Here is a 58,325-nt window from a genome sequence, read left to right as displayed (position 1 = left end):
GCAATAGAACCTTTGGCAGTAAGAATCAGAGAAGATCAGGGGATCGAAGGGCTAGTAATTGGAAGAATTATGGAGAAATGATCTTTGTATGCGGATGACATGCTCCTTTATCTTGCTAATCCACATAGAGCGCTCGAGACAGCCCTGCATGTCATAGAAGAATTTGGAGAATTTTCTGGACTCCGCATTAACCGGTCTAAATCGGTTATATTCCCGATTGATCTGTTACCTGTAGGTTCTCCAGCACAGATTTGCCACCTACAAGTAACACAGTCCTTTAAATATTTAGGGATAAATGTACACATAGATTGCAAAAAGTTTGAGGAGCTTAACCTGTCCCCAATAGTGGAAGCTTTAAAGGCTAAGACAGATGTCTGGCAACAACTGCCACTTTCTCCCCCGGGTAGAATTAACTTGTTCAAAATGGTGTTTTTACCCAAATTCTTGTATGTGTTCCATAATTCACCTATATCACCAAGGAATCAATTGTTTAAGCAAATAGAGTCCATACTGCGCAGGTTCATTTGGGCGGGAGAGCACCCGCGCATGAGTTTCAATACGCTACAAGCCCCGGTGACGAGTGGAGGGCTAACACTCCCTAACCTGAAGCTCTATTTCCTAGCCAGCCAATTAACCTATGCGCACCGGTGGTTGGTGCCCCAGGCTGACAATCCCTCCACTGCCTTGGAAGCGTCGTCCATGGGGTCTTTTGAAGCCTTGGCCAAATTGCCATATAGAGGGCCCACTGAACACTACAACATCACCACCCCTATGGCCACAGTGGCGGAGGCATTTAAAAAAGGACTTAAACATGTCCACAGGGCAAGGCCAGTGTGGTCCCGCTGGACACCTTTGTGGGGTAATGACTCCTTTCCGCACCTGAGTGCGCTCCCTGACATAAACACTTGGGCCACTAGAGGAGTGAAAATTCTAGGGGATATTGTGGAGAATGGGGACATCAAAGGGTTTCAAAACCTAAAAGAGAGTTATAATTTGCCTAATTCTATGTTCTTTAGATACCTTCAATTAAGGCATGCATTTAGATCGCAATTCCCCATTCGGCCCATTGATATGGTGGACTCCACTCTGGAGAAATATATGCGCAGGGAAGCCCTTGTGAAACCAACATCTTGGTTTTATACCATACTATGCCAAGCCTCCCCAGACCCCCTAGCCATGGTGAAAGCAAAATGGGTTAGCGACATTCCAGAACTGGATGATGATATGTGGGAGGATGCACTTAAACAAATCCCGGACATCACAATGTCAATCAGGGACAGATACATCCAAGCGAAGTTCTTTAATAGAGTATATCTCACCCCACATAGGCTTGCGAAGATATACCCAACTACTTCAGACCACTGTGGTAAATGTAATCTGGAAGTTGGCACATATTTGCATGTGTTTTGGACCTGCCCGCTTATTCAGGTGTACTGGGGGGAAGTTCTACATCATATCTCTATCACCTTAAATGTCCCATGCATTAGAAACCCGTTAGTATGTCTTTTGGGAGTAGTGGATGATCTAGGGCTGCAAGCTGGGATCAAGTTGTGCTATCTCCAACTGTTATACTATGCGAAGAAGGCCATACTACTACAGTGGAAATCCACCGCCCCACCATCATTAGGCTTTTGGCGAACTTTGGTTAACGACACCCTTCCTAATCAGAAAAATCACCTGCATTGCTCGGGGATGCCCGAAAAAATTTGAGAAAGTCTGGGCACTGTGGCTGGAAATGGAGGACACTAGGCCAGGCCCCATTGTCTAATGACACTGTCACTGACTACCGTTTGCGAATGTAAGGCAAAGTCTTTCTGATGAATAGACAAAGACATGGTTCCGAGGTACAGGTCAAAATATGTATTTTATTTGGCTCCACTGGCATAAAATGCTGTCTTGTATGATTTTTTCTCTCTTCTTCTTTCTTTTCTTCTTTCCTCTGTTAAAAAAAAAATTTTTTTTTTTAAAAAAAAGATGAACTTCTATTGTATAACAATAGCTTATGTCTACCAAATGCCAGAGTTTACAGAACTAGGGATGGAGCCCACAACCTCAGTAACTAATTATGTGTCTGGTGCTCAGACTGTAAGCTTTACTGTTCTCTCTCTCTGTTAATGCTGTACTGAAATTTGACCATTCCTGATGTTCTCTTCTTTCCCTAAATTTAGCAGAGATTTCATTATGAAATTACAAGTTACGTTCTTGTAGAAAATTCTAGGCAAGTTGCATCTTCAAGGTCATAGGTCTATTTCCAAAGTATCCCATTTCTGAATTTTCTTTTTTCCAGTCACTGCCTCATTTGACTAGTGCTTTCAAGTGTCAACCTTCCTGGTTTTAGTTTCTGCAGATATGTTATCAATTACTATTTTGCTAAGTCCAAGGGACTATATTTCACATCACTTACAAATTCCTTTGTCTGCTCAGGAATTTGATACATTAATTTGTGGTATAGCTATTTAAGTAGTTGTTTCTAGGAAACTATGGGGGAAAAGCCCACCTGAATACACTGCAAAATTGTTCTATGCATAGTATTGTAAGGAGCAAAATCTGCTGTTGGGGATTATTTGATCCAGGACATCAATAACACAGGTTAGTGGTGTCTGGAACTGGGAGAAGTCAAAGTCTTCAGCTAAGAGTGATACAATATCAGACTATCACAGGACAGGCTTACAGTGTATTAAAGCCATTGGGGATTTACAACAAGGACACTCACTATATGGTTTCCTTCATGTGGCATCTAACCTTATTGGAGTTGTATATAGTTGATGCATATTTTTATATTGAACAAGTCTGTCCTTAGTAGAAATCATGGAGGTTTCAATTACTTCCTCCCAGTCATATTTTGGTTTAGCCTAGTTATAGCCTTGGTCTTGGTATAGCCATGAGACCAATTTAGATGTAGTTTAAGTATGTACTTTTTTTTTCAAAGCTAGAGCATTGACATTCTGGACTCAGTATGGAGTGCCAATGTAAATAATATAGTTGTGACACCAATTATTAGTGGAGGTTTGGAAGTGTCAATCCAAAATGCCATTACTTTACCCCAGGTCATTCTAGGCATTATGCTATTCCCAGTGGCGTAACTACCGGGGGAGCAGGGGGTGCAATTGGGCCAGGGCCCGCACCCCCGCATGGCCCCCCAGCAGTCAGGCACCCCACGTGCCCACTGCAGCGCCGCACGGAAGAGGGTGGGGCCCAGCTGCACGGCCCGCACCAGGGCCCGTCCCCACCTAGTTCCGTCTCTGGCTTTTCCATAAATAGTAAAACTCCATTATCGAGTTAAAGTCTCCTCTTATGAAGACTGGGGCAGAGGGGAGGTCTGCTATATTTTTCATTATATGATTAAGAATTGCAGTAGAACTTGGTGGTGAAATGTATACCATTCATTTTCCACTATATGCAGTACAGTATATAGTGGGTAAAGCAGGACAGAAAAAATAATTATATGCAAATCATTATTTGCAAGCTTTGCTAAGCTATGTGACTATATTCTATGTTCTCAGAAAAATGGTTGTAGGTCCAAATAAACTGGCCAATACGCTTGCGTCATTTATGTTTCTTTATCTTGCCAGCTGATAAGGATAAAGTTCCATAGTGACCTCTTGTGCACCATGAAATGCCGGGCAGCTTAGCTTATTATGTAATCCCATCTGATATATTTTTATTTATGTAATCATGATACCCCTGATCTACCTGTTAAAATAATAATGGCTATTAAAATTATAATATAAATATAGAGTAGTTTTAAACTACTGTACATGGCTAAATTTAAACAACATGCAGTTTGCCAAGTAGGAGTTCACCATGGTAAGAAGTAGTTTTGGCTCTTTTGTGCCTACAATAACAATACAATACATTCCAAGTAGGGATGCACCGAATCCTCTATTTGGGATTCGGCCAAATCCCCGAATCCTTCGTGAAAGATTCGGCCGAATACCGAACCGAATCCGAACCCTAATTTGCATATATAAATCAGGGGTAGGAAAGGAAAAAGTGGAAAAAATCCTTCTTTTGTGGCAAAAAGTCATGTGACTTTCCTACCTGCCCCTAATTTACATATGCAAATTTGGATTCGGTTTGGCCAGGCACAAGGATTCGACCGAATCCAAATCCTGCTGAAAAAGGCCGAATCCTGGCTGAATCCCGAACCGAATCCTGGATTTGGTGTATCCCTAATTCCAAGTATAAGCCATATTCAGGTATAACATTTCTTCTATGTGTTTTCTCTGGTATTTGGTCTAACTCTTCAAAATATATTAATCAAATAATAAATAAAAAAAAATGCCATTATATTAATTATGAATCTGTTGTATTGTGTTTTATCAATAAAGACACTAGCCTGTGACACTTATGTCGTCGCATATTACTGATTAAACTAGGCAAGACTCAGACCTAGGAATAGTCAAGAATAGGCCAGGAGCAAGAAAGCAAAATATAAAAACAAAGTATACCCTGGAACTTAGCAAAGTAAGGCCTACAACTGGGCATTCAACCCAGGTCCTGAAGGACTAATTGTACTAGCAATTAAACTGTATTTTGCATAAAAGTGCAAATCCATGGACACCTGCTAGAGATTCATAGCAAGGTTGTCCCAAGAAAGGATCTTAACTCAAATGTTCAGATTCTGGGAAATAAAACAGAAGATAAATTAGCTCCAATGGCCATTGGTACTCTTAGTGGGTAGTAGGCAAGGCAGATGAGAAAATCAACTTGATTCCTAACACTTTTTAAAAGTTGCTCCACTGAAAGAGAAAATTAAACTTTGATTATTTAGGCAAGCTTCTTAACACAAATACATTGGGCCATCTTAGAGAATCTTCAAACCAATTACAAACTCTTTCTGTATGTGCATTTTTGGTGCATAATTGCAAATTCACAACATACAAAGGGATGCCTGAAAATACAGGCTCATCAAAGCAGTTGTTATTTCCAGTTCTGTCTAGTTTTCCATTATTTATACTTTACCACTTTCTTCCTATGCAAAAAGTGAGAGCAACCACTATTTTTGATGCATATATGAAGGAGTGTGTTTGGATGCAAGCACCTTATGTACTTGAGTTTGTACCTGAGCTCTTAAAAAGATTAATTATCAGACTGATTGAGATAAGAAAGCTTAGCAAGATAGAGAAAGCAATTCCATGATAATATGAAAATTATTAAAATGCACCGCATATATTCAATAACAGGAAACTGTTCTGTGCAAAGTAGACATACATATGATATTAAGGGGGTTATTTATAAAAACACAATTTTTCTGATTTGTTAAATAAAAAAAGTCCAACCAAACTATTGACCTTATTTATTATTTTAAAAGCTCGATTGTTTCTGGCCTTTTCCCGAAAAGCCCAAAGTTTTCAGTTTTTGCCTGTAAAGGTCGGATTTTCTGACTAATTTTAGCGCAGATCACAGAAGCTGCAAAATAGGATTGGGACCTCTGCCGTTGACTTATAAACAACCTCGGAAAGGTCTGAGATGGTGGATTTTCGGATTCAGGCTTTTTGCTGCATCTGGCTTTAACTAAACTCGAAAAATTTGAGCTTTAATAAAAAAAACAAAAAATTTATTGTGTAGCTAATGCACAACGGAAACAGCTCCATGCAAATAGAAAAACATTCATCATTCTGCTACAAATCACCTACACAGCAGTGCATCTTCTTGAAAGCTATAGTTCAAGATGAGAATCAAACAAGAACAGTATAGAACAACCTGGTGTACAGCTTCACTTAAGTAGTACAGTGACTAGAACAAGCAGAGTAATAATTGTAGTAGCAATCAGAGGCCAAAATGCTTTGGAGAGTATGTGATTCCATGCCATTCCCAAACCCAAATCAATACTGTCTGTCAGGCAAAGGCCATGTTTACTCATTGTTGAAGTGGGTTCTTTCACTGTCTGTGTTTGCTGAACAAACAGCTTTTCCTCTCAATGAGACCTTGGAACACTTGGACTGAATTTCATACAATGGATGGGTTTTAGCCTAAGGGGTTAGTTACTAAAACTCAACTTTTTTCTCATTTTATTAAAAAAATTTGACCAAACTCACTCCCAAACCCGAATCCCCTTAATTTACCAGCATAAGTTCTTGAAAAAAATTGGTGTGACAAAGACTTTTTTGAATTGTCGCTCCGAAAACTTGACATTATTGAATTGTTGCCCTGAAAACTTGAATCGGATTATTGACTAAAAGAAACAAGAACAAACAGCCTGAAACTATTGAGAATCTTGAAGGTAAAAAAAAGTGCCAATTGTTAAAGGAACCATCTGCCATAGAATTCTACATGGAGTAGTTTTGGATTTGAATTCCTAGCAGCTTCAGAGCATAATAAATGCTCTGAAGTTTTTTTTTTCCTCTGCACCGCTTCTTTCTCTAAATATTGCTCCAGATGGTAAGAGAATGTGAAGGATGATGTTAGGTCTGCAGCCCAAGGTGCAGAGCTGCTGTAAAGCCTGTATGAGGCCTCTGATTGGAATTTCCTTACTTATATTTTTGGATCACTGTTTGCTTTTATTCAGTAACCTATGTTCCTAGTTTTCTAGTAAACGTCTAAAATTAGTTCAAATAATTCCGACCTGAAAACTCAAATCTAATTTGAATCTTCATTTCCTACTTTTTTTCTTTTGAAGCGCTACAATTTTTTTTGACACACAACACTTTTTTTCTCCCATTTTAGTCTATGGGTCGTCAATTTCGCAGCAAAAAAAAAAAAAAATTTGGCTCATCACTACTATTACCATCTTCAAATAGTTCAAGGAGCCTATGCCATTGACTTCTACTTGAACTCGGTAGATTTAAGGTGGCAAATATTCGAATTAGAACTGTTACCAGGGTCGAGGTGTGATTAATCACACATTCTAATTCAAATTCGAGTTGGTGCTTTTAAATTCAAAATTGTGAGTTTTGACCAATTAAAAGCTGCCCCTTAATGCTAGTTATACATAAAATGTAAATGAAGTGGTGGCATCCTGAATTGGAAAGAGTTTGGGGATTTTTGTGGACTCTAGACAGTGTCACTTAGTGGCTACTAAAATATAGACAGCACATCTTGCATAAAAAAAGCTACAGGGATGAAAAAAACATGTTGTTCCCACCTTAAGTATGCAGTGCAGTTTTTGGCCCCAGTCCTTAAAAAGTCTATTAATGAGAGAGCGTTCAGAGACATGTAACTAAATTGGTAAAAGGAATAGTACAATTAAACTATGAGGAAAGACTGTCAAGCTTGGGGTTGTTTTCTCTGGAGAGATGGTACTTGCGATGGGACATGATTACTCTTTACAAGTACATTAGAGGACATTGTAGACAGATAAGGGGTTTTACTTGATGGTAATTGGTAATTGTGATGCATACATCTATGCTAAAACCATCTTTTTTATATTTTAGAATGTGTTATAATGGCTTTTAGCCATAGTACTCCAAGGAAAACCCCTGTATCCAGAAAAGCTCAGATTGTAAGCTTTATGGATAGTAGATCCCATACCTATACAATCCCACAATTTAACCTAACTCAAATTATTGTTCACTGAAACTATTATTTAAAATACTTTGTTACATTCATTCATTTGTTACATTAATTCATTAAATAGGCTGCAAACATTTTTAAAATTATATATACACTAACTAATAATTTCAGGTCTCAGTCTCATTTCCAGCGTCAATGTTGTTGACTCTTATAGCTATGCTTTACCAAGCTATTTATTCTCTTTGTGTGTACTTGGGACAGGCTCCCATATTCATCTTGTTTATTTAAATTACATTTCCACACTACCGTTACTGTACATATGAAACGGACTTTTATTTAATCTATTGACGCAGGGTCCATGCAGCCATTGCCCTTGAGGGTATCTATAAATTGAAATCACTTGTGTACACAACAGAAAATGGACCCATGGTGGACTTTCAAATAAATAATCATTTATTTTCCTTACAAATGTTTTATTCTACAGTTTCAGGTTGTGTCCCTGCAGAATTGCTGGAATATGATTGCGGTCATGCATTATTGTTTATTACCAAGTGCTTATAAAGCCTTCATTATTTTTTTTATTTAATTTTATTGACTAAAGGTAAGTGAACAGTAACAATGAATATAAACATACATCCATATACCGGATAGAGTTTTTAGACTAAACCCTTCACTAAATGTATTTCCTGAATACAGAAAATATAACATCTTTTTTCAGATTTCAAACAATTGCATTTGACTGCTTATGCGTGTGCAGATATAGTGCAATGGCAATCCCTTCCTAACCCTATAGAACAGAAGGAAGGAGGAAACTATTGTATCTGCAGGATGGCTGTTTCCTTGGGGTAATATTCGGGGAAGTGTTTAGAATAACCTAGCAGTTCTGTAGAACAGCAACCTCCAATATACAGCTCACCACACCCTTTAGGGCAATGGAGCACCTTATATGTTTTCCCATTGTGGATCTGCAGTATTGCTGGTGGAAAAGTATTTGGAGGAGATTAATTGACTGCAAAATAGGAAAAGGTTCTGTTATTGAACATTAATATTACTTTCAGTTGGCTAAAGTTTGTCATATCATATTTATGAACTATATATAGTTTAACATATGACTTTGACCTTATTTTGCTAAGATATGAACTATTTTTTTTAAAAATTTTAGCCGAAAAAAAAGGCTGGAGTGAACTGACGTCATAATATCCAGAACACAACTTCCTACTTTGCATCTTTTTAACCTCTAACCACAGTGACCAATCAGTGACTTAAAGGGGGCAAAATGGGACATAATTGATCAGTTAGTTTGTAGGCTAAGGATCAAAGCAAACGAACTTAACAGTTACGACCCATGTTGCCCTCCTTCAAATCACTGATTGGTTACTACCTGGTATCAGGTTAGAGAGCTGCAAAGCAGGAAGTATTGTCCTGCTATTCACGCCAGCCTTTATAGATTACATTTTTGGCTAACTAACCAAGAAACGTTTTTATTTTGCAACCTATCTATTTATCCAGTTTTATTTTTTCACTGAGCTGAAGTGTTCATTTAAGGAGATTTGATGGTTGGTTGTCAGCTTATGTTTTTGAGGACTGCTTATAAATATAATTTAGATATGACCTAGCTATATAAGGCAAGGATTTCTGAAGAGGCCACAGAGGCCTGGGCCTAGAGCAGGAAATTTTATTCTGAGGAGCACTAAGGACGCGCAGCCCCCCAGTGCGCCGGCGGGCTTCAGGCACTAGGACCACGTGGCCTAGGGGCGCACATGCAAGAAATTCGCCCCATTGCCCTTATTTCATTTATAATGTAGCTCTGGATTCCACCATGAGGGCAGTAGAGTTCTGTAAATGTGTCCTTATCAGTATAGGTGGGAATAGATGTGACTACTTTTGTGTATTGAGAAAAGGTGCTATGTGCGGGTGAGTTAGCCCAAGGATGAAAGGTCCAAAATTGCCTGCTCTCCAATCTCTAAAAATAAATACTCTTATACCAAATGCAAAATGTATGCCAAGCCTATGAAGTCTTCAAGTATTCACACAGTTTTCATGAAAAGGAAAAAAACATATAACAGGGCTGATGTATTCTTTTAAAGACTATTTAATAAAAGAAGCAAAGTTTACTATAGATCAACTACCTACTGAACGAATGAGCAGGTAGTGGGTAACTGCCCCATGGTGTTGTGCTACAACTCGCAACGACACAAAATAACACCAATATAAATTACAGAAATTACACAAAACCATATAAGCTGTAATCACGATTCATCCCTCTAATGTCCCCAGAGTGTGAATCCAAAATGCGTCATGTTTTTTTAAATATAACTCTTGATTACCAACACTTTTAAGTACCGGAATTGATTCTATGACAGCATATGCCAATTGGAAGGCACTGTGTCCTGCTTGATTAAAATTATATTGAACCGGCAATTCAACTACATTATTCCGGATTGCTTTTAATATACAAATGGATTTTTGCATAATCAAGGAGTGCTGTTGACTTTTGTTTTGTATGTGGTTCACCATTGGCGAAGGTTCGACACCATGCACCCAGAGAAGAAGGTGCTGCAAACTCCAAAAAAAAAAACATATACAGATATTTTTTCAAGTAAAAAAACAAAAATGATATTATAAAATATAAAATATAGACCTTTTAGGATACCAGCTAGTGGTCCATATCCCCTCCAGTAGAAATGCTCAGGACTATTACTGGCATAACTCCCTTTTCTTACTGTGGTCCCTAAGTTATGCATACATGCAAGATACCTTCAGCTATACCTCCTTATTTGGAGCACAAGGCTGCTCTTGCTAACTTTTCTGCTGTCTCTTAACCTGACTTCTTAAAGGTTGGTTCCTTTAGGAACAGAACTCTTTATGGGGCCTTGTTAAACCCGGGCTCCCCGGCAGACAAACTCCTTTGTTAAAAGATAGAGGAGAAAGAGTAAGGACCAGTGCAAAGCTAAAGGCAAATTGTCATACATTAGAAATTCGGATGCAGGACAAATCCACAGCAGTATTCTTAACTGCAAAATCTTTTATTGGGAATGTACAAAACACAACATGTTTCGGGCTAGGCCCTTTATCAAGTGTGCAGGAACATACAAGGTGTGGGTATTTAAGCATTTTGTGACCTTTCACCTAATGTGATGCATTGTGGGTAAGTCAGAATTGGTATTAATTAAAACGATTTAAAACAATTAAATCAATTAATATGCATAACATAAACAGTTTTTCAGTGTCCATGAAAAATTTATATATAATAAATTGTCATACATACCTGTAGCTCTGTGCCAATGGGAAATACTAACCCACCCAGGTACCAGTACTTGAAAATAGAGGAGATATTATGCAGGGGTTTCCAAGCCACAGGGGAAGTTAACCCAATGGGCGCCTACATTCTCATTGCTTGATTAATATTAACTGTACCTCTGTTTGAGTTTACATCTTGTAAATCACTCCATACCCATTAGACATTATGTCCTAGGTAAAGATGATTCATTTAGAATTGATAATTTTTAGGGTAAATTCTAGGATGGAGTGCAAGATTGTAAGCTCTTATAAACAGGGTGCTAAAGTATTATAAGACCCTATTTGATATCAATTTTATTTAAAGTGATGTACAACTTGCTGGTACTATATATATATAAATGATGATGAAGAGGCAGAAGAGCTTGTTGTTAGGATGTATAGAATGGCTGGCCTGCAGTTGCTTAGTCACTCTAGTTTATCTGTATTAGCTTCCATTTGTGTACCTATAATTATTTAACAAATATTACTTTTATTAGTTTATATTACAGAAATTAGATGGCAGTGTATAAATGCTGTTTAAAATCCAGTCTCCAGAAGTTCTAAATCAGTTTAACCTAGGATAAAATATGAACATGAGTAAATGTTTACAATTTTTAAAAGGATGCAACACAGTAAAAAGCAAGTAAAAATCCTAAAGTATGCTTTAGTTAAATCTAGGTCAAGTCTTTTCAGCTGCCCTTTGCTTCCCTCCAGTGGAGCATTGTAAGCATGCAGAGGGAATCCGTTGTACTTAATCTTCAGTAGCTGTGTGTCAAAACAATGTCTAAAAATGGCTTTAACCACAAGGCTCAGCTGCCTTGGGAAAGGACACGGCCTAGCTTTCTGTAACAGTAAATTAATACTGATAAGTTATTTAATTTAAGGATTTTAACTTCCTTTTGTTTGTCTCCCACAGTAGAGTTACTCTATAAAGACATAAGGCTGCAGGTTCTAAATTATCCCTTATCTATATCCAGTCACTCCTGTCTCAGTGATGGCCACACTACTGCTTTTGCTGTGTTCTAGTAAATAGGGCAATACTGATAATAGTCAATCATGGAGGAATGTAATGAAAAATTTTGAGTAGTATTTTGAAGAGTTGTTCACCTTTGAGTTTACTCTTACTATGATATCGACAAATAGTGATATTCTAAGACAATTTGCATTTAATTTTCATTATTTGTGTTTTCTGAGTTATCTAGCTTTTTATTCCGCAGCTCTCAAGCAATTTTAGCAATCTGGTTGCTAGGGTTAAAATTACCCTAACAACCATGCACTGATTTGAATAAGGACTGGAATATGGAATATGAATAGGAGAGAACTGAGTAACAATAGGATACATTTGTAGCCTTGCAGAGCATTTGTTTTTAAAGTGGGGTCAGTGACCCCCATTTGAAAGCTGGAAAGCGTTAGTTACTTGAAGGGAAAAAAAATGAATGTAACGAGGATACTGTATGTCTAACATGGCACCCCTGTAATAACTGGCGTATGGCTGCATATCCCTAAAGTATATTATAAAAATATCTAATAACAGTTAAACAATATAGTGTGTCAATTGTTTTATTTTAACATGTTTACACAAAGGGACCCCTGGGTAAATGCACACCGATCTAATACTCTGTTTCTATCCTGCTCAGGCAAACAAACTTTTTATTTCTAAACTGTTCACTTTCACCAAACCCATGATTTCTCTTCTACAACCAGTGGCAGGGGGTGCGACATCTATTGTCTGCCACATACAATGCTGTTTTTGCACCTCTCCCTGGAAGGTTTAACAACACATCAAAGTTACAATCTTGCTAATACAATCAACACCTAATTTCATGCTGATTATAATGTAACACCTATTTGGGCTGCATAGCACACAAATAGTTAAACTGTCCAGCTAGCAGTAGAAGCATGGGTTACACGCGACTTCACACAACAGGGTCAGGGCCTTCGCCATGTGGAAGTGTTCCCTCTATGGTGTAGTGCAACTACATCCCCCAGGCTACTGTGCATACAACAAAAGATGGGTGCCAGGAGGTTCTTGCAGTAAAACAGAAAACGGTTTATTTAACTATGCACGAGGCAAGTGACCACAGGTTTAGTACTCACACAGGAGCTGAGGCAATAGCACATTTCTCACACAGAGCTGCAGGCATTAGGCATTTCTCACAGAGGAAAGGTCTCCATTAGGCATTTGCAGTATTCACACACATTCCCTCCTGGAAGTTGTCAGGAAGCAGCTTCTACCCTACAGTCCCTCTTCACTGAGGTCCCTGACTGGAGGCAACACATAAAGCCTCTGGGAAGCTACTCCCTTACTGCAAATCCTTGTTGGAGCTTCAGCTGCTCTTTCTCTCTATCCTCTCTGCCTTTCTCTCCTAGAGAGACTATGACAAGTCTGCCCTAGTGTAACTATTCCTCATTCACGGGGTTACCTGGTCCCCGACTTCTTCCAAAGCACATGGGCCTTTCTGGGCCTAGCTGTACCCAGGCTTCCCTGAGCACATCCAGCTGGATCACCATCCACAGGCCAAAGAGGAAGAGACACTCCCTGCACTCACTATATAGGAGTGAGTCAGAGCAGTGTCATCAAATCTCTCAGCCTATCACTGTAAAGGTTATTCTGTAACAGGGATTCTACCCAATAACCCAAGGAATTGGTGAAAAGATTAACTCTATAGGGCCTGTATACCTATAGGGCCCTACAATAATAAACAGATTATGCTGTTTGGAGCAACATTCCAGGTTATTTATTCCAGAAAAAACTTATTTACAAGTCATTCTGAATTGAGAAAGCCAGTTGGATGGCTGGTGAAACATCTTTAAGAAAATAAGCAAGTCCAGTTGATTTGACTTATTTCTACAGATATACCATGACCTGGATGAATGACAATCTTCACAAACATATTAACCTGTCCTCCTACTCAAATGCTGAGGCTGCAGAAAAACACGCAATGTCTGTGACAGTGAGTCCCATTGGGAAGTAAATTTTCACTCAAGTGTCCTTGACCTCATGTTTAGGGACCTCCACAACATCATTTTTGGCAAGAAATGTCATTTCTTACAAGTCTGAGCCTCACTGCTCCCTCTATACAACTGTTGCTATCTCCTGTCCACACCATGAACACCCAGAAATGCTCTATAATATTAATTAAAGTGTATGATCTGCCAGTCCTCCTCTTTGGACAAAAAAGGCAAATTTAAATGCCAGTATGCCAGCTTTTCAACCTGAGCTCAAGGAATAGGGCTTGTGCTTTTTGTCTATTGTACTTTTTGTCTATTGTACTTTTGGTATATTGTGTTAATTAATAAATATCTTTTTTTTTTGTAATTTCTGGCAGTTAGAAAATTAAACCAGTTTCACATCAGCACTTCCTGGTTTTGCCATGCAGAGGAAAAACTAATAAAACTAATTACCAGTCCACTAAAAAGTTTGCAATTTAGAGAAAAGAGGGTTTTGTTTGTTCAAATGAAGGTAAGAAACACATTAACCTGTTTATAATGAGCAGTGTCTGTCTGGGACACCAGGGGCCCACCCAAAAACCTTTGACCAGGGGCCCACCAATTAATCTTAGACCAGGGGCTCATTCTTAGTACTATTATTCATCCTTTCCTCACTCATCTATTTTCCTTTTCTTTACATACTATAATCTATTATTCCATCTATTTAGCCTCTTTGTCATAGAATTAGGGAATGGCCATAAAATAGGCCAAATGTCTAGCAGCATGAGGGCCCACTGACACCTTGGCCCACCGGGACTTTTCGTGGTATCCCTGTGGGCCAGTCCGATACTGATAATGAGAGAGCGGAGCACATTTCTAGCAAATGTATTTTAGGAATATACTGTCCCTTTAAAAAAAAAAAGTAACTTGAACCCTGCTAAAAAGGTACCATGTTATGAATTGGCTTAGACCATCTGAATCAGAAAAAATGTCTGTGGTTTGAATGAGCCCTAGTAGTATGTGGGTCAATATACAGTAACTATTCTTCTTATGTATCACTAATTATTATTATTATTATTTATAATAATAATGTTGTTTCTTATAACTATTTTTGTTGCAAATTTGTGCTTATCTTTTTAATTTGCTCTCAAGGAACATCCTATGAACGAATATAAAAATCAGATCAAACTTACACTATTATGGAGTTTACTCCCTGTTCCATTTAACTGGTCATAGTAAGGGGAAATGGAAGTTACACAATAATACTACTAACTCCTAGCTACACACACTATATAGTATACATGTATAGGGCAGAAATGAATAAATAGCAAAATTAAAATTGACCTTAATCCATTTGACACTTCTAGGTGCATGATATGAGCTGTCTGTAGGTGGCACCCCTCTTGCTTAGCTGCATAAGAATGCAATACAAGCAACACAGTTTGGAATTGTGTTTTATACATGGCACTGCATTAGAGCTATAAACAATTAAATAAAAGCTGGAGAAAATATTGTCCTTTAACTATTGTTGAACTACAACTCCCAGGAGACCATGACAACCACTGACGGTCAGAAGCCCAGGGAGATGCACAAATGAAGGTACTGTCAGAATCTTGCAATCTGTTGTAATCTGCTATCCCTGCTGGTTTGCATTTTCTACATCAAACATGGCTGCATTGCAATGAAAAAGTTGCGTGCACTTAGTAAACAAGTGGATTTTCTACGTTTTAAGCCTCACAAAAGTTATTTTTTTCATCCAAGGTCTGACAATTAAAACTCCAATGTTATAGTATTGAGACCAATGGGGTGCTCCAAGGTTACAAGCCAAATTCCAAAGGGATAATGTCCCATGTGGGGTAGTGTCCCAGTATCGGCAGCCTGTCACCAACCAAAAGGTGTTTAATATCCAACAAAACACATTGAGCACTGACGCTGCATTGTTTCATGAGCAAATTGAACGCTCTTGTCTCGTAAGCGCAATTTTATCTAATGCATATTTACTACACCATGGAGCACGCCTGCATTGTTACAGGTTATTTGGGTAACGTCTCATAGGTGATTACAATTGGCCTATGTTATCTGTATTAAATGTGCTATTTGAGATGCAGCTACAATGGAAAGACAAGAAATGGCAGAGATTATAGAAGAGTAATATCATTAAAACTGATGACCTGGTGGTGGTCAACAAATTTATACTTTAACCCTCCCATTATTAGTGCCATTACATAACATCACTTAAAGGAGAAGGAAAGCTCCAAGACAGTTTATTGCCAACAGATTAGCCACATTAGTGCAAGCTAGAACGCTATATTTATTCTGCAGAATGCTTTACCATACCTGAGTAAACAGCTCTAGACACTGTCTCTATTTGTTTAGGATAGAAGCTGCCATATTAGCTTGGTGTGACATCACTTCCTGCCTGATCCTCTTCCTGCTCACTTACAGCTCTGAGCTCAGATTACAGCAGGGATGGGAGGAGGGAGGGGGAGAGGAGCAAACTGAGCATGCTCAAGCCCTGCCCTGGAGGTTTATGCTGAAAACAGGAAGTCTGATACAGAAGCCCATGTGTACACAATAGAATGAAAGAAATGCAGTGTTTATTTTGACAGAGGACTCAGAGCAGCATTACTTTGAGGGTTTACTGGTGTATTTATATAGTCCTTTCTGATAACGCTTACTTAATTTTAGCATTTCCTTCTCCTTTAAGGTTGCATTGCAGAATATAATCTCCAAGATGCCTGCCTGTTCATCAGTAATGTACTTATCTGCTCTGGGGCCTTGGTGCACTTTCTGCCTGTCACCCCTGCACTCAGTTTAAAGATGAGGCCTACACAGGCCCGGACTGGCAATCTGTGGGTTCTGGCAAATGCCAGATGGGCTGCTATAAGGTCCCATAGAAAGTCAAATGAAACCCAGCATCCATACACACGCCCCTCCATACTTTCACATAAATTATATATACACATACCTATTAATTTTATACAGCTTCTTACACCCATTGTTAGAGAATTTGATTTTACACAGCATAATAAATATGCTCCTCAACAAACCCCAAAAAAGAGTACTTTTGCAAATTACATACATGTACTACATGTACATAAGTTTTTCAATGGTTTTGGAGTTATTAACAATTTTAGACTGCTAATATCAGACTTTTGGATCAACCGTTGACTTTTAAGGCCAGACCATCATCCTACCATATCAAGATTCTGCAGATTCTATATACTGTATCTTTAGTCTTGTAACAGTTGGGAAGAACAGCATGTTCATTTTGCTATTTCAGAGCTCAGTTCACCTTTGTAAGATATAGGAAATGATGTACTGTAGGTAGTGCAGTGAGGCATTTCAGCAGTAGGTTTCATTCATAGTGTATGAACTAGAACCCAGCAACAGACATCCTGTTCTGTTACTTTAGCAACAGTATTTCAAAATATAATATTCATGGTTACTTTAGCCTACAGGAGAGAAATAATGAGGGGGAAAGGACAGAAATTGGTTTAGAAGTCAGAAATGTGCAGACCTGCTACTCGAAAATGATACTTAAAAAGAAAAAGCTCTGCTATGCTTTTACTTGTCTGCTCAGCTTTGCAGCTTAGAGTTTAGAAATATTTGTACAGTATATCTAAAGATGACAAAAACACCTCATAAATATTGGTAACCTTATTTTAGCATGACCCAGAAATTCTAAAGTTGAAATATAATCTGCTGTGGACCATACATCTTTTGATTACTCAGCCTGTGCATTCAACCAGATAAAAAACAGATAAACTTTTAGTGGCCAATTTATCAAAACGCGAGTATGAATATACTTGAGAATATTCTTTGGAACCTTAAATAGTCGCCATTTATTAAAGAATAAAACCAGTAAAAGCTGGTAAGGTTCAGTAGGAGTCAATGGGTATTGTCTCTAACGACTTAAATTACTTCAAAAGCTTTATTTTCTTGGTTAATTTAAATATTTGAGTTTTTTAGCCTCTGAAAATTAATTGAACAACGTGATTCTCGCTCGTGAGAAAAGATGCGAGCAGGAATATTTTGTCGTATTTTTTCTTAAATAAGATAGTATTTGAGAACAAAAGTAGCACAATTTTTGTTGCAGTTTTTTCTTCATGCGTGCATGCGAAAATTAGTAAGTAGGTCTCCACGTGGCCATAAAATGGCCGAATTAAGAGATACCCAATGAGAGTCATACATACCTAGAAGTATAGATACCCATAGGCGGAGGGTGACTTTTTTGTTTGGGTAGGCTAAGGCTAATGTCACATGAACAGTTTCTTTTCCAGTGATTTTGCACTGGCAGAGTAACCGCTGATTGAGTCCCATATTATGTGGCATGGACAAACATTGTAATTTACTGAACAGGGGTGTATTTTTATCTTTGGCCATGGCATATGACTCCAAGTCAAGAAACAGCCCCTCCACTCGGCTCTTGGGTGTGTCAGCACCTAGAGACACTGGGGTAAATTTATCAAAGAGTTAAGTTCCGCCACTAGAGTAAAATTCCGCCGCTCTCAATTCATTTCTATGGGATTTTGAAAGGCGTATTTATCAATGGGTGAAAGTGAAAGTTCACCCTTTGATAAATACGCCTATAAAAATCCCATAGAAATGAATGAAGAGTGGCGGAATTTCACTCTAGTGGCGGAACTTCACTATTAACTTCACTCTTTCATAAATATACCCCACTGTGCTGGGTGCAGACACACAGAGAGAATGTTGGCTTTAAAATTAATGCTTATGTGTTTCTTTGCAAAAATCAACTCTGTGTGTCTGCACTGATGCAATGTCTCTGGTGCAAAAACACCAGAAAGTGAAGCAAAATTATGGTTTCTCAAGACTAGCTTTTATGCAGACCTATAAACAGCCCTGTGCTGCACTCTAGAATTACCAGGCTGAAATCTGTCCCATGGGCTAATTTAAGAGGTACCAACTGATTGGTCCACACACTAAATGGTTAAGTAGTGAGTCATTTGTCACTCCATATGGATGAAGTCCGGCCTATTTTTAAAACAATATGGATGGCACGCTCTTATTTTATAAACATTATAGAAAATAGTTATCTTCAGCCACATGGAAATCAGGACTAATATTTGGGTTCAAAGCATGTTTATTGGTCACATACTTACTTTCACAAAAAACACAATGAACAAGACCTCTTACAGTTTGTTTCTAACAGACAAACTGTTACCATACTATGTATGAATGTCACTTGAATACTTATATAACTGAGGATTTAGTATGAGGTGCTAAAATTAAATAAATACTATAAAATAAATAAATGGTAACCCCTTAAGTAATTTCAAACAAACAGAGGAATACATTTGAAAAGATGCCCCAAAATGCAACAGAGGTGAACTTCCTGAGAAGTTTGAAAATGTTCTTTTAAGCATAAATATGCCCACAAAGGGAAACATATGCGGTAGTGTTTAACCAACTTGCATTATTAAAAGCAATCTAATATTGTTCAGTAGTGATGGGCGAATTTGCGCCGTTTCGCTTTGCCGAAAAATTAGCGAATTTCGCGCGAAATTCGCAAACGGCGAAAAATTAGCGAAACGGCGCCGGCGCCCATTTTTGACGCCGACGCCCGTTTTTTACGCCGGCGCCCGTTTTTGACGCTGGCGTCCGTTTTTGACGCCGGCGTCCGTTTTTTCCGGGAAATTTTTTTTGCCGCCGGCGAATTTTTTCCGCGAATTTTCGCGGGCGTTTCACGAATTTATTCGCCTGCCGCGAATCGCGCAAATTCGCCGCGAATTCGTGCCTGGCGAATAAATTCGCCCATCACTATTGTTCAGAAGTGGTATGATAAGCACATGGCTTTGACAGGTTTCACCCAATAAGATTAACACACAAATTGTGTTTTAACCATTTGTGTCCATGAGTTTAACCGATTGAAACAAACTTGTCTTCAATGGCCCATAACAGAAAACAATTCTCAAAGCAGTGAATAGTTTGTGTGTCTTCTAATAAATTGTCGTTGAATGCTACTGGTCTGCATTATTGTAAAGATTAATTGTATAACAAAATGCCATTTTCTAACTTGTTTTTTTGTCATATTTCTGCATCTTCAATAAAGTTCCAGTTTAATGAAGTACAATTCGCCGTTTGGACTTTGAATCATAGGTGTCTATGATCTGCTGGATGTTGAGTTGGCTTGTTAAGTCGCTTTCAATGTGTAGTAAACACAAAGAATAAAGTCTCTCCTGACACATTGTTGTTCTCATCCAGTTTCTTACACGTCTCATTGCAGAAAAAGATCTTTCACATGTAGCTGTTCCAGTAGGTAATGTTAGTGCTAGCTTGAAAAGTTTGGTAAAATTAGGGTAAAACTTTGTTGAAGCAGCCCCTTTTAGATTTTCAAGTGTAATTTCTGGTATATCAATCTTAATTAAGGCCATCTCTGTAAGGGACAATTTTGTATTGATATTAAGAACATGAGAATACTTGTTCAGTAGTCCATCTAAGCCACTGGTATCACATTTTAGCACAGCATCTACACTTTTCGCTATTTCCATTGTTTCTGCTGCGAACCTGCGATGACATTCACCAAGCATTGTGTCTAAAACATGGAAATACAGCTGACTGCGCCATTTTTCTTTGGGACTTTCATGTGTACCTGGCTCGTGTTCTCGTTGCCCAAGTGTGCTTGTGACAAATGAACAGGCAAGGGCAGCTGTTTTTTTCAATGGCCGTTTGTGAACACGTTCCTCTCCTGAGTTCACACGAAGAATATGCATTTCGCAGAATTTCTGGATCTGCACCCACAGCTCATCCCACTTGGCACTGGTCCGCATGCTTTCTAAAGTTTTTGTAGTTTTCTCTAGCACACTGGAGGCTTGAGCGAGAGTTGTGTCTGGGGACTTAGTGCAATATGAACTACACTAAGGATCTCATGGAAAATAATCAGACACACACAAAAATCCCTGATAGTCTTCAGAAGGCCTGATGCTTCAATAAATCTTCGGTATGGCGGTTTTGCTAAGTCTTTCAAAGTGTCAAGAAGGGCTTTCATTGAACTTTTTACAGCAGAAACATTTTTCCATCTGCAGGCCCAGCGGGTGTCACTTAGACTAGTTAATTCTAATTTCATACCAAGCATTTTTTGTGCCTCTAAATAAAAATGGTGTGTGCCAGGCTGAGAAAAAAATTTGTATAGATCCTCTAAAGTAAAAAAGAATCCAGCAGCAGTGCTGTTTACTTTGCAGGCCTCCACAAGGACTAGATTTAATTTATGTGCCATACAGTGCACATATATTGCTGTGGGGTGGTCATCAAGCATTTTTTTCTGTACTCCATTGACATGACCTGCCATGACAGCAGCTCCATCATAGCTCTGTGCAACAATAGGCAATGATGAAATTCCCAAATTCTGTATGAAATTTTTAATTTCTTGATAGATGCCCTCAGCATTGCCACGTTTAGAACAGTCCACAAACCCTAGAAATCTCTCTTTTATTTCTAAATTTTCAGTGTAGCGTACACAGTTAATTCTTCTTGTTTATAACTGCGTGCTTCGTCAACAAGTAGGGTATAGAAGCCATTTTCTTGAACTCTTTGTACAGTGGCACATTTCAAGCTGTCAGCGGCAATGTGCAAAATCTCATTTTCAACTGAGTGGTTGGTCAGATTGAATGAACTCCTCAATTTTGTTGCAAAGGCCTCATCATATCTTGCAAAAAGAGTGCAGAGTTCCAGAAAATTTCCTCTGTTTGTGGACACTTCCCTTTCATCATGTCCCCGCAAAGCAATCCCTTGCTTAGCCAAATAAATAAGCAAATCAATAATCTTACCAACATATTCTCTTTTTTCCTTCACACTTGCTTTATGTGACTCTGATAATGCTGCCATTATAGAACCTCTTTCTTGTGACTGTTTATATAAAAGCCACCTTTCAGCACTTTGTTTATGGATGCCAGACTCTGCATGTTTTTGCACCTTATGTTTTACATTTTTCCAATCCTTTATGCCCTTTTCAGTAAATGCAGAATCTTTGATGCTGCTTGCAAAATGTCGGCAAGTGAAACAAAACATAGCATCTAACTGCTTGCTGTACTCCAAGAATGAAAAATTCTTAAAATATTCTGAAGTAAATGACCTATTCTGTTTACCAAAAACAGTTTTGGGGTAAACAGTTAAATAAGGTTGTGATGGCCCTGTTATAGTTGTTCCAAGGTCTGGCATATATGTTATTCTGGCTTCTCTGGTGCTGCCAGAAACACTATAAGAACATTCTCCCTGCTCTTCTTCCTGGACCTCACAGCTTTGAGCATAGTCACCCTTAGTAATGTCTGACATCTCTGGACCTGAAGAACTGCTGTCCTCTTGAACTAGTAGTTTCTGTGCCTCACAACTTGGTGATGTATGCTCTGAGCTCATTATTAAAGCCTCTGAGTCTGATGAACTGTTGTCTTCACATAATACTGGGCTATCAGCAATGTCGGCTGCTGATCTACTTGCAACAATTGTCTCACTTCTTTTATTTTTATTTTCTATGCTGCTCCTAGCTGATGAAGTGCCAAAAAACTTTCTTATATCCATGTTCTTTGATATATCTAATGCTGAATAAACTATCTGGTATTGTTTCCTAATGCAAATACAGAGATTTAAAATAACACACTATTAGTAGTGATGGGCGAATTTATTCGCCAGGCGCGAATTCGCAGTGAATTTGCGTGTTTCGCCGTCAGCGAATAAATTCACAAAACACCAGCGAAAATTCGCGGCAAAAACGGGCGCCAGCGTCGGAAAAATGGGCGCTGGCGTCAAAAACGAGATGCTGGCGCCGTTTCGCGAATTTCGCGCGAAATTCGTGAATTTTTCGGCAAAGCGAAAATTCGCCCATCAATAACTATTAGACAATGTTCCTCAGCAATATTCTGTATTTTAAACTATACATTACATATACTGACCGCCATTGCTTCTAACTCAGTATACAAAGTACACAAGTGCTGTAACCTGCAGAAACCATACATATTCTTTCATTAATGTAAAGAAGCTTGCAACTAAACATTAGTTCCTAAAACTCCATTAGCAGAATAATTGATAATGTGGCTAAACCTATCTATGAACTATAAATGTTGGTAAAGGGGGAATCATGCTCAAAAACCTGTTTCATGGGTTGTGTGAGGACCCCTGGTTCCAGTGAGAGTGAACCTTAAAGCTTTCTATTCAGCAGCTCACAACTACGCATTAATTGGAATAAGAGACTGGAATATGAATAGGAGAGGCCTGAATAGAAACATAAGTAATATAAAGTAGCAATAACAATATATTTGTGGCCTTACAGAGAATTTGTTTTTAGATGGGGTCAGTGACCCCCATTTGAAAGCCAGAACAAGTTAGGACAAAAAGCCAAATAATTAAAAAAATGAAAGCCAGTTAAAAAGTTGCTTAGAATTGGCCATCCTATGACATACTGTACTAAAAAAAGGTGAACACACCCTTTAATGCTAGATCCTATAATGGCAATCCTGACAAGTTTGTGCTTCCTACATTGCAGAACAATTTGGGGAAGGCTCTTTCAGTTTCAGCACAATAATGCCCCTATGCACAAAGACAGTTTTGTACAAAATGGGTTTGCGTAGATGGGAAGATAAGATTGAACAAAGACATGCTTCCAATCATTCCAAATTTTACCTAAATGAAATTAGTCAAATGGCTCTGCTAGTTGAACCAGCGTAATGAGAAAAGACTCTACAGGGGGAAAATCCTTTCCTGACTCAAAGGGGCATATTTATTAAAGAGTGAAGTTAGAGATCAGCATAGGCATATTTATCAAAGAGTGAACTATCACTTTCAGTGGCAGAATTTCACACAAGTGGACTGTGGTGATCTCTAACTTCACTCTTTGATAAATATGCCCCATACGGTGCAATCAGATTAGTCCCTGAATCAAAGTACAATACAAGCATGTATCGTGTATGCTGCAATATACAGTAAGTAGTTGTTTCAGATGTTTTGAAGGTGCTGTGAAGAGTGGGGAATACACAAAATATGGAAGTTGCTTTACATGTGTAGCGCCCTTGTCCAGTGCAGTTATAATTTGAAAATACTGTGCTACACAGACCTGAGGGCACATTGAATTGACAGGGTGATGTAATATATAACAATAAAAAACAGTAGCACTTTAGCTTTGGCACTTAAATTTTCACAAAAAAACAAATTACCAATATTTTTCATTGTTCTGTTTGTCCGACACTGTAGGACATTTTAAGAGAACTATTCATTGTAAAAATAAAACTGGGTAAATAGATAAACTGTGTTTATCTAGCCAAAAATATAATGTATATAGGCTGAAGTTAATTGATGTCTAATGTAATAGCCAGAAATCAAATTCCTCCTTCTCTCTAACCTGTTATTAGTCAGCGGCTTAAAGAAGGGACCACATGTACCCCCCATTCTAGTCGCTAGTTAGGTTCTGGCTATTATGTTAGACATCAGGTCACTCAAGTCTTTATAGATGACAATTTTGGCTAACTAACTATATTGAAAATATTTTTTATTTTACACAGCCTATTTATAAACCCAAATTCATTATATGCTGGCCTGTTCCTTTAAAACAGTGCTGTCTATGCTTCTATGGTACAGAGGGTCAGAATTTTTCTGGCCTACATGGTGGAGGGCCAATAATGGAAGCCAGTGTTGACCACTCCCTGTTTTTTAAACCACACCTACTTTAAACCACACTCATGTTACCACAAGGTCATGTCCACATTAATGGTGGTAGCACACCAAAAAAACAAATGGTTAACACAGCACTCCAAGCACCATAGGGGTCCCTAACAACAAAGGACCATGGGGCAGGCAGAATATGGCACACCCAAGGAGAATAGGGCCGCAGAGTATGGCACACACAGGGAGCATAGGGCAGGCAGAGTATGGCACACACAGGGAGCATAGGGCAGGCAGAGTATGGCACACACAGGGAGCACAGAGCAGGCAGAGTATGGCACACACAGGGAGCATAGGGCAGGCAGAACAGGAGACAGGGAAATCTTTCAGGACCAATTTAAGATGTAGTACATACAGTGACACAGTGCTGGTGCCCCATTAGCATTTTGTATAAAGTGTGAACAGATGAACAATGTGGGCAGTTTCAGTCTGGGTCTCAGGTGTGAACAGTACATGCCTTTAGGATATAAACAATAGAGGTGTCGCAGGTGTGAACAATACAGGGGATTAGTCTGAATTTGAGGTTTAAACAATGCAGGGGCCAGTTAATCTCTGTAGTGATACTATTTAAAGTTTACACATGGTAAGAAAACAGACTTTCATGTTGGTGGCCACACAAGGAGAGTTGTGGGCCACCAGTTGGACAGCCCTGCTTTATAACATGATGTAGTACCACTATTCTTTATCTGTATGCATGCTGCAGCACAATACATGATGCTACAGCCTTTCAAAATAAGGGGCCTTAGACACTAGCTGCATTATTTTTTACATAAGGCACTCCCACACAAACTGCTTTCTATTTCATCCAAAATTATTGCAGGGACTCGTAGATGAAATATTATAACACTTTTGGCAACTTTAATAAGGGCTTTAGACATACCATCTGCTGCTATATCCCTTTGTACTGATTTCATACTGACTGCATCTAATTAGGGACCCAAGACACACTTCTTTTTAGGGTTAGTTCACACGAGGAGATTCGGGGAGATTTTGTCGCCTGGCGACTAATCACCTCTTCTACTGGGCGAAAATCTCCCCGAACAGCCTCCGCGTGTCTTCCCATCCACTATAATGAAAACTCACCTGTGCTAAAGCACACGCGGTGATTCTTTTTCCAGAAGTCGCCCGAAGTTTCCTCGTGAGGCAACTTCGGGAAGACACGTGGAGGCAGTTCGGGGTGATTGTTGTCCAGAAGAGGCGATTCGTTGCCAGTCGTCAAAATCTCTCTGAATCTCCTCGTGTGACTAACCCTTACTGGTACTCTAGATAATAAGACCCCCAACAGCCAACATGCATTGCATTATGTAGAAACTTCCAGCATGTGCACTGTCTGCTGCCGCATTGTTTTACATTAATGGTCCCTGGACCTTGGTATTTTTTTTGTCAGTAACTTAAATGGATGGTTCACCTTTCAGATAACTGTTAGTATGATGTAGAGAGTGATATTCTGAGATAATTTGCAATTGCTTTTCATTTTTTATTATTTGTGGTTTTTGAGTTATTTAGCTTTTTATTCAGCAGCTCTTCAATTTGCATTTTAAGCAATCTGGTAGCTAGGGTCCCAATTCCCCTAGCAACCATGCATTGATTTGAATAAGAGACTGGAATATGAATAGGAGAGTCCTGAATAGAAGGATCAGTAATAACAATAAATGTGTAGCCTTACAGAGCATTTGCTTTGTAGAAGGGGTCAGTGACCCCCATTTGAAAGCTGCAAAGAGTCAGAAGAAAAAGGCAAATAACTATAAAACTATAAAAAATAATAATAATGAAGACCAATTGAAAAGTTGTGTAGAATTAGCCACTCTATAACATACCAAAAGTTTCTTTAAAGGTGAACCACCCCTTTAAAGTCCAATACAATAAAATTGTGCCATAAGATGCAATGTAATATTGTAATTTGCATTTATTTTTAAACATTAATTTTAAAAAATCCCTACATACCAGAGAAGCAGAAGATAACAGGAAGAAGGTGGATTGGCAGCTACTGAAATTTGTCTGAGCTGAGCACAGTAAGTAGCGCTGTATGTTATTACACCTACTGCTTAACTAGTGCTGCACACAGCTTGAGTTTGGCGCTTTGTCAAACTGGCCGAAATTTTGCGAGACTTCCATTTCGAAATCCCGCGATGACGTCATTGCACACACCAGAGTCACATGTGAATTGCCAGATAGCAAGATTATTTTTACAGACGGTCACGCTTATCGGATGCACCCACCCCCAAGTACAAGTAAGCACTTCACTCAGTAGGAGTCTTTTTTTTAGAAATAAAAGTTCAGGAAGGATAATTTTTTTTTTTGGATTTTTTTTTTGGACCAACAGGTTTGGGGAGGCTTAGCCTCCCCAAGCCTTAAAGAAAATCCGCCCATGTAGATACCTTTGTATTATGTTCATTTGGGGTGATCGAAACAGCAGAGAGTGAAGAGAAGCCACAGAGCTGCAGCGCCTTTTCACTTCCTTCCTTCCATTTGTCAACCAATAGAAATATTTCTTACTGACCCACAAACCTCAATCCAAGAGGACCACAGGATTATTATTCTTAATGGCCCTCCACTTTTGATACATGCCCAGATGGTTGGGCAGCATGATAGAAATCGTCCAAACTGACTGGCCAAATGTAGCCATGTATGGCCAACCTTAATGTTTTATTGGGTTAGTGTGAGGACTCACCCTGGTGGACCAGTGGGCCGGCTGGGGATCCTCTCTCCTTGCCGGTTCCCCTATGACCCGCACAGCAGGTTTTACGTGTCATGACGTTGTTGCGTTTTGGCACAAACTATTCTGAACCCTGATGATATTGACCCTTTCCTGCCTGACTATTCTAAACTCCACCAGTACCGAGCACTGCTTGTCTGACCCTGATTAAACTCTGCATGTACCGACCCCAGCCTGCCTGACCACGCTTATGGTCTACTCTTTGAATGGTTGCCTTTTGTCCAACCTTGTTAAACATACGTGCTCCTTCGCTCGTTCAGAACATCTGCTTTGCTCCTCTCAAGGTAAGACCTGGCGGCATCTGAGTAGCTGAGGGCTCCTCCCGAGGCCAAAGGCGGCTGCTACAGGCGGAAGATTGAACCGTGACCAGGGAGCTTAGCACTTGTTCTGAATTCAGGGAACCATATGTGACAATTAGCAGTAGATTGCCAAATCCTTGCTGCCAAATTTGCTGATCATAAGAGATGCCATTGAATGGATGAAGTGCCAATATGTGGAGGCTTATTTATCAACATATCTCATTTTAGTGTCTTAAGAGGTTTTTGAAACCACAACTAAACTCATAAAGAGGCTAGATGGAATACACCTTCAAGTACAAAGAGAGCTTAGTTCGGTTTTAGCCCTTTCTATTTCTCAGACTTGCTTTCATCTGGTATGGTACCTATGGAAAGGTACCTCGAGGAAACTGATGCAATTCCTATATTTTAAAAGGGATTACTATCTCAGCCTGGCAATTATAGGACAATAAATCTGTGGTGGGCAAATTATTTGAAGGCTTGTTAAGGGATCACATTCAAAATTTTGTCTTAGTGAATGGCATTATGAGCAGCAATCAGCATGGCTTTATGAAGGATAGGTCATGTCAGACAAATTTGATTGATTTTTATGATGAAGTAAGTAAGATGCTGGACAGTGGGGGGGGCAGTAGACGTGATCTATTTGGATTTTGCCATAGCATTTTATACTGTGCCCCATAACGACTGCTGTTGTTAACAGTCATTTGCACATGGATAGTGATCTGGCTACACGATCTGGTACAGAGGGTGGTTGTTAATGGTACATTCTGTACTTGGAGTAAAGTTCTTAGTGGGGTCTCTCATGGCTCGGTATTGGACCCACTTTTATTTAACTTGTTTATTAATGACTTAGGGAGGTTGTTGTAAGTAATGTATCAGTGTTTGCAGATGACACAAAACTATCCCAATACTAGCCCAATAAATTCCATCCAGGATGCGGCATCCTTGCAACAGGATCTTGACAAACTGGCAATCTGGGCAGCTAAGTGGCAAATGAGATTCAATGTTTATACATGTAAAGTCATGCACCTGGGATGTAAAAATATCCAAGCCACGTATACCCTTAATGGGACTTAATGGGAACTTGGCTGTAACAAGCAATGGCAGTCATACAAATTGATTAAAAGCAGTCCAATAAGATCAGCGCAGCTCCCTATGACTTCTATAGGATCTTGACAAATATTACTTGTAAATATTAAATTTCCCCTCCTGCTACCAAAAACCCACATACCAAATGACATCATTAAATGCCTCTGAAAAACAATATAATGGGCTCGGCACAAATTATCCCTTGGACCTCCAGTGGCAAGTTGGACAGTAGCTATAGTATATCTAGAGGTGCACAGGTGTATTCCAAATTTAGTCTAGCCACGCCCAAAGTCAGTACCAGATTAAAAAAAAAAATAATAATTCCCATGTTTCTCAACTCCCTAGTGTGCTGGGTAATTTCCAATATCTTGTTTTAATCTGTAACAAGAATATTTATTTTTACAATTTTTAAAAGTGAACATATCAAGAAGTTGTAGAACTCTCCATTCATATTCCTGACAATGTCATATTAAAAAAAGAGATGCAGTACTGTAGTGGAAAACTAGAACTGTTTAAATACAGCCCTGATACTTGAGCAATGGGTGTCATTATAGCTTTAGGTGGGAAATGTAACAGGGCAACCCTTTTGTACTACAAAAGTGGTATAAAGGTGATACCTTTATTGGCTAATATAATCATAGCAAGCTTTCAGAACATTTTAGTTCCCTTTTCAAGCTGATTTTTTTTTTATTTCAAAAGGGTTGCCCTGTAACATTTTTACTGGCTAACACGGTACAGTAACTTTACCTGCAAGGGGAAATGTAATAAAAGTTGCAAGGAGAAAAACACAAAAAAAAATTTGCATTTTGCAATGTAATATTCTTCATTAGAGTGTTATTGTGTTGCAAATTTTAATTGCGCATTGAGCACTTTTAAGAAGTACTTTTCGTAATCTTTTGGAGCAAACTTTATCAGTAAAACGTTTTATTACACTGCTTTCTTTCACTATTGGAAGTGGTTGCTTATACAGTTTCCAGGTTATATAGGTCTTTCCAGCTGACACAAGGTCACCCATTCCGATTAGAAGAAAAGAGGTTCCGCCTAAATATTCGGAAGGGGTTTTTTACAGTGAGAGCTGTGAAGATGTGGAATTCTCTCCCTGAATCAGTTATACAGGCTGATACATTAGATAGCTTTAAGAAGGGGTTGGATGGCTTTTTAGCAAGTGAGGGAATACAGGGTTATGGGAGATAGCTCATAGTACAAGTTGATGCAGGGACTAGTCCGATTGCCATTTTGGAGTCAGGAAGGATTTTTTTCCTCCTCTGAGGCAAATTGGTGAGGCTCAAGATGGGTTTTTATGCCTTCCTCTGGATCAACTGGCAGTTAAGCAGATTTATAAAAAAAAAAAAAAAAAAAAAGGTTGAACTTGATGGACGGGTGTCTTTTTTCAACCTTACTTACTATGTTACTACCGTATATACTCAATGTGCTGAAAAAGTCTACCTCGGCTTATACTCGAGTCAGTGGGCAGTAGCTGAGATTGCAGTCAATTTTAATCATTCCTATACCAACAGTTCGCTTGGGGAGAGACTGCAATATCACACAGCGCCCTCTATTGGTTATATGAAAGAATAACAGTGCGCCCTCTGTTGGTTATATGAAAGAATAACAGTGACTGCAATATCACACAGCGCCCTCTGTTGGTTATATGAAAGAATAACAGTGCGCCCTCTGTTGGTTATATGAAAGAATAACAGTGACTGCAATATCACACAGCGCCCTCTATTGGTTATATGAAAGAATAACAGTGCGCCCTCTGTTGGTTATTTGAAAGAATAACAGTGACTGCAATATCACACAGCGCCCTCTGTTGGTTATATGAAAGATAAACAGTGATGGCAATATCACACAGCACCCTCTGCACATGGTAGTAGGACAGTGGGACAATGCACACAGTAATCCGTTTGGCAATTCTCTGTCACCATCAACTTTGCAAAGATATCCGGTTGATCGCTGGGGGGGTCGCTTTGGCGGAATGTGCACTGCTGGGAGACAGGGCTGTAGTTGTGTCTAGGTTTATACTCGAGTCAATACATTTTCCCAGTTTTCATAGGTAAAATTAGGTACCTTGGCTTATACTCGGGTTGGCTTATACTAGAGTATATATACATTTGCACAATGGAAAATTTGTTTGCGCAAAAAATACTAGGGTATCTGACCATGGAGTTCCAAGACCTGTATAAAATCATTTAGTCTGCAGCACTGCTCCTTTATAAGATCATGGAGCTCCTTGGTGATATCAAATATCTTCAATAAATTTAATTTTTTTTACTTCATACAAAGTATTTTCCTATATCAGTAGGATTGGACAGTACAGCAACATATTAATTATTGTGGGTATGATGAGGGAACAAATTGGGTAGCATGTGGTGCAGTGATTAGCATTGCTATTTTGCTGGGATCCTGGGCTTCCTTCAGGCTCCTAATGACATTGCCTATACTATGTGAATGTGATAAGGATAAACACAATAATAATAACCAATGTTATCTTGCTCATGTGGTCCTGTAAAATACTTGACCTATTGAGCAAAGTACTATAAACTATAAAGAAGACCAGTGTAATCATATCCTCTAAAACCATTCATAATGGTGTCTTGCCCAGTCAAGGATCAAGCATTCTACAAAAACATTTTGTAAAGGTAATAGGTAATGCCAAGAAAAGGGGTATATTTCTGGTATGCCCTTAATTTCCAGGATTTGTATGACTTCAACTTAGCCAGCAACGATACACTAAAATTTACGTAAATTGGTATATACAGTGGTATTCCATTATTGCAAATGGAAGTGTAACCTACTCTTATTTGAGTACTTGAGAAAGGGAAGGTCACAGTGCCCCTAACTACTGTCATTTCAAGTTCTGTTCATTGTTTAACTGATGGCATTTAGACTACTGGTTAATGGAGTGATCAGTGGAGCCATGCAAGCCTACCAGTTTAATGCATATTTGGACTGAATATGCCAGGCTGTATTAACAACCTCCAGATGACAACACCAGTTATACATTCTGCTAGTCATTTCTGCTGAACTTCAAAATAGCAGCTGAACATGTTCTCTATAGAGCAATAGAAAGATTAAAGGAGAACTAAACATTAACAAAAGAACTAGGCTAGAAATATTGTACGTTATGTTTTGGGCTTCTGTACCAGCCCAAGGCAAACACAGCCCTTTAGCAAGATCTGTGTCTCCAAAGATGCCCCAGTATCTCCCATCTTCTTTTCTGCTGATTCACTGCACATGCTCTGTGCTGCTGTTATTTACTGAGCTTAGGGACCCACTCACAATATACAGTATACATAGAATATAAATGTCACAATATAAGGCTGATTAGTAATTAATACAGAGAATTACTACATGGCAGCACAGAAACCAGTGTAACTAGCACTAGAATTTAATAATCAGCCCTGTAGCATCAGTTTATATTACAGAGCAACCTAATTTTCTGCTTTATAATTTACGACGACCCCTAAGCTTAGCTTCTCAACAGCTGCTCAGAGCCCACTGGTGGTGACCCACTGTGACAAGTTTAAGCTGCTATTGAGAAGCTGAAACTTTAGGCAGGTGCAATAAGTTCAGTATATAAATATGGCATTTTCAGCCACATTCATTTTTAGGATTTAGTTCTCCTTTAAATGTGGAAATGTTTCTGATGAACCCTATGATACCTATAAACGCCTGTAATCAGGTGTCCTTAGATCTTATTTTTACATTGGTTTTGAGTAAAGCATAATTCCAAAACTTTGAGCTTTGGTATAAGGAAAGAGTTAATGAGGTCCCACTAACACCTAACACAAATGCCTGGGCAAATATAACCAATGAGATCTCCCACCATGGATTTAGGATATTGTGTCCTTACAGTAATATTACATATAGACCTATAGATGTAAATATGGTTTATTTTTTTACATCAAATTTTTTACTTACCCTTCCATTTACTATTCAGTTGTATTTTCAACTTGCAATATTCAAATAGTATTATGGAAGATATGTTTTGGGCAATGGCATGACCAGTAGAACTACATATAGCAGAAAAAGTATGCAGCAAAAGTGTAAAACTATAGATAAAAATGGTTCTCTCAGAGAAACACCAAAACATAAGTGTGCTAAAATGTATATTTTCCATAATGTTCTCCATCTTTGGGTACAGAGAAACATGAAGATGGAGAATAACTCTCTATACAACTGTTCTTAATTTGTACGTTAAGTAAAATTTCATAGACAGACTCTGGGATAAAGTGAAAAGTGTATACACTAAGTGCAACCACAGCTCTCAACGATCATATCAGGAATATCTGTTTTAACTATGGTGTTATACATGTCAAAATACAGCAGAGAGAGAGGCCTTCACTTTGTAGGTACACAGCAGGAGCTGGAGCTTGCATACAAGTTGTTGGCTTTGATAAGGCTAAGGATGGCTGTATGGCTAGATGCTGCAATGCCAGGAACCCTGGCTAAATGAACAGGGCATCTACCTTCACAGTAATTCATGTTGTAACCCTCTGGACTAATAATCCACTCACTCCAGCCAATCTCCTTAAAATCAATATAAAAGTTCTTTCTGCAACACATATCTACATCACTATTGCATTCTGTAATGTGCCTGCGGAAACGATGCTCTTCTCTCTGGTTGTGAGCTTTCACCACCAGAAATGGGCGTTGAGCATCACTTATATTTCCGATCACTGGTTGGCCAGTGCAATCAATACACTACAGATATAGATCTATATTCTCTTCTCCATCCCTAAATGCTGCCTCAGTGAGCATGGGCAGCGGGACAGTGTACCAGCCACTTCTTACAATTTCTCTATAAATCATTTCAGTTGATGACTTTTCGTTTGAGAGAGATGTTGCGATACCAATGGCTATCTTCTTCTTACGATCTGATTGAAGATAGAGCCACAAGGCTGCATTATGGATTTCACGGTATGTGCCTTTTTCAGTAGAAAGGTGAAAGTGCAGAGTTGTCTGAGAAGCTTGAGTGTGTTCTGCATGAAAACATAAAATAGGTGATAACATTAAAGCACCTATTTCATCACTATAGCACTAGTGTTTATGATGGAGAAGAGGGGAGCTATTATAAATTTATATAAATCTATAAGGGTACAATTCAATATCCACTCTGATGTTTAATTCACCAGCAGGTCCTTCCAGCCACAAGGACATCCACTGATATTAGATGAAAATAGGTTTTCGTTATTATATTAGAAAAAAGTTATTTATTGTAAGGGGGTTTTTCAGCTTGCTCTTGATCAAGTAGCAGTTAGGCACAGAAACCAATAGACAGAATAAAATTGTCTCATAAATATCCCTTCTGTGTAGTTTAGTGATCAAATATAATCAACATAACAAGAAAAGCATGTGTATGTTTAGTTACTAGAAATTTTAGGAGTTATTACAGTGCCACTAGGTAGAATAATTCATAATCAAAATGCTAGTAACACAATTAAAGGTGTTTTTTTTATAGGTTAAAAGAATTGGAATTAGTCTGATAATCTAAATCAAAAAACTGTGATAATTTATAAACTTGTAAGTGTACTTCAACACTCTTTAATTTAATGAATAAGCAAATCAGATGAGTGGCAAAGATTTTCAAAATTACTCTGCGAGTCCAGAGCAGCTTCACTTAACTTTCTTAACACCTTGTTGTCACTGTTGTTTCAAACAGAGCTCACTTTCAGATATTATTGTCCCAGAAGCACAAGACTGAGGGTTGGAATATGGATTACTTTGCTGTCTCGAAAGCATTTGTTTAACAGTAAAGCTTGTGTTCTCTGGAGCTCCTCAATAAATGATTTGCTTGCGTCCCCTCCAGTGAGCGCAGATTGGAGTGTGAATGGAGTCAGAGCCGACTCTTATATCCTGCCTATTTTTGGAAGTGTTCAAGTATCTTCAAGCATAGCTCTGTGTCATGGATATCGATGGGCGAAATTCATGAAACATCGAAAATTTCTGAAATGCATTGAGGTCAATGGGCGACAACATTTTTTACAAATCGCGCAACAAATTTTTGATGCACGACAATTTTTTTTGCCTATTAGAGTCTATGGGCATGAAAATTTTTGCTCATCACTAGTCATGGGGTCACCCATATGTAATATATATATATATATATATTTATGTAATAATCTCATGTGAATCTTATATAATAAAGTATTTATTAATTACTATAATGTATATAGTGAATAAAGTAACCCCTATTCTAAAATAGAAGGATATTATAAGTAACCGAGGCGTTCCATGACCATATGCTTAATAATAATAAAAATAATAATTATGCTTTTATACAGGTCATGGTGCTCCAAGGTTACTTCTAATATCTTCATATTTTCCAACCAGGCTTACTTTATTTATTATGATACACAAGTCATGTGACAAAAATGACAACTCGCCGTTTATAACTGATGACATCACTAAGGATATCATTTACAGGATATTCATGGCTTTTGTGTATTATATTATTGTTGTTGTAATATGAATAATATTCATTAAATATAAACCTCGTGTTGTCAAAATATTTTTACACACAATATTTACAGTATGACTTGTATCTATGTACCACTGGCTCTATTCAAGTTAACAGCTTCATTCACTGCAAGTGTCAGCTTGAGAGTTGGCTTTGTGCTGATTTGCTGATGAATACCAGGATGACTAAACCAATAACATTTCTGTAGGGCTAATTTTTGAAAGGACACAACTGATTGAGGTATTTGCACCTAAAAATGCTCTTCGCACTTGCACCAAACACCATTGCACCCACCCAATTCTTTAGGTGAATAGTGAGTAAGTGCACCTATTGACCGCAGAAAACCCTGGTGCCACCATCATCCTGAAGGGGTAATTCCAGCACTCCTAATACAGGCTACATCAATAGATGGAGCAAAATTGCACTTCTGAAATTTTTAATGATGTAATTTTTAATGAGTGGAGGAAATAACAATCCCGCTCGTAGTTGTAAATGATTGGTGCCGCACTATATCTTTCAAAATGGGCTATAATCCAGAATCTCTGAAAACCTATACAATAATTGGACTCTGTTGTCCCTTTCCCCATAGATATAGATATTTTGTGTGATGATTAACTTTGAGCCTCAAATACAGAAAAAGTGCAAGGTGGCAAGAGCTGAAATCAGGTAGACAGTGTTTCTATTTTGTACTTTGCACCTTGCCCCAAATTATGAACCCTGAGATGCAACTCTTTATGCTCCAATAGCTCTGTATACAGAAAAGAGAGATAACTGGCATGTGGTGATCACCTGGAATGATACTAGCTTGCACACCATTCAGAACAACCTAGCTTAAAGAGATACTTTAAACCTTCTTTTACTTCTATCATAACATTGTCTGTGCAAACTATATAACTTTACTATAAAAGCATTTACCCATTGCTCTTATATTACCTATCCGATGCCCCATTTTCCTCTGTGAGGGGGCTGCCATATTTGTGCAGCAGCAGTCTGTTAGCATTAGCAATTCTGACAGGTTGGCAAAACAGCCAGATTACAAACTTCAAGTAACAATTACTTGAAGTTACTAACAATTACAAAAGCAGACCTTTCAGAATTTTTTTTTATATATAATGAGTATGCATTTATCCTACAGAAACAAGAGAAGAACATACCTACGTCTGCAAAACTGATGACTTCATAATCTTGATCACTGTCCAATACGTCATCCTGTTCTATACTGGACAGTAAGTCCTCATGTGACCTAATATTCAGCCTTAGCAATCCCTGGGCCAAAGCTTCCCTGGAGATGGTGTGTGAAATCTTAGGCCTTTTCTTCAGATGTAGTTTGTTCAGAATGTTCTGCTTGGCCATTTCCAAAAGAATCTTTTTTTCATTCTGGCTTTCCAATTGTTTTTTGAATGTGCTGCCATCTGAGGAGGAGGAGGTTGACAGCGAGACTTGGACGGTAACCAAGAGAAGAGGCAAAACGACAGGTGTGTTCATCTGCAGAGACAAATCCATTGTTGTGAAGTCTACAGCTGAAGAAATAAAATATTGCTTCAAGTCATAGGGACAAAATTAACCCCTCAATCCTGAGATTACACAATGTTATGGTCATTCCTACATAGATGGCCAGATACACTACATTTACAATGATATATCATCTTCAATGAATATTACTGAAAACTCAAAAAAAAGGTAATCAAATGGCAAAAGGAAGAAATGATGTTAGAGATGTACATAGTGTAATTTAGCAATATTTATAGGGAGATGTTTAAAATAACCGCTATACATTTTTCTTATAGCAATACAATGATTTCCTTTTGCTCCAAACTTTGTGCAGCCACATATATTCCTCCCAGAGTATAAAATAAATGTCATATATTCACCACTGGTGTCTTTTCCAGGGACTCTCTGCTTCTGACAGCAATATTGTTTCAGTGAGTGTGCTGGGAGTCAGAATCCAAAGTGCAGAGTGCGGTATCCACTTAGTGTGGTTTTACTTCTGAAATAAAACAAAATAAATAAAAGCAGGCTCATAGGTTAAAACAAATGTGACCTCTGCGTGCTGAATGGAAAAACTCAGATTAGCTCTCAGCACACCCTGTGATAACGTTTGATTTCTAGTTTCCTTCAGACAGCATGGTCAGCCTAGAGTAAAACTGCCCTCAACACTTTAAACATAAAAAAATATGTTAGTGGTCAAATATATCAGTCAGTACCTCACTGGGACTCATCTTCATCATTAAGGGATACTGTCATGATTTTTATGGTGTAGTTTTTATTTCTAAACAACATTGTTTATACTGCAAATAACTCACTCACACCATATAAAATCTTATTTCTGAACTAAGTATATATTTTTACTTGTAATACTGGTGTGTAGGCAGCCATCTCAGGTCATTTTGCCTGGTCATGTGGTTTCAGAAAAACCCAGCACTTCAAGATGGAACTGCTTTCAGACAGGCTATTGTTTCTCCTACTCAATGTAACTGGAGGTGCTGCAGTGGGACTTGGATTTTTACTATTGAGTGTTATTCTTATATTTACCAGGAAACTGTTATCTTGTATCAGGGAGCTGTTATCTAGTTACCTTCCCATTATTTTATTGTTAGGCTGCTGAGCAGGAAAGTGAGGGGGTTGATATCACTCCAAATTGCAGTGTAGCAGTAATAAGTGACTAAAGTATATTATAGCACAAGTCACATGACTGGGGGCACCTGGGAAACTGACAATATGTCTAGCCTCATGTCAGATTTCAAAATTAAATATAAAAAAATCTTTGGTCTTTTAAAATTGCAGAATTCAGTGCAGAATGGTGGAGAGGTATTATCAACTGATGCATTTTGAAAAAAACATATTTTTCCATGACAATCATTTTAGCTTCTAAAAAGGGCTTTCCGTTTTTATTGTGCGTTGTGGTTGTGGAGGATATTTCTAGCACTGATGGATCTTATGAACTTGCCATATGCATAGTTGCTTCATTTCTGGTTAAATACATAGAAATTAGGCTCCAGGCCTGGCTATAAACTAGATGTAATCCAGATGGGTCAAAATTGCACTTTGATACTGAGAAGTGCTGCTTATCACCTGGGAACTGACATTTTTAGCACTAAGATTAGTGGAATGCCTATGTTTACCAAGGTGCAATGTGTGTAATCTGTTTTGCTGTAGCTAGTGTTATTTCCACAAGCAGAGTTACTGCCATCTTTGGGGTAAATGTATCAAAGAGTGAAGTTAAAGATCGCCACAGTCCGCTAGAGTGAGATTCTGTCACTCTATTCATTTACATGGGATTTTTAGAATAGTATTTATCAATCTGTAATGTATGGCATGCCAAAACACAGAACAAACCCCAACGTCCCGGTCTCGGCTCGCACTTCTGCCTCTAACTACTGCCTTTCAGTTCGGGAGGAGCCCTCCGCCACTCGGATGCTGCTAGGTCTTAAAGTGAGAGGACCAATGGTAGAGTTCTGGGCAGGCAAGGGAACCGTAACATATGCAGGAAGGATGGGGAACAGAAAGTGAAGTTGTGGAACAGGCCGGGTCAATACCAGTCAGAATTAGGAACCAGGAGCGTAGTCAGGATAAACAGGCCAGGGTCAAAACCAGTCTGTAACACAGCACAAAGTAAGGATCCAGAAGAGTGGTCAATAATAGACAAGGGTCGTCCAGGCAGCTATATGGCAAAGCTCAAAACAGGTAAAGGTAAGAAACAGAAAAATCACACCCAAGAACTAAAAACACTATAAAACATATTATTTAAAAAAAGTCCAATTGACATATTAAAATTTAAACTTAAATCCAAAAGTATTTCCAGCAGTACAATTATGATCATATTTGAAAAAACAGTATGTAAAGTGTTTATAGAATCATGTTATAAAGAAGATAAATGTGCAAAATTTCCAGAACACTGGTTTGAGCAGTTTGAGCAGTTGAACGCCATTTTGCTCTAACAGGTGATACAGCTCAGTGGCTGGGCTACGTTTTTCTGTGCTGAGCTCTAATTTCACACTTTTATAAATCTGCCCTAAATGTCATTATATTTAACAAAGATATTTAATTTAACACAGTTTGCTAAAGGTTTTGTGATTCATAAAATGTATTTTCTGTGCTGGATGAAATGATTCTATTATGGAAATCTGAACTGTATATTCTTGTGATTATAGGTTACTATTTTTCATTAAAAATACACTACAATATGTGCCCCAGTTTATATAGACAAATACAAGAGGTCCTCTGCACTCAACCCATTATCAATATATTTAAGACATCTGATTCGTTAAGAATTCTATTGCTTCATTATACATTTTACAAAGGGATTAAGTTTTACCTTCAACTTACTCAGGGGTGATCCTGGCCATTCCGCCGCCTGAGGCATCAGCAGTTGCTGCCGCCCCCCTCCCCCATGCTCTTACCTTTTTGCGCCTGTGGGGGTCCAGGGGGGGTCCATGAGGGCAGCAGAGAGGGCCAGTACACTATCGCAGAGAGCCTAACTGCACTCTCGGCGCTAGAAGAGCCGAATTTCCAGTTTGAAAAGCGGAAATTCGGCTCTTAAAGTACCAGCATTTTTGCCGCCCCTGGTACCAAATAGGGGCGCTGCCGCCTGATGCGACAGCCTCAACACGCCTCATTGGCGAAGCTCCCCTGAACTTACTAGCTGCTTTCAAAGTAAAACTCCCAAACTTGGCTGCCCTTTTATTAGACACCAGTGGGATCACCTGTGCCCCAGTTTATGTCTATTTTTGCATTCTGATGTGTCTGTTTGCATTGATATCTTTAGCGTTATCTTCAGGCTTGGTGCCAGGGAACACCTGACCAGGGCTGATTCCGTGCCAACATCATGTCTCTGAATATTGTTACAGATAATTATCTTCACACTGTTAGATGTGCCACTGTAAAAAATATTTGTTATTTGTTCATTTCAAAGTCCAACTAAATGGAAATCTTTATGTAATGCTGAATACAATAATCTGCACAAAACGATCATCTGATATATTAATGTTATGCAGGACTTATTTAGTGACAGGGCACAACATTATTTTATCAGACTTAAAGGAGAACCAAACCTTTTATATTAAAATCCCATACCCTACATAGACGCCCCTCCCTGCTACCCCCCAGCCTAGGTGTTACCGTCGGTAAATGCCCCTAATGCTTTATTTACCCCTCATTGCAGATTCAGTGCATCGGAGTTCACGGGCAACATCTTTTCGATAATCTTCGGGTCTTCTTCCGGCGCTTTAGCAATTTGGTGCTGTAGCAATTTCCATGACTTTCGCTGCATGCACAGTTGTTAAAAAATCGGCAAACTGTTCCAAATGCGCATGGGCCGATACAGCTCTTACTTCACGAAGATTACCGAAGAGAAGAAGATGGCGCCCGTGAACTCAGATGTGCAATGAGGGGCAATTAAAGAGTTAGGGGCATTTACAGAGGGTAACACCTAGGCTGGGGGGGAGCAGGGAGGCGGTCTATGTAGGGTCGGGGGGTAGGGGATTTTAATATAAAGGGTTTGATTCTCCTTTAAGGTATGGAGTACCAACTTATAGAAAGATCTGTAAGATTCCCAGGTCCATAACATTCTCAATAATATATAAATGGTATTGAAAGATTTTAACAGACAACCCAGATTACCTAATATTAGTTTGTCTTTATCTGCAAGATAGTATTGTGCCAAGTAACGGGACAGATAAATAGATTGACCCATTATAGTAAAACATATACTCTGTTAATCAATAAACTCATTTTTGATATAAATGCCAAAAGAAGCTTTTGGAGCCAAGTAGGGTAAGAGCACTGTTATTTATAGACTGGATGTTGTGCAAACAAATGTTCTATAAATTATCTATAAACAAACTTAATGTTAACATTCTGCAACTATTTGTTTATAGCATTATCCACCTCAAGTCTCACTACTCACATACAGATTAGTTATAAAAGCATTATACACATTTCCAGAATGCCACACTAAGCACAACAATTGTACTTATATTGGGGGAGGCTATAGACCTGCCGTGGACCATTCTACAGGTTGTGCTTGGTTATCAATGGAATATTTAATTACTGTGTTGCTTCTTCACTGATTTATCAGTTCATCTTGTCAGTCTAATAAAGTCTAATTCCAGGATTTACCAGCCAACATGAATTGCGGACAGGGTGATACAATACCAGGAAATGTAGGACGTTTTTAATAGTTTAACAGATTGATAACTGAAACTATATCAAGTATAATTGGTTTGGAAAAAATTCCCAAAAAGATTAATGTATCAGTTGAAAGTACATGTTTTATAGAGTCTTGGTCCATTTAAACAAGTTCCACAATAGGCTTCTCTTGCAAAGCTAAACCCAGAATGCAAAGTGCAAAAAAGAGGATGCCCTTTTTCACACTGTGTTCAGCTGTGTGCAAATATGTGGGTGGGGGTGGCACACAGTCATTGCCTTGTTTGCCCCCTGCCCACCCCTAGCTTGTGCGTATTTGCACATACAAACCTGCTTCAGGGCCCTGTCCTTACTGTCTAAGAAAGGTTCTAAGAACAAGGCTGAGTTGTGCCTCCTGATGCTGCTCTCCGTACTGAGGCCTGGATTTTTCCAATCTTGAGGGGGAAAGTGCTCTGTAAAGGATCACTAAGGGGAGCACTCATTCATAGTGCTCTTGTACTTACCAACCCCCCAGGGTAGTAAATGAGCCTCAAATATCCCTGTAAAGCCCCAAAACTTTCTATAAGGTTCCAGTTCAATAGAATTTAATACTCTTCAATAAATAATATTGTGAACATAGCTTTAAATTGAAAATGTTGTTAGTTTATCCATAAATGTTTTAGTTTCTCTCATTAAGCAAGAATAGCTGCTGCTTTCAGCTGTAACATTGTGACCAGAATTGAATGCCTATAAAATACAGGGCTGCCTTGTGCCTGACTGGATGGTGCTCTACACTTGGAGCTGGAGCACAGACATCATTGTTCCAGGTATGGCAGGTAGGTATTTAGTTCCTAACATGCACAATTTCACAATGGAAAGTTAGCCCTGGTGTCTCTTTGTTATGAGAAGGTGAAGAACAGCATTAAACTCTTAATTCTTCTACATCTTACAGCATACACTTTCTCGTTGGGCATTATTATAAAAAAATATATATTTTTAAATCCTGGTTGAATGACTGTAGCTGGGGCTGATTTAGTCATCCAACTATTTGTTATTATTACCACTGGTAACATAAGTGAAATCATACCTTGCTGACACAACATTTTTTTTCCAACAGTGAAAGGTTTTGATACAGATATTGGGACCCTTTATCTGGAAATCCATTATCCAGAAAGCTCCAAACTATGGAAAGGACGCCTCCCGTAGACTTCATTTTAGTCAAATAATCCAAATTTTAAAAATTGTTGTTTTTTTCTCATTAATAATAATAAAAAGGACCTTGTACGTCATCTAAACTAAGAAATATTGAATCCTTATTAGAAGCAAAACCAGCCTATTGGGTGTTTTAATGTTTTCAATGATTTTCTAGTATAGTAATTCTGGATAATAGGTCCCATACCTGTACTTTCAACTGGGTGGACATACTCAATTTCCCATCAAGCTGTATAAGAGAGGTGAGGTAACACATTTTGTTTAAAAATTGATCTGTGCCACTGGCTTTAGAAGAGAAAAGGGAATTTAAAAAAAACATATTAGGCTTCATTACTAATCCCAAAGAAGTATGTTCTGGAGTCATAAAAATCCACAGAAAACTTGTATCTATAGAGTTTGCTGTTCTGTGCATCTTACACTTACTCCCAGAACCCACATTTTGACCTCAATTATTTTTTGTATAGTCTAAACATTCATACTTGACCTCTGGCTGCTCCTCAAATGTAAGTCAGTATAAAAAAATATGTATTTATTCACAGGTATCAGATGTATTATTTTTTTTTTCCTTTAAATATTTATACATATATATATATATCATTATTATTATTATTGTTTTTTTTTTATTATTTTTTTTTTCCCTTTCCTTCCCCTTTTTCCTCAAGAGGCACAGCTAATAATAACTTCACATTGTGAGATTGTGGTACTGCTAAGTGTAAGGTAGGGGGAAACCCACTGGGGAAATAACGTACACTTATTAACTATAACTCATTGTTAACAAAACAATATCACACCTGTCCCCCTTATCAGCATGGGTAAGGGGTCTTCACGATAACACTGGCAATGTCCCACACAAACACAATAGCACTGTTTTTTATACTACTAATGGTACTTACAGTATATAAACAACACAGGAAGTTGTTTTCTAATATTACATGGACATCAGTCCCTTACAATGATATGAAAATTCTTTCTTATATAAGCACCAGGGTTTTTTTTCTATTTACTTACTTATTTATTTATTTATTTATTTATTTATTAATACTGGAAGTTGGTATTAGCTATATGCCAACATGGACACGTAGTTTTTTTTTGTTTTTTTTTTAACACTAGTAGAAACATTGACACCCAGTGGACGGGGACCCGTCCTTTATAATAGCAACACTGGCATAAATTAATCTACATTCTCCCAATTGCTGTGCATTGTGTCTTCTTTGAATGTTGTTTTTTTTGTTTGTTTTTTGTTGATTATTTGTAAAGTGTTCTAATGGCAAATTGTAAAATTTGTAAAAGCAATAAAAATTTAAGAAAAAAAAAAGAAAAAAAAAGATGTATTATCCAGAAAACCCATTATCCAGAAAGCTCTGAATTGAATGAAGGCCATGTCCCATAGACTCCATTTTAAGAAAATGAAAATGGAATGAAAATGATTTCCTTTATCTCTGTAATGGAGTCAAAAACTCCTATTGGGTTTATTTAAAGTGTTGTATTTTGTAGCATTTAATGTATTCTTTTAGAATATTTTATGGAGATCCAAATAACAGAAAAACCACTTACCCAGAAAACCCCAGGTCCGAAGCATTCCAGATAACAGTTCCCATACCTGTATGTGTGTGTATGTGTGTATATATATATATATATATATATATATATATATATATATATATATATATATATACCTATATATATATAGACCTGCAGTGTAAATCTGGACTACATGCAAGTTGCAAGTCCTTGGTAGACCTTTAAACTGTAACATGATGTTACAATGATTTGCATCTAAAACAAACATTTCGTTTTGATAAGCATAATACAGTAGGTTGCTGAGCCCTTGAACCTAGGTACTGACATATTGATCTTTCTGCCACTTCATATGCATAAAATATACTAATGCCCTTTCGCCATTACTTAAGAAAGATCTGTAATGAAATTGAGTCCCTGAACTCCTGTGTAATTGTCTGTAAATGGATTTCTGGTGTAAAACAGAAAGGATATGCACATAAGCAATGTCAAGAGACTTGTTGATAAAGTGTCGCCAACATTTATTGGCTAACCAACCTTGCCTAGTATCGCTACAGAGCTCTACAAGTGCAAGCAAGATTTAACTAGGCTACAATGAAAAAAATGTAACAAATAAATTACTGTATAGTTCAACAATTTAATAGAAAAAAATATGGTGAAGCATTTAAATATTGCACAATCAGTTTCAATGTAGCCTGTAAATAAATGATTCTCAGACTATTCTGCCATGGGTCTTTAGAAGCTGCTCAACCACATACTGATTTTAATGGGACAGAAAATTCAGACGAGTCAACTATACTTATTTTATTTAAATGGTACAATTTGTGTGGCTGCTTTACAGATTGACTCTTAGCCAGTATTTGCTATTTATGTGACCCATTGTAATGTCTCAGGGAAAATGTACACTGAGGTGCCAAATGTTCTCTGTTGGGAAGAAAAATGGATCACAGAAAGCAACAAAGCCCTATAGATCTAATTACGATCAGGAAAACTAGACAAATGTGACCAAAAACAGTGGGGTATGGTTTAACCTTTTAAGTGCCAGCAGAATTTCACATTTTGGTTACGCGAAATGCCAGCCGTTTTTGAAACATTTTGTGCTCTCTCACTTTAGGGGCATTTTCTGAGGGGAAACCTATAGTTTACCTAGGAAAACTATACATTGTTTTTTTCGGTAGAAACTGAGCTTTCTAAATCTGCCTGAGTTTTCATTTATTTCCACCTGTGCAAAAAAATTTATAGTGCTAAATACCAAAAAAAAAAAGAAAAATTACCATTTTTCATCGTATATCAATTTATACCAGAAAAATATTTCATTTTACGGAGGAAAATCCAACTGATTTGGAAAGCCTTATGTCTCTCGAACGTGGCAATACCAGATATGTATAGTTTTAGGGAGATTTAGGACTTCTGTACCTCAAAAACTCCCGGCAGTATATTAACGAATTTTGAAAGCACTAAGGCAGAAAACGGCATGCTTTAGATTCCAAGGCAAAAAATCCTGAAACCGTAGGTTTACCCCAGAAAACCATACATTTTTGAAAAGTACACATTCTGCCGATTACAAAATGGGTAACTATGTCTCTCTACTCCCAACTACCAAACATAAAAGCTTGTCTGAACATAGCGGTTTTTCATAAAAAAATTCAAAATTCTGAAAAATCATTTCAAAGGTTTTATTTTGCTGCTCCGCATATCCAAAACTATATTAGGTACCAAGAAAAAGCACCTGAAATATGATTGCCAGGGGTCCACTGAACAGTTTGATACCCATTATGCATAGGTTTACCAAAGTATCTGGCATTTAGAGACACCAATATGAAGTTAGCACATCCAAATTGTTCAGGACTTTACTTCAGCTACTGAGAAATCAACACATTGACTGCATTTTTTGTGGGGTAAAAACACAGAAATATATGTTTACCCCCCAAAACCCATATATTTTTGGAAAGTACACATTCTACTGAAGCTAAAATGGGTACCCATGCCTTTCTGCTCCAAACTACTGAGTCGCAAGGCTTTCCCAAAATTGTCGGTTTTGGTGAAATATCTGAAAATTGCCTCAAACTTCCCAGCACCATATCACCCATGTGTCATTATGTACTAAGAAAAAGCAACCTAAATATGATTGCCAGGGTTCCTCCAAACAGTTTGGTGGCCATTGTTCATAGGTTTACCAAAGTATCTGGCATTTAGAGGCCCCAAAATGAAGTTAGCGCATACAAATAGCCTTGTGGGTAACTTCATCTAATGAAAAATCAACACATTGACTGCATTTTTGTGGGGTAAAAACACAGAAATATATGTTTACCCCCCAAAACCATATATTTTTGGAAAGTACACATTCTACTGAATCTAAAATGGGTACCCATGCTTTTCTGCTCCAAACTACTGAGTCACAAGGCTTTCCCAAAGTTGTCGGTTTTGGTGAAATATCTGAAAATTGCCTCAAAGCTTCAACTTCCCAGCACCATATCACCCATGTGTCATTACGTACTAAGAAAAAGCACCCTAAATATGATTGCCAGGGTTCCTCTGAACATTTTGGTGGCCATTGTTCATAAGTTTACCAAAGTATCTGGCATTTAGAGGCCCCAAAATGAAGTTAGCGCATACAAACAGTCCCGTGGGTAACTTCAGCTAATGAAAAATCAACACATTGACTGCATTTTTGTGGGGTAAAAACACAGAAATATATGTTTACCCCCCAAAACCCATATATTTTTGGAAAGTACACATTCTACCGAATCTAAAATGGGTACCCATGCCTTTCTGCTCCAAACTACTGAGTCGCAAGGCTTTCCCACATTTGTCGGTTTTGGTGAAATATCTGAAAATTGCCTCAAAGCTTCAACTTCTCAGCACCATATCACCCATGTATCGTTACGCACCAAGAAAAAGCACCCTAAATATGATTGCCAGGGTTCCTCCGAACAGTTTGGTGGCCATTGTTCATAGGTTTACCAAAGTAACTGGCATTTAGGGGCCCCAAAATGAAGTTAGTTCATACGAATAGTCCTGTGGGTAACTTCAGCTAATGAAAGAGCAACACATTGACTGCATTTTTGTGGGGTAAAAACACAGAAATATATGTTTACCCCGCAAACCCATACATTTTTGGAAAGTACACATTCTACAGAATCTAAAATGGGTACCCATGCCTTATTGCTCCAAACTACTGAGTCGCAAGGCTTTCCCAAAGTTGTCGGTTTTGGTGAAATATCTGAAAATTGCCTCAAAGCTTCAACTTCCCAGCACCATATCACCCATGTGTCATTACGTACTAAGAAAAAGCACCCTAAATATGATTGCCAGGGTTCCTCTGAACATTTTGGTGGCCATTGTTCATAAGTTTACCAAAGTATCTGGCATTTAGAGGCCCCAAAATGAAGTTAGCGCATACAAACAGTCCCGTGGGTAACTTCAGCTAATGAAAAATCAACACATTGACTGCATTTTTGTGGGGTAAAAACACAGAAATATACGTTTACCCCCCAAAACCCATATATTTTTGGAAAGTACACATTCTACAGAATCTAAAATGGGTACCCATGCTTTTCTGCTCCAAACTACTGAGTCGCAAGGCTTTCCCACAATTGTCGGTTTTGGTGAATTATCTGAAAATTGCCTCAAAGCTTCAACTTCCCAGCACCATATCACCCATGTGTCATTACGTACTAAGAAAAAGCACCCTAAATATGATTGCCAGGGTTCCTCTGAACATTTTGGTGGCCATTGTTCATAAGTTTACCAAAGTATCTGGCATTTAGAGGCCCCAAAATGAAGTTAGCGCATACAAACAGTCCCGTGGGTAACTTCAGCTAATGAAAAATCAACACATTGACTGCATTTTTGTGGGGTAAAAACACAGAAATATATGTTTACCCCCCAAAACCCATATATTTTTGGAAAGTACACATTCTACCGAATCTAAAATGGGTACCCATGCCTTTCTGCTCCAAACTACTGAGTCGCAAGGCTTTCCCACAATTGTCGGTTTTGGTGAAATATCTGAAAATTGCCTCAAAGCTTCAACTTCCCAGCACCATATCACCCATGTGTCATTACGTACTAAGAAAAAGCACCCTAAATATGATTGCCAGGGTTCCTCTGAACATTTTGGTGGCCATTGTTCATAAGTTTACCAAAGTATCTGGCATTTAGAGGCCCCAAAATGAAGTTAGCGCATACAAACAGTCCCGTGGGTAACTTCAGCTAATGAAAAATCAACACATTGACTGCATTTTTGTGGGGTAAAAACACAGAAATATATGTTTACCCCCCAACCCCATATATTTTTGGAAAGTACACATTCTACAGAATCTAAAATGGGTACCCATGCCTTTCTGCTCCAAACTACTGAGTCGCAAGGCTTTGCCAAATTTGGCGGTTTGGGTGAAATATCTGGAAATTGCCTCAAAGCTTCAACTTTCCAGCATCGTATTGTCCATGTATCATTACCAGCATAAAGCATCCTAAAAATAAACATAGGGGTCTACTAAACAGTTTGATGCCCAATGTGCATAGATATACCAAACTATGTGGCGCACAGAGACCCCCAAATGACAACATGTATAGACATTTTCACCGCTGACGCACTGGCTGCTGCAATATAACCACCCGGTGTGTGTATTATGCGACATTAGACCACCTAACAGTACAGAGACCCCAGAAAACCATATATTTTCAGAAAGTACACATTCGGACGAATCCAATATGGGTAAATATGTGTTCCTACTGCAAACTGCCAAACTGCAAAGCAATGCTGAACGTAACGGTTTTTATCAAATTTCTGAAAATCGTCACAAAGCTTGAATTTTACCCCATTATATGCCCCACATTTCGTAACTTATCAGCATAAAACATCCTAAATAGGAACGCCAGGGGTCTACTGAACACTTTGATGCCCAATATGCATAGATATACCAAACTATGTGGCGCACAGAGACCCCCAAATGACAATAGTGTATATAAATTTTCACAGCTGACGCGCTGGCTGCTGCAATATAAGCACCTGGTGTGTGTATTATGCGACATTAGACCCCCCTAACAGTACAGAGACCCCAGAAAACCCTATATTTTCAGAAAGTACACATTCTGACGAATCCAATATGAGTAAATAAGTGTTTCTACTGCAAACTGCCAAACTGCAAAGCAATGCTGAACATAACGGTTTTTATCAAATTTCTGAAAATCGTCACAAAGCTTGAATTTTACCCCATTATATGCCACACATTTTGTAACGTATCAGCATAAAACATCCTAAATATGAATGCCAGGGGTCTACTGAACACTTTGATGCCCAATATGCATAGATATACCAAACTATGTGGCGCACAGAGACCCCCAAATGACAATAGTGTATATACATTTTCAAGGATGACGCGCTGGCTGCTGCAATATGAGCACCTGGTGTGTGTATTATGCGACATTAGACCCCCCTAACAGTACAGAGACCCCAGAAAACCATATATTTTCAGAAAGTACACATTCTGACGAATCCAATATGGGTAAATAAGTGTTTATACTGCAAACTGCCAAACTGCAAAGCAATGCTGAACATAACGGTTTTTATCAAATTTCTGAAAATCGTCACAAAGCTTGAATTTTACCCCATTATATGCCACACATTTTGTAACGTATCAGCATAAAACATCCTAAATATGAATGCCAGGGGTCTACTGAACACTTTGATGCCCAATATGCATAGATATACCAAACTATGTGGCGCACAGAGACCCCCAAATGACAATAGTGTATATACATTTTCAAGGCTGACGCGCTGGCTGCTGCAATATGAGCACCTGGTGTGTGTATTATGCGACATTAGACCCCCCTAACAGTACAGAGACCCCAGAAAACCATATATTTTCAGAAAGTTCACATTCTGATGAATCCAATATGGGTAAATAAGTGTTTCTACTGCAAACTGCCAATCAATGCTGAACGTAACGGTTTTTATCAAATTTCTGAAAATCGTCACAAAGCTTGAATTTTACCCCATTATATGCCCCACATTTCGTAACTTATCAGCATAAAACATCCTAAATATGAACGCCAGGGGTCTACTGAACACTTTGATGCCCAATACGCATAGATATACCAAACTATGTGGCGCACAGAGACCACCAAATGACAATAGTGTATATACATTTTCACGGCTGACGCGCTGGCTGCTGCAATATAAGCACCTGGTGTGTGTATTATGCGACATTAGACCTCCCTAACAGTACAGAGACCCCAGAAAACCATATATTTTCAGAAAGTACACATTCTGACGAATCCAATATGGGTAAATATGTGTTTCTACTGCAAACTGCCAAACTGCAAAGCAATGCTGAACATAACGGTTTTTATCAAATTTCTGAAAATCGTCAGAAAGATTGAATTTTACCCCATTATATGCCCCACATTTCGTAACGTATCAGCATAAAACATCCTAAATATGAACGCCAAGGGTCTACTGAACACTTTGATGCCCAATATGCATAGATATACCAAACTATGTGGCGCACAGAAACCACCAAATGACAATAGTGTATATACATTTTCACGGCTGACGCGCTGGCTGCTGCAATATAAGCACCTGGTGTGTGTATTATGCGACATTAGACCCCCCTAACAGTACAGAGACCCCAGAAAACCATATATTTTCAGAAAGTACACATTCTGACGAATCCAATATGGGTAAATATGTGTTTCTACTGCAAACTGCCAAACTGCAAAGCAATGCTGAACATAACGGTTTTTATCAAATTTCTGAAAATTGGCAGAAAGCTTGACTTTTACCCCATTATATGCCCCACATTTCGTAACGTATCAGCATAAAACATCCTAAATATGAACACCTGGTGTCTACTGAACACTTTGATGCCCAATATGCATAGATATACCAAACTATGTGGTGCACAGAGACCCCCAAATGGATATATAGTATATAAAATTTACAAGGCAAAACAAAATAAGGCAGTAAAGAGTGAAATGCAAAAAAATCCAATAAAACCACAAAAATCAATGTTTTTTTTTCCAGACTAGTGTTATCGGCCGTCAGAATCACAGTTTGAATATTTTAGCTGGGCCAAACAGGTTCTACGGCTAGAAACAAGTGAACACAACATATGCAGAGCTGAAAATGCAATAAAATGGCTAAAAATTCAATAAAATGGCTAGAAATGCACCAAAATACCCAAAATTGCAATATAATCACCGAAATAACATACAAAAGGTATTGCACAGTACGGTTAGCGAATACGCTATTCGTAATGGCAATAAAACATTTTTTTCAGCCAAAAAAAGAGACGATGCGATAAGAAAAAAAAAAAAAAAGCCACAATGCCATGTATGTGCGTGTGCGTGTGTACAAATGGTAAATTACATGTTATGTGCGCGTGTGTGCGTGTGCACATGTGTGTAAGTGCAGTGAGTGTAAGTGACACCCCCCAATCCCCAAAAATGTTTGTGTAAGTGTGTGTAAGTCTGAATCTAAGTGTGTATTACTGTAATAAGTGTGTGTTGGTGTGTTTGTGTGTGTAATTGTTGCACTAACCTGAAAAAATCGCTGGAGACTGTTGCAGGCGATCAGGAAGAGCCCCTGGAAGACATCTGCCTCGTGGTTCCTGTCTGTGTGCTGTGGGGGCGGAGATCGACGATCCGGTGCAGGCTGCAGCAGCAGGACACGTAAGTAACACGTGCCTGCTGCTGTTTTTGAGCCCCTGGGCGATCGTGCCCCAGGGGCCACTCGATCCCCTGCTCTGCTCGTTGCCTAGGGGCAGGGGATCGAGCAGGAACGGAGCGAGCGGCTCTAACAGCCGCTCCTCCGCTTCTGAACCCGGAAGTGCTGCAGAACGTAGAATCTACGTTCTGTGGCATTTCAAGTACCTTTGCCACAGAACATAGATTCTACGATCTGTGGCATTTAAAGGGTTAATCGGTTTACAAGATAATATTTGTAAATCTTTTCTTGAAGGCCAACTATGTTGTGCTATGCCAGAGAAGGTGCATGTGCAGAACAAGCCATTAACCAAACAGACCAGTGGAAGAGATGGAATTTATGCCTATAAATCCTAGAAAGACCAACAATACAATGCAACATACTTTATGTGTATTACCAAGGGTATTGCAAGGGTATGCACTTTGGTTGAAATAAGTGAATTATACACTAGGGATGGGCAAATTTTTTCACCTTGTTTCGCCCCGGAAATGACACCCATAGATTTGTATGGTGTTGTGAGTAAAAAAAAAAGACGCACGTCACAATTTTTTTTTGACGCCCATAGACTTTAATGGGCGTCTACGACATTTTGCTGGTGGCGAATTTTTTGCGAAACGAAACAGGTAAAATTCACCCATCCCTATTATACACTAAATAGTAATGTTTTGGAGGTATCCCTAATAGAGACTGATTTGGGGATTTTTGTGGATAACAACCTGTGTAACTCTAGGCTGGGGCTACTAAAGTCCTTAAAGGGGTTGTTCACCTTTGTAACAAATTGACAAATCTAACAGTTCACATGAATAGAACAAACTTTTCCATAGAAATAGTTAACAGAAAAATACAGTTCAAGAGATATTCACCTCAGAAGTGTCCCTGTACTAATCCTTCAGTTCCACACAGACCCTGTGCTGGGAGGGGGTCACTGACCCCCAAAAACACTACAGTGTTCACTTCCTCTTCCTTATATGACATCACACATTGTACTGGCAGCTAACTTAACTCCTATTGGCTATGTCTGCTGTCAATCTGCCACTGCTTCCTGTGCTGGGGAATTTGAGCAGCATTCAGGTACTGAAGAGAAACTGTTACAAGTTTGTGAGAGGGAGGGGGAGTGTGGGCTGTGTGCTGCAGAGACTTCAACTGTGCAGATGGGGGGATCAAGGTGCTTGGGACCAGGAGTTTTCTGGATAATGGATCTTTCCATAATTTGGATCTTCATACCTTAAGTCTACTAGAAAATCATGTAAACATTAAATAAACCCAATAGGCTGGTTTTGCTTCCAATAAGGATCAATTATATCTTAGTTGGGATCAAGTACAAGGTACAGGTATGGCATCTGTTATACAGAATGCTTGCGACCTGGGGTCTTCCGGATAGCAGATCTTTCTGTAATTTGGATCTTAGTACTAGAAAATGGTGTAAACACTAAATAAAGCCAATAGGCTGGTTTTGCTTCCAATAAGGATTAATTATATCTTAGTTGGGATCAAGTACAAGCGACTGTTTTATTATTACACAGGAAAAAGAAATAATTTTTAAAAATTTGAATTATTGGATTATAATGGCTACTATGGGAGATGACACTTGTACTTTCCAGAAATATATTATTATTTTTTTTGGGGGGGGGGTCCATGTATTATTTTGTGTATTTACCTCATAAAAAAGGTAAAATATTTTTCTGGTATAGATCCCTATATCATGAAAATATAACTTTTTAATTTTTTGGTATTTAGAGCTCTAAATCTTGTTCCAGAAGTGGAACACTTAAAAAAGGTATCGTTTTCCTAGGTAAATTACCGCCCCCCTGGGAGAGCGCACAAAATGTTCAAAAATGTACCTGCCCTCATCACTGCTCTGCCTGTCACTTAGGGCTGCCACCTCACCCTTTTAAAACCAAACACATATGAAATCCACAGCCTGTATGGCTAATTAGCAATTCATTTAGATGCATGATACATGGCTGCACAGAAATCAGTTCAGTCTGCAGCATCTAAATGAGTTGATAATTAGCCATGCAGCCTGTGGATTTCATATGTGTTTGGTTTTAAAAGGGTGAGGTGGCAACCCTACTGTCCCTGCTAGATGTGTAAGTTACATACGTTTCTAAGCAAGTCAGTGCTGGTTTTGTTGCAATTTTGTAAATAACTGACATTATGCTTAATGCCAAAGGTTGCCAAACAATGTTGCTCCTTCCTTTTCTGCAGTATTTGTCTGCATGGCTGTGTGATTGTTTGTTACAAGGTAGGTTTGTTTATATGCCGCGTCTGTTAACCTCTGCCATTACAATTGAGTAATCAACCAATGACCATTCAAATTATGTGACTGGTTACAGTTCACAAGCACCCAATAAATTACTAGGAGGAGGGCAGTATCAACATCCAATAGGAAACAAGTAAGGGCAAAGCCTGGGCATGATGATGTCATCATATAGGAAGTTCTTGGTGTGTCAGGTTCAAAATAGGCCACTCCCATCACTTCAGAAAACTGGTCAGAGAGACAGGAGAAGGAGTGAGTTAATAGGTATAGAAATTAGCTTTTACAATGGCATTTTTACTTTTTGTTATGGAAAATGGTTTTTCAACACATTGAGAGCATTGTTAGTGGTTTCATAAGATTTGTACATTGAAGGTGAACAACCCCTTTAAGAATGATGAGCTGGAGAGAGTGCAAACTGGTTGAAGGGATGGAAGATTTACTATAAATGATGAGGGTAGATTGTCAAGATTGGTGTTTTTGTCTTTGGAAGAAAGATGCTTGCGAAGGGACATGATTACTCTTTACAAGAGAGCATTATAGACAGATAGTGGGAGGGGAATCTTTTTGTCCCATAGAAAAGACCAACGCACCAGTGGCCACCCCTTTAGACTTGAGTAACTGAAAGCTTTTACAGTCAGTTACAAAACTTTCTCCATCCATTTCAGGCAATACAGAATTTTCACCTGCACTTGCAAGTAATTTTGGCTAGAGATGCAAATAAAGCCTATGCTGTCACGCACAACCAATTTGAAGCTTACTTCATCTATTTTACATGATCATTTATTTTTCTTAGGAAAATTATTTTATTTTATTAAATAGATGTTACCAAATACAGTTATGAGATCTGCTTTCTGGAAACTAGAAAGCTCCTAATTATGGGAAGGTATCTCCCATACACTAAATTTTAATCAAATAATTCCGATTTTTAAACATTTTCCTTTGTAATAATAAAAGTGCCTTGTACTTGAAGATACAATTCTTCCTTCCTGCAGGCAAAACAATCCTAGATTGTATGTGATCTGTTATCCAGAAACCCATTATCCAGAAAATTCCAAATTTGTTTACAGGCAATAGAGTCAAATATCCATGCAGCTTTTTAAGTTTTCTTTAGTTTGTAGAGTTTTATTTTTGGATGGGATTTTTGCCTTCCTCTGGATCAACTAGCAGTTAGGCAGATAAAAAACCCCAAAAAACTAAAAGGTTGAACTTGATGGATGTGTGTCTTTTTTCAACCTTACTTACTATGTTACTATATATTTTTGTTCTAGCAAATGCATTCGATCACTATACAGCTGTTGCTGGATATAATTTAAATGATAACAAATTATACTGCAAAGAAAACAAGAAGGATGTTGGAATGACAAGTTGAAAAAAATGTAGCTTTACAATATACATTTATTAAAAATTGTCTGTGCTTTTAAAGTTATTTATAAAAACAAATGCTATTTTGCAACATTTGTCTAACTCCAGCTCTTAATTTATAAAAGAAACAGTAACACCAAAAAATCAAAGTATTTTAAATCAATGAAAATATAATGTACTGTTGTGCTGCATTGGTAAAACTAGTTGTTTGCTACAATAGTTATACAATATTCCTTTAACCATTACTATTGATGGCATGACCATTAACCCGGTTAACTCAGCACGCTGCTTGGGGGTCATCATCTTTGACCATTCTCTCTCTTTCTCTAATCATATTAATACCACTGCCAAAACCTGCCGTTTCTTCCTCCGCAGTATAACCAAGATCATCCATGCCCTTATCCTATCTCATTTAGACTATTGCAGTCTTAAACTCTGAGGGAACCTGTTCAACCCCAACAACAATCCTTAGCATGGCTGCCTGTTAAGCAACGAATAGCATATAAAATCCTCCTGCTAACACTCAAAGCCCTTCACTCTTCTGTTCCTCTGTACATTTCTTCTCTTGTCTCACTGTATGGTCCTGGCTGTCTTCTCAGCTCCTCTCAGAGCCACCGTCTTTTTACACCATCCACATTCCCTGCCACATCTCGTTTCAAATTCCTCAATAAGGAGTGTTATCTCAATCTCCAAAAACTACCTACGGGACAATGCCTTTACCCTGTGTGCTTTTTCCCCTCCAATTTGTGCCTGTATGTTAGGTACCCACCCACTTTACCACTGTAAATTCTATGAGGAAGGGACCTCCTTCCCACTATGTCTCTTACCACATAGCACTTAAGCTTTGTGTCCTTATATGAGCTGTGTGTATTGTGCATGTTTATTATATTTATTGTGATTTGTCCTCCCTGTGTGTACTTTTATTTATATTGTACTTTTATGCATTGTACGACGCTGTTGTTCCTTAACAGTGCTTTACAAATAAAGTTATACCTACATACATACATAAAAATAAACTGCTGTATAGCCATTCATTTCTAGAAAAGGGAGAAAATGCATTGTATACACAGCAGATAACAGATAAGCTCTGTAGTATACAATGGGATTCTTAAGAACTTATCTGTTATCTACTGTGTATCCTGTGCTACCCCCATGGCTTCACAACAGCTTTTTAATATAAACTATCGTTGTGTTTCTGAAACAAACACATCAGTTTTACCAGTGCAGGGCAACAGTACATTATATTGTCACACCTTTAAAACACTTTCATTTTTTGGTGTTACTGTTCCTTTAAACAATGTTGCAAACTGAGTTCCCAAAGAAGGGTCTGTTAATCAGTTGCCTTATCTTAGATTGTTTCCACAGTCTGAGCCACCAGGACAGAGAAAAGACAAACACTGCTTTCAATAACAATACATACAGTATACAGTACAAATAACCTTTGTATACAGTACAAATATATAAAATAGACTATAGAAAAATTGTAATGAGTGTATATTGCAAAGTTGCTTAGAATTATGTTTTCTTTTATTAAGCAACAAATACTTTTTTGGATTGACATTTCCTTTAAGCAAAAATGTTATTTTTTTTTAATTTCCTTTTCCCCATGTCACAACACCGATGGCAAAATGCCTGAAAATAGGTTAAGCAAAAGAATTAACCACAAGCATATCAGTAAAAGCAGGCAATTCAAATGGCAGTGTCACATCCCAGGCTGGCAGGGGGAAGATGGTACTGCCATGTGGTATGCTACACTTTAATATTTAATCTCGATAATGTGAGATCTGTTTTTGCACTAATAAAACGCTATGAGTGAGTAACTATGCATGATATTTACTGTGTATATTATTGAATATATATATATATATATATATATATATATATATATATATATATATATATATATATATATATATATACAGGACCTTGCACTGCATATTCACCTGTTGATAGTATGTGTCTTGACTAATAATTTATTTTCAATATACTGTAAATGAAAGTGTAAACATTGTTAGTGACAGCAAGAATAAGATGCAGTTTTCTGTATGGGTAGACAACATAAAACAACAAGCAGGCAATCCTATGGCCCTCTGCTGCCCCCAAGTGTTGGATGAGAAAATCTCAAAATTTAAAGACCTTGCTAAAAGATACATTACAAAGAGGTGAACTGAAATTGCAGTACTCGGTCCTTTGGTTTTCAACTTGTTTATTAATGACCTGGAGGTGGGCATTGAAAGTACTGTTTCTATCTTTGCTGATGATACTAAATTGTGCAGAACTATAGGTTCCATGCAGGATGCTGCCACTTTTCAAAGTGATTAGACTAAGTTAAAAAACTGGACAGAAAACTGGAAAATGAAGTTCAATGTTGATAAATGCAAGGTTATGCACTTTCTTTTTGTAGATAAGTTGCCTAATTCCAAGAAGCGTCATTCTGTGGCTACTAAAGCAAATAAAGTTCTGTCTTACATAAAAAGGGCATTAACTCAAAAGATAAAAGCATAATTATGCCTCTTTCTAGGTCCCTGGTGAGGCCTCACATGTAGTATGCAGTGCAGTTTTGGGCTCCAGTCCTTAAGAGGAATACAAATGAAATGTAAAAAAGAAACTTTGGAGGGGACATAATTACATTAGAGGACATTATAGACAAATATCAGGGGACCTTTTTTCCCATAAAGAGGATCATCGGACCAGAGGCCACCCCTTCAGACTAGAAGAAAAGAACTTTCATTTGAAGCAGTGTAGGTGGTTCTTCACAGTGAGGACAGTGCGGTTGGGGAATGGCTGATTCTGTTAATTCAAGAGTGACTTGGATAATTTCTTGAACAAGCATAATATCATAGGTTATTGTGATACTAACATTTACAATTAGTATAGATATTGGTATGTGCAGTTTATGTGTATGGAGGGGTTGGTGTGTTTGTATGGATGCTGGGTTTCATTTGGAGGGGTTGACTTTGGTCTTTTTTCAACCCAACCTAACTATGTAACTTGTAATCTCAGTTGAAGGCACTGGCCTTGCCCGTTTCTACGAAAACAGTTCTATATTAAAAAGAATGCAGACAAACTTTTTAATAAATAATCCTTATGGGAAGTACTAAATCTGATCTTTCTTTTTTCCGGTTTTAAGGAAATAAATGGAAATCTTCTACTTTATACACAAACCTTCAGCAAAACGTCATTACGTTTTTATATATCTTTGTACAATATAATCAATTTTTTTTTAAATCAAGTTATGG

The 58,325-nt window shown here is 38.2% G+C and overlaps 1 protein-coding gene across 1 annotated transcript; it reads right to left on the bottom strand.

Moving 5' to 3' along the window:
• Positions 1–32,536: 32,536 nt before the first annotated feature.
• Positions 32,537–52,389, bottom strand: inhbc.2.S (inhibin, beta C, gene 2 S homeolog). The gene is made up of 4 exons (XM_041584417.1): positions 52,328–52,389; positions 36,772–36,887; positions 36,055–36,385; positions 32,537–33,422 (listed from the first exon to the last, which is right to left on the bottom strand). The coding sequence occupies exons 3-4, from the start codon at positions 36,383–36,385 to the stop codon at positions 33,145–33,147; spliced, it is 609 nt and encodes a 202-aa protein (XP_041440351.1). The 5' UTR covers positions 36,772–36,887; positions 52,328–52,389; the 3' UTR covers positions 32,537–33,144.
• Positions 52,390–58,325: the final 5,936 nt, after the last annotated feature.

This window comes from Xenopus laevis, chromosome 2S, assembly GCF_017654675.1.
Source record: "Xenopus laevis strain J_2021 chromosome 2S, Xenopus_laevis_v10.1, whole genome shotgun sequence".
Lineage (NCBI taxonomy): Eukaryota > Metazoa > Chordata > Amphibia > Anura > Pipidae > Xenopus > Xenopus laevis.
This window is presented reverse-complemented; position numbering and strand designations above follow the sequence as displayed.

What these genes read in the sequence shown, in the direction of transcription:
- inhbc.2.S (XM_041584417.1), bottom strand. Translation starts at nt 36,385, where the DNA reads ATGAACACACCTGTCGTTTTGCCTCTTCTCTTGGTTACCGTCCAAGTC. An exon ending in CATCAGTTTTGCAGACGTAG is followed by an intron (nt 33,423 to 36,054) that starts GTATGTTCTTCT and finishes GTTTTCATGCAG; the next exon opens with AACACACTCAAGCTTCTCAG.